Source organism: Arachis ipaensis, chromosome B2 (assembly GCF_059453495.1).
Source record: "Arachis ipaensis isolate K30076 ecotype BB chromosome B2, ASM5945349v1, whole genome shotgun sequence".
Lineage (NCBI taxonomy): Eukaryota > Viridiplantae > Streptophyta > Magnoliopsida > Fabales > Fabaceae > Arachis > Arachis ipaensis.
The window spans coordinates 85352193-85424281 of NC_142437.1; the positions used below are offsets into that span (position 1 = coordinate 85352193).

The 72089-nt window shown below is 38.5% G+C and overlaps 1 protein-coding gene and 1 non-coding gene across 2 annotated transcripts; both read left to right on the top strand.

The window, feature by feature from the left end:
* The first annotated feature begins 12753 nt into the window (after nt 1–12753).
* LOC107627326 (uncharacterized) lies at nt 12754–54838 on the top strand. The gene is made up of 2 exons (XM_016330171.1): nt 12754–12971; nt 54424–54838. Exons 1-2 carry the CDS (start codon nt 12754–12756, stop codon nt 54836–54838), a joined length of 633 nt encoding a protein of 210 aa, XP_016185657.1.
* LOC148574675 (small nucleolar RNA R71) lies at nt 46455–46558 on the top strand. The gene has a single exon (XR_015906877.1). It is a non-coding gene; the product is annotated as a small nucleolar RNA R71 (small nucleolar RNA).
* Nucleotides 54839–72089: the final 17251 nt, after the last annotated feature.

Consider the following 72089-nt stretch of genomic DNA (forward strand, 5'->3'; position numbering starts at 1 on the left):
GGACGTTAGCTTTCCAACGCAACTGGAACAGCGCCGTTTGGACCTCTGTAGCTAAAGTTATAGCTGTTTGAGTGCAGAGAGGTCAGGCTGGACAACTTAGCTATTTCTCCAACTTCTTGTATTCCTTCCACTTTTGCATGCTTCCTTTCCATCCTCTGAGCCATTCCTGCCCTGTAATCTCTGAAATCACTTAACACATATATCAAGGCATCTAATGGTAATAAGAGAGGATTAATAATAAGCAAATATAAGATCAAAGAAGCATGTTTTCAATCAAAGCACATAATTAGGAAGGCAAATGTAAAACCATGCAAATAATATGAATAAGTGGGTAAAGAGTTGATGAAATCCACTCAATTGAGCACAAGATAAACCATAAAATAGTGGTTTATCACTATGCTTGACCCATTTGTTCTTAATTGTAGCACACTACAAGCCTAAGCGAAAAAACAATAAATATCCCTTGATTTGGATCTTTGATTAGCCTAGGCTAGTGAGAGTGTTTATCATCTGATTCTGGGAAAGTTGGAAACATTGGGTAGAGATAAAAGTGTGTTTATGTTTCTTGTTGAAAAATATTGGGAATTGGGTACATATTCATGTATTAATCATGTGTAAACCATATGCATTGATGCTCTTGTATATAAAAAAATAATAAAAAATTAATAAATTTCTCATATATAAAAGAAAGAAAAAGAAAAGCAATAAAAAGGGGACAAAATGCCCCAAAGTTCGAAGTTCAATAAGAGTCAATGCATAGGTGTGGTGATCAAAAAGAGAGTACATGAGTGTGTGAGAAAAGTGAAGAATGGGTAGTTAGGTTTGTTTAGAATTGTATAGGCTGTCATAGGTTAGGTGGGAAGTTTAAGCTAATCAAAGATTCAAATCTCAAGCTCACTTGACCATATGCATCTTACCTTAACCCTAGCCCCATTACAACCTATGGGAAAGACCTCATGATATTTGTATGCATGCATAAAGTAATTGTTGATTGATAGATGAAAAACAAACCTTGGAGAGCATGATTAGGGGAGAATTGAGTGAATCAACCCCATACACTTGAGTGCTTAGAGCGGATACACATCCGGCGAGGGTTCAATCGCTCAATTACATGTTTCCACCCATGATCATCCTTTCTTGCAAGTTTGTGAACTCTTTCAATGATTCAATCCAATTGTGGTTTGCTTGATTGCTAATACCTTAGCCCTTGTGCTTATACGCGTATTCTTGGAGGTTGATTTATTTTGACTAAGCCATTGCATCATGTAGATAGATTGCATTTAGTAGTTGCATTGAATAAATGTTAATACCCTTTTGCTTCTTCTTGATTTTAGCATGAGGACATGATTAGTTTAACTGTGGGGAGATTTGATAAACCCCGATTTCGTGATTTATCTTGTGCTTATTTTGGGGGATTTTGTCACTTTTTCTCGCATTTATTCAATGAAATAGCATGGTTTTGTAATTTTCCCTTGAATTTTGCTTAAGTATAAAAACATGCTTTTTAGGCCCTAAATTAGTGATTTTAATTCACTTTAATTCCATTCGATGCCTTGATGTGTTTGATGAGTGATTTCAGGTCCGTAAGGCAAGTATTGGATGGAAGAAATGAGGAGAAAAGCATACAAAAAGGGAGAATGCACGGAGAAACAAAGATTGGGAATGCACCAAAGGACGCGCACGCGCACCAGGCGCGCACGCGCAAAAGTGATTTCGCCTATGGACGCGATCGCGTACATGCCGCGTCCGCTTGGGTTGAGAATTTGCCAGCGACGCACACGCGCACATGGCGCGCACGCGCCGATTCTCTCACGGGGCCTACTTGGAGGCAAAACGCTGGGGGCGATTTCTGAGCTGCCCAGGCCCAAATCCAACATGTTTGTGAGTGTATTCATGCAGAATTGAAGTCCAAGCAAAGGGGGAGCAATTAGTTTAGCCAACATGAGCCTTTAGTTAGTTTTCTAGAGAGAGAAGCTCCCTCTTCTCTCTAGAATTAGGTTAGGATTATGTTAGAATATTTTAATTTCATGTTTAATTACTTGATCTCATCTTGTTTCTTCCATAAATTCTCATTTCTACACCTTGATCCTCTTAGTTTTTATGCTAGTTTCTCAATTTGCTCTCGTTTGTGATGATGACTCATGTTGGATTTGTTTACATTTAATGCAATTTTGATGTTGATGTTTCTTTCATTGATGAATTGAGTTGTGACCTCACTTTTCTTGCAATTAATAGTGATAGATTTACTTTCCTTGCTATTTTACTATTTTTTTTATGCCTTCTAAGTGTTTGATAAAATACTTAGTTGGATTTTAGTGTAGATTTTGAGCATTCTTGGCTTGGAAAGAGTAATTAGGCAATCTTGAGTCATGAAAACCCAACTCATATTGGTGATCTAGAGTTGTTAGCTAATATTATTTCCATTGATGCTAATCTTTTGCTAATTTAATTAGTAAGTTGATTAGGACTTTTGGATTGAGATTAGCTAGTCTTATTAGACTTTCTCTCATGGAAGATAATATGATACCTTCTTCCAATGTTGGAGATGACGTAATAAGATAAATTCTTGTTTATATTTGTGACATGATTAATTAGTCTTGTTTGACTTTCTCCCTTTGTGTTGGAGTTGACTAAATGAGATGAATTGATCATTGTATGACTAGGATAGAAAGCCTATGATCTCAATTCTTGCCATGAATGTCCCTCTCTTTATTACTTGCTTTCTTTAGTTATTTGCTTGATTTACTTTCCTTGTCATTTAATTTCTTGCCCTCTTGTCAATGAAAAAAAAACCCCCTTACCCCTTCATAGCCAATAATCATTCACTTCATTGCAATTCCTCGTGAGATGACCCGGAGTCCAAAATACTCCGGTTATTTCTTATTTGGGGTTTGTTACTTGTGACAACTAAAATTTTTGTATGAAACGATTATTGATTGGTTTGGAAACTATACTTCACAACGAGAATTCATTCATTTAAGGAAATTCTAAACCGTCAAAAATCTCTTCATCAGCTGTCCTCCGGGGTGGATCGAGTAGCTTTGGCTTTGAGATCGGCTTCGAGTTTTAGAAGTTTATCTTCTAATTCTCGACGTCGCCTTACTTCTCTCTGTAGATCCTTCCCAACTTCCCGTTGATGATGGGTTTCTTTTTCAAGTTGCTTTAAACGATCCTGAAGTGCTTCTATCACTCTCGGATATGATGAATTTTTGTCCCCGTTGGATTTCAGAGTGTCTTTTAGCGTAGTGTCCATATTCTTGTGCGGCGTTCTATCTTCTAGATCTGAATCGTGGTCGTTGTCATGGTCATCCTCCATGATGGTGGGATGACTTCCAGGTTCCCCGGCAACGGCGCCAATGTTCCGAGGGTTACCTGAAACTGTAGGTCGATCTCGGACGAGATCTTCTGTACTAGTCAGAGATGACGTGTCCGGCTGGTGGGTGGCGGCTGGAGCTGTCATGTCCGACTTGTGGGACTGGCTACACTGTTGATCCTTTGTCACCGGAGGGTGAGGAGTACCTACAAGAGACTCCGATGCCTAAGTTAGCATGGGTATTAAACAGGTTTTTAGTAGAATCAGAGTATGAGTTATACCTGGGTGCTCCAGTGTATTTATAATGGTGTAGAGAGACCTTTTTAGATAAGATAAGTTAGTTATCTTATCTTATCTTATCTTTGAGTGAGGTCATCTTATCTTCAAGGGAACCGCCCTTATCTCTATAGGCTTGGACTGCCTTTGGATTTGGGTCGTGTTCCTCTAAATGGGCCCCTTACTGGGCTTTCCTGTCGGTTTGGCCAAGCTCTCTTTAAAAAGAGGTCAGATAGTCTGACCTAAGGAGGTCGGTCGCTTTGACGCCAATCATCCCGGGTCGGACAAATCGACCCAGGGTATGAACAGTAACATTGTTCTAACTCTTCTTTTTTGTACATATTTTAACTTATTTGCTTTTTGTTATGCTTTGTTAGCTTAGAATTAGTTTAATTTTGAGTTAGTTATATTAATTTTGATTTGGATCATGAATTTATGGGTTCTTGCATGTTTTGATGTTGAGTTTTGGTTTAACTAAGGTTTGGTGCCTCAAAATTTTGAAGAACAATTTTGGAAAAAACAGGGCATGTGCGTGCGCACACCCTTGTGCGCACGCACACAACAACAAAAATTCATCTTCTGTGCGGACGCACCCAGCTGTGTGTAAGCACACAACCCTTTATGCCCTCCGTCCGCAGTGCCAGCACACCTTGTGCGCGCGCATTCCCTAGTTCTCTGCGACCTGTGCGTGCGCACGTACCTATGCGTACGCATACATGCTCTTTTTCGCACTCTTTGTGCGGATGCACAGACGTGTGCGTCTGCACGCCAATTTGCTTCCCTTCTGTGGGAGCGTTGGCACAGCCTGTGCATAGGAACCCCTGCCCCCTTTAAGTTTCTGTGTGTGCGCACGGACCTGTGTGCGCACGCACAGATGATCCTTTCCTTAAAAAAAAAAAAAAACTACCTGTGCGTGCGCACATGCACGTGCGCATGCACGACCTGTGGAACCCCCTCTGCTCGCAGCACATGCACCTCTTGTGCATGGGAACACCCCCTCTTTTCCCCTTCTGTGCACCCGCACACACCTTTGTGCGCGCGCACAGGCCCTTATGTTCATTTTGTTCACAGCGCCCGCACCCTGATGTTCGCGCGCATAACCCCATTTTTATCCTTGTGTGTGTACGCACACTACCCTGTGCGTGCGCACACCCCTGTTTTCTCACTTTACTTCTTTTCTTCTCTTCTCTCAACTTCTCTTCTTTTCCTCATACACCCCTCTTTTCTCTTGCTTTTGCCCTCTCCTCTACTTATTCTACTTTGTTTTATTTGCATTTCATTTTTATTTTGGTAATTATATTAATTTCTTAGTTGTTTATTAATTAAATAAGTTGCAAGTGTTTGTTGATAATTGTTGGGTTGCTTTTTGCTTAAGTTTTGGTTTGATCGTTGATGAATATGTGCACTATGTATCAAGTCTCTGTTTGATTGCCTAACAATTAAATTGTGAGTTTGATTCATATGTTGTCATGACCATATGCGTTAGACTTTATCCTTGTGTGGCATTTTGAATTGTGCACTTTTACTTTGGTGAATTGAGTTTAACTACTTAGTCATCATGGTTCTTAAGTGAATATAATCACATAACAAAGTATTTGTTCCTTGTTAATGCCTTGCAATTTTTTGAGTTGACTTGACTTGATTCTTATCAAGACTTGTAACTTATTGTAACAAGCACCTTATACATGTGACTATTTCATTATTCCTAAGAATAAATACGTAGTCTCTTTTCATCATGAAATTGGTTATTGTTGATTGTGCCATTTTTTATTCACTTTGCGCTTTCACTTGCACAATCTCACTATCCAATATATTTTATACTCAATTCACTTTAGTTGTGGTTACCTAAGTTATTTGTGCCTTAAGTTTTGCTTATTTATTACTTACAACCTAGGACTACTTGATTGAGGAACATGCTATTTCTTTTGATTGTGTGGTTTCTGTTTTTAATTGACCAATGTGATGTGTTCTGAACTGTGCGCATTTATAATACACACATTGCCTTTCATCACACCACATACATCTTACCTTTCCTCAATTGTTGTTTATGTGTTTATATAGCAACCGGAACCCCCGGAGCCCACCAGCTGAAGGTGGAGCCTCAAAGCCCTTCACTCTCCGGATCATGTGCATGCACGGAGGACTGTGCATTATTTAAGTGTGGGGAAAGATCACCAACTTCAAGGGGGGTAAAAATTCTTTTCTTAGACACTTTGCAACATTCTTCTTTTTTGTCCCTTTTTCTTCAATTTTTCAATTTTTGTTCTTATTTGCACTTGGTTTGGTTTGTTTGTTATGTATATATCTCTTTAATGCTTATAGTATATGATAATAAATACTTGCCTGATTGCATGGTAGAGTAAATAAGTTTGGTAAAACAACAAAGAATTTTCAAGAAATCTCTTTTTGGGCATTCCATTGATTAGATTTGAAAACTTGTTTTTGAACTTGCTTGAAGTATTTTTCTTATGGAACATAGAAAAGAGCTTGAACAAAATACCTAGTGAGATTTGAGCTTTAATTGAGTTGTTTCACATTTTTCAACCACAAAATCTTGTTCTTGTGTGATAAGCTCCTCTTATGATTGTAATCTTAGATTTGCTTTAATCTTTATGTCCTATATTTGTTGTTTTGAATGCATTTAGTATGATTGAGGCCATTGTTGAAATTAAACTCACTTAGCCCATATGGCCAACCCTTACATCTACCGTTATAAACCACTTTTTGAGCCTTTTAATTCTCCTTTGTTCTTATTTTAAGCACATCATTTTTCCTAAGTGAAAAACCATTAATGTCCTTGAATTGTATCTTTGATTAGCTTGGGTTTGAGTGTGTGTTAATCAAGTATGGGGGAATTTGTGAGAAACATTGGTAGAAAGTTAGTTTCGGTATTCATTGAGAATATTTGGGAAAAAATGGGTAAACACTCATGCATCTATTAATTAAGACATATGTATCTCTTTTTGTTGATAAAAGGAACATTTTGGTGTACATACTTTATAAAAAAAAGAGAAAAAGAAAAGAAAAGAAACGACAATAAGGATGTAAATAAATGATGCATATGTGTGTGAATTAACAAGAAGATGCATGAGTGAAAGCGAAAAAAAGGGAAATAAATGGGAAGTTATGTTGTTCTCTTTAGTGTACATAGGTTGATATAGGATTAGCTGGGTTACTTGAGCTAATCAAAGATCCAATCTATTAGCCCACTTAACCATATTAATCCTACCCTTACCTAATCCCCATTACAACCCTCAAAAGTCGTCATGATATTTGCACTCATGCATCAAATATTAGTTGATTGTTAGGTGACTTGCAAATTTTTTAAAACATGATTAAAGGAGGATTGAGTGATTAAGCCCTACACACTGAGCGATTAGAGTGTAAACACATCCGGTGAGGGGTTCAATCGCTCAATTCTATGTTTCCATTGCTTATCTTGTGTCTTCTTGCAAGTTGTTGAACTTAATTTTTGAAAAATTTCAAATCAAATCTTTGGATATTGATCACATTCCATCATTTTCTTGCTTTGGCCCTAAGTCTTTGTTTTGGATTGATTGGAATTCTCTTGTTTGTTTTTGCCAAAATCAATAGGAACCATAGTATATATATATATAAATAGATAGCATTTAGTATAGTTGCATACATATAAGTAGTTGCATTTAATAAATTGCTTACCCTCCTTGTCCTTCTCCTTTGATTGTGATTAGCATGAGGACATGCTATTGTTTAAGTGTGGGGGAATTGATGAATCCATATTTGACGATATATTTTGGTTTGATTTGAATGGATTTCATCACATAAACTCACACTTATTCACTAAAATAGCATACTTTTGTGTTTTCTCTCTAGATTGTGCCTAAATGTGAAAACATGCTATTTTACGCCTATTTTAATCACTTTTATCCCACTTTTATGCCATTCAATGCCATGACATGTTTGATGAGTGATTTTAGGTCCTAAAGCCAAGTTTGGCAAGGCAAAAGTGGAAGGAAGCATGTACAAAGAGAGAAAATATGAAGAAAACAAAGGAGAAGCACATATTGGAGTGTGTGTGCGCTCAACCACCTGTGCGTACGCACAAAAGCCACAAAACCATGTGTGCGTGTGCACGACATCCTGTGCGTACGCACAAGAAGAAAATCAGCATGTGTGCCGATGCACACACCTGTGCGTCTGCACACGTTCCAGCGCGTGACTCATTTATTGCAAATCGCTGGGGGCGATTTCTGGGCCTCCAGGGCCCAATTTTGGGGCTTTCTGAAGCTGATTGAGTGCTATATGAAGGAAGGCCTTACTCCATGTGAAGAGGGGAGAAATTAGGGTTAGATTAGCATTATGTAGGTTTTTTTCTAGAGAGAGAAGCTCCTCCCTCTCTCTAGAATTAGGGTTAGTTAGTTTAATTTCTCGCAATTTTTATGTTCAATTCTTATTTTAAATCTAGTTTCTTCTACCCTTCTTTACTTTATTGTCTTAATCTCTTTATTTTATCATGTTAATTTCTCATTTTGTTGCTTTTTTATGCTTATGGACACTCTTGTCATTTTAATTTCAAATAATGCAAATTTATGTTTCCATGTCATTTATTACTTTCTTTAGTTGTTATTGCTATTTTCTTGCTTTGGAGTTTAAGAATTTATTTTAATGCATTTTAAAATTATTTTCTCATGCACACCAAGTGTTTGATAAAATGCTTGGCTTAGTTTTTACTTAGTTTTTCTTAACTCTTGGCTTAAAATTGTTGACTTTGGTGATCCTTGAGTCATTGATGTCCATTCTTGTTTGATATATTAGAGTAGTTAGTTGATTTGGTCTCCCTTGACTCTATATGACCCTTTAGTGTTGACATAGAACTTAGGGATTGAAATTAACTATGCCTATTTGACTTATCTTCGATGTAAGGTTGACTAAGTAGGATTAACTCTTCATAATCATCATATGTTTGTGGTCAATGGCTATGATAGGTAGCCTTGGTCCTCAATTACTTGCCAAGAGGTTTCTTGCTTTTGAAGTTTTATTCCTTTGACTTTTACTTGCTTTTATTTACTTTCTTGCCATTTATTTTCCTTATATTTAATTGCTTTAACTTTTATTGCTTTGATGTTTAATTTCTTGCATGTTTAGTTTTCACACTCTTGGTTGAGAAGCTGGGTGTTTGGGTGGAATTGAGTTGTGGATGTCCATTCCGCATTGTGTGAGAATAGTTAATTGGTTTGGTTTTCATTAACGCTAGTCTTTCACTAAGTAATTACTGAGTTGACTAGGACTTATGGATTGAGATCAATTACGTCTTTTGACTAATTCTCAAGGAGGATTGACTGATTTGGATTGCTTCCACACAATTGCCATATTTGTGGTCCATAACTAGGATAGGAAATCTAGATTACCCACTTCTTGCCAAGAGTCCTTTAATTGATTTCTTTTCAATTCCTTGCATGGTTGTTTCAATTCCTTGCTATTTACATTTCTTACTCTCTTGCTTTCATTCCCAATTCCCCATGCTCTCCTCTCTCATAGCCAATGACATGACACTTTATTTGCAACTCCTAGGGAGAACGACCCGAGGTTTAATTACTCTCGGTTATTTTGTGTTGGATTTAATATTTGATCTTGAGAATTCATTGTTGGTTTGGACTATGCTACCAACGAATTGATCCTAGTTTTGATGATTGATTCCAAACTATACAAGAATTCTCATCATCAGGCACTAACCCACGGAATCATGCGGCAACCAGAGGAAGGTGGTAGGGCACGCTCCCTCGGAATGTTTCCCTCTGAAAGGAGAAGGTGGTAGGGCACTCATCCCTCGGAATTATTCCTCCTTATGCGCAATAGAGAGACTAATCCGGGAGTTGTCGATCGGATTTTCTGTCGGGTTTAGCATTAAGCGACATGTGATATCACAGCCAATAGGGCAGACATTCATCATGTAAATCTTCTATATGCTTGCTTGTTTTGTTTACTTGAGTTTTCCTAATTGTATAACATGCCTACCTACTTCTTGATCTACTTGTTGTATATGAATATTATCTGTGTTTTACTTGTTTGCATTAATTGTGATTGTCTGGGGCTGACGAGGTTCGGAAGGCGGTGGCGATGGGATCACATGGAAGATAGGTTGGTGAAGGCTGTGGGATAGCAATGTTTAGTTAGAATAGAAACCCCTTAAGATAGATTACCCGGTTTAGTTATGTTAATATTTATATAATTATGCTTATTTCTTTTAGAATGCTTTAAGATTGAATTCTTGTGAGGGATATGGAGTCTAGGATTGCCTTTGGCATCCCTGGGTCTTATATCCTACATCACTGGGCACTGTTACCATACTGAGAACCTCCAGTTTTCATACCATATTTCTGTTGTTGTTTTCAGATGCAGGTCGCAACCCACCCCGGTAAGTTGCTTTGGATGGTGACAACAGCGGAGGATCCCGTTACCCTTGAGTTCTTTTGATTTATTTTGGTTTATATTTATCTCTCACATTTGTATTTTGTTTTGCCTAGAGGCATGTATTGAGAAAACAAAACTTGTATAAGCTATTTTTATTGTTTGGTATTTGTATATCTATATATGGCTAGCCAGCTTAAACTCCGTGAGCCGTGGCTAGATTCTTATGATATTATACTCTATTATTTTGTTATATCATATCTATATCTTGTGCCTTAAGTTAGTAGCTTCGCTAGTACGTTTTGCGCTTTTCGAATCCTGTTTTTGAGCTATATTCTTCATCGGGCTTCTAGAGTATATTATTTCCTTCTATATATAAATATACATAAGCCTTAGAACTATCGTAACCTTTGATTAATCTTTGTCTTACGGCTAGAGGTAAGGCTTAGGGTAATGAGGGTGTTACACCCACGGACACTTTTTGTGCCTACGCACAAGGGTCAAAATCAGCACATGTGCCCACGCACAACCCTGTGCGTACGCACAAGTGAAAAATAAGCAAGTGTGCGTATGCACACATCTGTGCGTACACATAAGTCCCTGCGTGTGACTTCATTAAAAAGTCACGTGGCTCGCGATTTTGAGGCTTTTCTGGCCCAATTTTAGAAGGCTGAAGGCTGGTTTGAGATGCTATATGAAGGGGATATCAATACATATGAAGGCATTAGTTAGGGGGAGGTTTTCATTAGTTTTAGAACATAATTTTAGGAGTAGGAGTAGTGTAGTTAGAATGCTCTCTTAGGGTTTTATTTCATCTTCCATTTCCATTGTAGCATTTTATAGTGTTAAGTTTTCATCTTGGTTTGATCAACTCTTTTGTAAGTACTCTTAATCTTCTCTTTAATTACATCACTTATGCTTTTATTTTCCTATGGTTCAAGTTACATTGTTTATATATGCAATTTTGGTATCTTGAAGTTTTGATTGATGAATTTCATGTTTTATGCTTTATATATGCTTGATTGCTTGTTTATAGTTTGTTTTATGAATATTTTGGTTATAGCTTTTATTTGTCTTTACAATTTTCCATGTTTTACTTTTATGCCCACAAGGTGTTTGTGAAAATGCCAATTATGATTTTTGAGTAGATTTTCACACCTTGGCTTGGGATTTGAGTTCCTAGGATACTAGAGTCATAATGTCCGACATTTAGTGGCAATTCTTGGGTAGTTAGTTGACTCTTGTTTCCATTGACGCTAGCTTTTTATCAACTAGTTTGATAAGTTAGCTAGGACTTATGGATTAAGATCAATTATGATTGCTTGACTTACTCCTCCATGTTAGGGGTTAACTAAGTGAGATTGACTCATCATAGTTACCATATTTGTGGTTATGACCATGATAGGATTCCTTGGATCATCATTCCCAAGTCAAGGCTTTTTATGCATTTATAGCATTTTCACTAGTTTTGATCTTGTTTCCTTGTTAATGTCATTGATTTCAATTTTTATCATTTGTTAGTTCCTTTATTTCTTAGTTCATTTAATCTTTAGTTCTTTGATTGCAAAACCCTTTGTCCCCACAACCGAAAGTGTGACATTTCAATTGCATTCCGAGGGAAGACGACTCGAGGTTTCATCACTCTCGATTTATATGTTTTGTATTGGAAAATATCTAAACTTTGATGTTGAGAGTTAGTTGTTGATTTGGCTATACTTGCAACAAAGAGATTCTTATTTTGAGAAATTTTGAATCAACACTAATTCTTCTCTATCACCCCACAATGTGTATGCACAAGATACTTTTGGAGGAAAATTACAAGCCTATGGTGCAACCCAAAGAGGGCTCAATCCTACCATGAAAGAAGTGGTTCAAAAGGAGGTCATGAAACTATGGGATGCAAGGATCATTTACCCCATCTCAGACAGCTCATAGATTAGTCCCGTTCAAGTGGTACCAAAGAAGGATGGCATCACAGTGATCTCCAATGACAAGGATGAACTCATCCCCACAAGGACAATAACTGGGTTGAGAATGTGTATAGACTATAGAAGATTGAACAATGCCACAAGGAAGGATCGTTTTCCTCTCCCCTTTATAGATCAAATGCTAGAGAGGCTAGCAGGGCACGTTTTGTATTACTTTCTTGATGGCTATTCAGGGTACAATCAAATAGTGATAGACCCCAAGAATCAAGAGAAGACATCCTTCACTTGCCCCTTTGGTGTCTTTGCATACCAAAGAATGCCATTTGGACTTTGCAATGCCCCAACCACCTTCCAAAGATGCATGATCTCAATCTTTTCAAACATGGTAGAAAAATTTATTGAAGTTTTTATGGATGATTTCTCTGTGTTTGGTGACTCATTTAACACTTGCTTGCACCACCTTGCCTTAGTTTTGAGATGATACCAAGAGACAAACCTAGTTCTAAATTGGAAAAAAATATTATTTCATGGTTACTGAGGGAATTGTCCTTGGCCACGAAGTTTCAAACAAGGGTATAGAGGTAGATAAGGCAAAAGTTGAGATTACTGAAAAACTTTGTTTGCCTATAAATCTAAAGGCTATAAGGAGCTTCTTAGGATATGCTGGATTCTATAGAAGATTCATCAAAGATTTTTCAAAAATTGCTAAGCCACTAAGCAATTTGTTAGTGGCTAAAACACCATTTGTCTTTGATGATAGTTGTAAGCATGCCTTTGAAGTTCTTAAAGCCAAGCTTACTACAACACCAATAATCATACCCCATTGATTGGGAGCTTCCTTTAGAAGTCATGTGTGATACAAGTGATTATGCAATTGGTGCTGCACTGGGACAAAGGAAAGAGAAGTTGCATGTTATCGACTATACAAGCAAGGTATTAAATGATGCTCAAAGAAACTACACTACAACTGAAAAAGAGTTGTTGACAGTGGTTTATGCTTTTGACAAATTCAGGTCATATTTGATTGGTTCCAAAATTGTTGTATACACTGATCATGCTGCTCTCAAGTATCTATTGTCAAAACAAAATGCAAAGCTGGTGCACGAAATTGTGATCATCAATGGCGCCAACATCATGGTACGCACAATTGTAATCTCAACTCTTTGTCACAACTTCGCACAACTAACCAGCAAGTGCACTGGGTCGTCCAAGTAATAAACCTTACATGAGTAAGAGTCGATCCCACGGAGATTGTCGGCTTGAAGCAAGCTATGGTCATCTTATAAATCTCAGTCAGGTGGATTCAAATGATTATGAAGAATTGATAATTAAAATATGAATAAAACATCAAACAAAGATAGAGATACTTATGCAATTCATTGGTAAGAATTTCAGATAAGCGTATGGAGATGCATTGTTCCTTCTGAACCTCTGCTTTCCTATTGCCTTCTTTCAATCATTCATACTCCTTTCCATGGAAAGCTTTATGTTGGGTTTCACCGTTGTCAATGGCTACCTCCCGTCCTCTCAGTGAAAATGTTCCAAATGCGCTGTCACCGCACGGCTAATCAGCTGTTGGTTCTCGATCATGTTGGAATAGGATCCATTGATCCTTTTGCGTCTGTCACTACGCCCAACACTCGTGAGTTTGAAGCTCGTCATAGTCATCCCTTCCCTGATCCTACTCGGAAGACCACAGACAAGGTTTAGACTTTCCGGATCTCAGCAATGGCCGTCAATTGATTCTAGCCTATACCATGAAGGTTCTAATCCTAGATTAGAAACCCAAGAGATACACATTCAAGCTTGTTTGCATGTAGAACGGAAGTGGTTGTCAGGCACGCGTTCATAGGTGAGAATGATGATGAGTGTCACAGATCATAACATTCATCATGTTGAAGAATGAATGGATATCTTAGAACAGAAATAGGCTTGAATTGAATAGAAAAACAATAGTACTTTGCATTAATTCATAAAGAACAGCAGAGCTCCACACCTTAATCTATGGTGTGTAGAAACTCCACCACTGAAAATACAAAAATGAGAATGGTGATCATTGGCTGATGCCAGGGCATTTTGGCCAGTTTTACTGACCTTTTCTTTACTATTTTTAGGGTAGTTTCATGCATTTCTTTAGGAAATAAGCTAGTTTTGGGTAGATATTCATTTACATCTTGATTCAAGCATACATTGTGCACTTTACATGATTTCATGTGGATTTTTCATGAATTTAAGGACAAATTGGATTTTGCATTTCCCATGACTTGGACTAGAACTTTGATGTACTTTATTGCTTGATTTCAGGACAAAGGAAGCAAAGAAGAACCACATTAGTGGCTACGTTAGTTACACTAACGTTAACACTAACGTGAAATGGGAGTAACTTGCAAAGTTAATGAGAAAAGTAATTGCCAATAACGCTCTCGAAGCCATCATTGCCCACGTTAAGAGTCACGTTAACTTAGTTAACGTGAACTCTAACGTGGAAGAAAGGAAATGGGCCAACGTTAGTGACACTTAACATTATCACTAACGTTGGATCAAGCTCATAAGTGGCCACGTTAGTTGCCACGTTAACTTAGTCAACGTGGCCTCTAACGTTAAGAAGAAAGGGGAAGCCAATGTTAGTGACATTCAACATTATCACTAACGTTGGCCAAGTCACATTAAGCCACGTTAACTCCCACGTTAACCTAGTTAACGTGGAAGCTAACGTGAGGAAACAAGGTGGTCGACAATGTTAGTGACACTAAACATTGTCACTAACGTTGGTAGCACATAAGCCCCAATAAGCCACGTTAACTCCCACGTTAACCTAGTTAACGTGGAAGCTAACGTGAAGAAGGAAGGTGATCGCCAACGTTAGTGACACCCAACATTGTCACTAACGTTGGAAGGAGCCCACACGTGCCACCATGAGCCACGTTAACTCTCACGTTAACTTAGTTAACGTGGAAGCTAACGTGGATAAGGGAATGATGAGCCAACGTTAGTGACACTCAACTTTGTCACTAACGTTGGAGATGGCTAGCATGGCCACGTTAGAAGCCACGTTAACCTAGTAAACATGGACTCTAACGTGAGAAATAGGGGCACATTGGAACGTTAGTGACAATGGTAAGTGTCACTAACGTTCTCGAAGGTTGGCAAGCCTACGTTAAAGGAGCCACATTAACTAAGTTAACGTGGACTCTAACGTAGGGAAGGGGGAGATTTCTCAATGTTATTGGGAAAGGTGAGTCCCAATAACGTGTGCGAAGGATAAAGGGGCAACGTTAGTGACAACGTTTGTGCCACTAACGTTGAAGTTAATGTGGTTCTTACTTGGGTGAGGAACGTTAGTGAAAAAGTTGAATGTCACTAACGTTCTCGAACCCATATTTTCACTGAACGTTAACACCACTAACGTCCTGAGCTAAAGTCTCTGCCCACTTCACACTTTCTCTCTGCAAGTAAAGCCAAGCCCAATAAAGAAGATAACTGCTTCAAACTCAAGATTCAAGGGCCCAGACCCAAGACTTGAAGAATCAACTAGAAGAACAGAAGAGTAGTATATATAGGAGTAGCTTTGAATTATTTAAGGAGTTGGGAAATTATAGGGAGCCTCTTGGCATAGAACTACTCTCTGTATTTTACTTTCTCTGCACTTCTAGTTTTCATTATGTATTCTCCATCTTTGTTTTCATTTTCCAGAGCTATGAACAACTAAACCCCTTTCATTGGGTTAGGGAGCTCTGTTGTAATTTGATGGATCAATACTAGTTTTCATTATTCTTCTTCTATCTTTTCTCTTGATTTTACTTGAAAGCTTTCGATCTTCATCCAATTGGATAGTTATCTTGGAAAAGAAGCTATTCATACCTGTATCTCTTCTGAACCTTGAAAGAGGAATGAAGAGATCATGCTAGAAATGCTTTCTCATGCTGGACCAAATTGGGTTTGGATGGATATGTGACTATAATCCTCTCAAAACTTGATTTGGGAAATGCCTGTGGTATAATCAGTGACCATACTTCATCTCTTCTCATGAACAATTGACCAAGGAATTGGCTATTGATAAAGATTTGAGAGATTGAATTACAAGAAATTGTAATTCAATCACTTAAGATTGCCAAGGAGATCAATGAGTACATTGATTGAGGAAAAGATGAAAATGAAATTGATCCGGAGAATGCAACATCTCCTAAGCCCAATGAACTCCCCATTTCTGATCTTACCCATTCTCTTTAATTTCTGTCATTTACTTTTATGAGCAATTACCCCATTCCCATTTAAGATTCTGCAAATTACCTTCCGTCATCTACATTCAGCTCTTTATTTTCAGCATTTACTTTTCTGTTATTTACTTTCCCGCCATTTAATTTTCTGCAATTCTCAACTCAAATTCTGGATTCGCTCAACTAGAACATTCCTCTAATTAAAGTTGCTTGATCAATCAATCCCTGTGGGATTCGACCTCACTCTATTGTGAGTTTTTACTTGACGACAAATTCGGTACACTTACCGAAGGAAATTTGTTATGAGACAAGTTTTCCGTGCATTAAGTTTATGGCGTCGTTGCCGGGGATTGATTGTGCATCAACAATGATTAAATTGGAGGGTAACTAGATGGAGCATTTTATTTTTGTTTGATTTGATTTTCTGTTTGAGTAATTTACTTTCAGTTTTAGTTAATTTCTTCCCTTCCCCTTACTTTTTCATTTTAGTTATTTACCATTCATTTCACTAACCCACTAACTGTTTGATATATTGCATCACTCACACTAACAGTCATTCTGACAGAAATACTTTCTGCATCTATTTTCCTTGCTTGTACTTGTGGGTTGTATGACAGGGAGAAGAAGCGGGGCTTCAACTTCCTTTGATTCTAAACCTGAGAGGACCCTCTTTAGATTAAGGAGGGAAGCAAGAGGAAAAAGAGTAGTGGTGCTGAGGAAGAGGAGGAAAAACTTGATGAGTATTTTGGAGGAAAAATAATTTTCTCCCAAAACACACAAATCTAACCGGCAAGTGCACCAGGTCGCATCAAGTAATAAAAACTCACGGGAGTGAGGTCGATCCCACAGGGATTGAAGGATTGAGCAATTTTAGTTTAGTGGTTGATTTAGTCAAGCGAATCAAGATTTGGTTGATGGTTTTGTGACTTGCAGAATTAAATTGCACTGAAGTAAAGAGAGCAAGAAATAAATTGCTGAAACGTAGAGAACAAGAAATTAAATGGCAGAAACTTAGAGTGCAAGAAATGTAAATTGCGGAATCTTAAAGTGCAAGGAATGTAAATTGCTTGAAATGTAAAGGGGATTGGGACGTGGATTTGCAGAAATTAAACAAGGAAAAGTTAAATTGCATCAAACAGAAGAGTAAAAGGGAATTGGGATTGGATCGGATCTTATAGCAGAAAAGTAAATGAACATGGAAAGCAAGAAACAGAATGTAAATTGGAGATTTGGATCTCAGGACCCAGAGACTAGAAAACTAAGTCTAGATCTCAATGCCTTCCTAGATCCAATAAGAACAATTGCAAGGGAATTGTAAATTGCAAAGAGAATAGATGAAGAGCAATTAACCGGAAATGAAATTCAATTATCAGTAAAGAAACAGAGAGATCCAAGATTGAGATTGAAACAGAATTTCTTCAATTCTCCAATCCAAGATTCAAAACAAGTGTAATTGAAATTGAAAGCAATAAAACTAAGAGGAAGAGAAGTGAATTCTCCTTCCCCAAGACAAAGAAATTAAAGTTCACTCAATAACAAAAGCTCTCCGAAAACTATTATGAAAATTCCAAAAGAAAGCTCTCCGAAGAACTTGCATTCTATCCTATTTATACACTTTCTTCCAATGATCTTCAAGCCTTGAGTTGGGCCTTTGCTCTTGGTGGAATTGGGTTGAAAGAGGCCTTGGTTGATTGCTCTTGAAGTTTGGAGAAGAACCAAAGTGAACCAATTGAGCCGGTTTTGAGGTTAGCAAAAGTTGGACCAAAAGTTTGAGCCAAAGTTAGGGGTCTAACTTTGGCTCCAACTTTTCATATCAGCTAGCACAATTTGCTGATATCAACGTTGGTGCCAACGTTAGGGGTCTAACTTTGACCCTAACGTTGGCCTTGCCTAATGTGCTTGTGGCGCCAACGTTAGCCACCAAGTTAGGGGGCTAACGTTGGCGCAAACTTTTGCTCCTCTCCCTTGAATTTTCATGTGCCAACGTTAGCCTCCAAGTTAGGGGTCTAACGTTGGCGCAAACTTTTGGTGCCCAGGGGAGAAATTCATGTGCCAACGTTAGCCTCAAAGTTAGGGGGCTAACGTTGGCGCAAACTTTTGAAGCCCAGGAGAGAATTTTCAAGTTCCAACGTTAGCCTCCAAGTTAGGGGGCTAACGTTGGGGCTAACTTTTCAACCAAAAGTTTGTGCAAAAGTTTGATGCCAACTTTAGGTCCAGCTTTTTGCTTCCTGGTTCAATTTCACTTATTCCATTGTCCTCTCTTCACTCCTAGCCATTCCTTCTTGCTTCAACCTTTCTCCAAGCTTTCTTCACCTATCATTAATCAACCACACACATCAAAGCTATGCTCAAAATCATGAGATATTCATTCTTTCATAATATGCAACAAATATAGCATAAAACCTCATGAAATGGCATGAATTCATATATGGTTGATTCAATCAAGGGAAACATGAAAATCTACTCAATTAGCTTGCTTGTGGCTCAAGAAAGTGCATAATTCTAATGAAAACAAAAGAAAAAGACTAGTTAAAATAGGCTAGGATGACTTGTCATCACAACACCAAACTTAAAGCTTGCTTGTCCCCAAGCAAGAAAAGATTTATTGAGAAGAAAGAATGAAATGGAAGAGGATGTTCATGCTAGCAGAGTATTATTGATAGTTCATGGGATTTTGTGTGGATATGCAAATACTCACTTCTTATTGACTCCTAGGCCTAGAAAGTCTCCTTCAAGCTTCAAGTGACATACTGCTATGACCTCTCATTATTCCTTTATCCTTGGCTATTACTTTGTTCATAAGCTTTATTTGAGTGTCATGTGTAGCAAGTTCATTTTCTTTTCTTTATACTTGACACATTATTCACCATAGACACTTGGCTCACATTCCTTCTTAAAACATTGATGCCCAGCACCTCTTTGGGTTACTAAATGCCTTGTAGTTAGGTTGCTCTTGATAGTGGACTTTCAGCTGATGATCCCGGATTAGTTAACCCAAGTCACCGAGTGTTGAGGCACTCCTAAGAGCTTACTAATCCAAGCAGATCCTAGTACAAAGACATCACAGGCATATATTTTAAAGTTCAAGCTATTGGTGTCCAGCTTTGTTTCTTTTTGTTTCCTTTTTTTCTGCCACTTTTTGGCTATCTTTTTTCTTTCCTTCTTTTTATTTTTCTTTCTAACCACAGAATTTAATTCAATTGAGATTCATAGACAGTAAGCCACTCTTTACTTAGAAGGAGATATCCTGGCTCTTTATTCACTAAAAGTGAGCTATTATACACTCACACACATACCACCACTTACTTTTATTCTACTTCTATTTAACAGAGACCATCTTACTTCATATTCAAGCATTTCTTTTATTGAATTGAAAGATGCAGGGGACAACACATGCTTCTTGTCAAGTGAAAGTAAACACACAAGCATACACATAGACTAGTTTACTTATTCTAAAAGAAACAAACATAATGCAAAGACTTTTAAAGGACTACTTAAAAATGCAAAGACAACTTAGAACAGATAGATTTTGTAGTGATGAATAAGGAGCAAGTCCACCTTTCATTTGTCATGCCTTTTCTTTCTCCTTTCATACACTTGGCTGCTAGTGTTCCCACCATCCTTGTTTGGTGCCTGTTGATCTTGCCAAAAGCCAGCCTTATTCATAGCCTCCTCCACTCTATCTTCAAGTCTCATAGCCCTGCTTACTTCTACCTCACTTCTCATTTTGAAGAATTCATCAAAAGTTGGGAACGCCGGATCCATGTTGTGCAAATGTTCTCCAATATAGTTCAATTTGATTTGGCTATTGACGTTGTAATCGGCTTGCACTTCATACCTTGCATCTTGGAGTGTTGTGAACTCTTTAAGAGCCTTCAAATTTTCAGCTTGCATTTGTTCCAACTTCCCAAAAGATTCATGAGATTGAAAGGCATGTTCTTCTTGCATCACAAGGAATCTTGACTCGAATTCATTTTGTTTGTTCATTATTCTTAGCTCCCTTTCTTCTTGTGCTTGTTGGTTTTTCATGTACAGAGAATGGTATTCCTCTTGCCTTTCTTGGATTCTCGTGTACTGTTGAGACAATCTCCCTATTGCTTCTTGCATTTGAGTCATATCCATATTGCCATGTGGGAAAAAGTGTGGCTGTTCCTCCTCCTCTTGTGGCTCTTCTTCTTCCATTGGTTCTTCTCTTTCCCTTCCTCCATGTGGTCTTCGGCCTTGATGTGCTTCAAGGGGCATCATCATTCGTTCAATGGTTATGGGCATGCCTTGGCTTATCCACATTGGATTCTCCTCTTCCATTGGAACCTTAGCCTTTGCACACAACCTCCAAATGGTGCTCGGATAGTACAACCAAGATCCGGCCGAATTCTTTTCAGCCAGCTTTTGAATGTCTTTTACAAGGATTTCATGAACTCTTATCTCTCCTCCCACAATGATGCAATGCAGCATCACGGCTCTCTCTCTGTTAACTTCTGAGGTGTTCACAGTGCCCAGAATTGATCTTTTCATCAACTCATACCATCCTTTTGCTTCCGGAGTGAGGTTACATCTCTTCAGGAACTTGTATCTGTTCTTGTTATCTCCTTCCCACTCTGAGTTCTCAAAACAAATGTCTCTTGCAATCTCCTCATAATCCTGATCCTCATTCAATCTTTGTTGGTATCCCGGTTCATCAAAGCGGACTGACTTTAGTTTCAAAACTTTCTTGATTGCATCTGGGCTAAAGTCTACTTCCACCCCCCGTACAAAGCTCTTGTATGTTGGGGGCTCACGCATGTCAAGCCTTGGGACATTTGCATAGAACTCTCTTATGATATTGGCATTGATTCGGGTGGCTGGTGATGCAAGTTCCTCCCACCTCCTCTTCCGGATTTTGTTCTTCATTTCTTGACATCCTTCATCCGGCAACAAGAATGGAATTTCAGGGTAGATTCTTTTCTCCTTCATCCATTGAATTTGCATCTGATGAAACCAAGACTTGAACCTCCGTTGGTCATATTCATGTGTGTCTTCCTCCACTATGGGATCTTTTCCTTTTCGTCGTTTGGTTCTTGAGGAGGAGGCCATGGTCACTTGGTTGGTTGAGAAAGAGTGTGAAGAATGTTGGAGAGTTTGATGTGTGTTTGGAGGAAGAAGAAATTAAGGCCGAACTTGCTATGACAAGAAATAATGAAGAGAAGTTTAAGTGGTTGGAGTTTAAAGTAAGAGAAATGTTGCACTAAGCTTGTTATGTTGAGGAGTGATGAAGGGAGTGAAGTTTCTAAGGTTGGAGTGATTCGGTCATGTGCATGGCTTGAAGGTGGTATGCTTTTAAATGAGCAATGAAGGGTTGGGATGCAATTAGACTTATGGAGATCAAAGGTATGCATGTAAGGATGAATGAAGACAAAGTTTGCTCCTTCCCTTGCCTTTGCCGTGATCATTCTCAAGAAGTGGCAGATTTCTTTCTTGAAGCATGTGATGGGATTTTGTCCTTATGCTATGCTTTCCTTTGTCTTGTCTTTTTCATTGAAGATTCTTTGACCTCCTAGTCATCACAACAAGACAACATACATTAGTCTTATCCAACCGTAGCAAGAGTGTTCTTTTTATTAAAACTATGTGAACCATCAATTCTTATCTCATTTGAACCGTGACACTCTCTTTGGAGGACACCAAACTTAATGTTTGGTAATGTATAAAGAAAATGAGTCTCTTCCTCCAATTAGTGAAGTTCAAATGTTACATGTTCATAAGAATTGTTTTCATTACACTTTCTTTTTCTCTCTCTTTTTTTTTTTTTCATGAAGGATCAATTGTATCCTTAAATCGGTGCATCAAAGTTTGATGAATACCAAACTTGTTTCTTATCAAAGGGTACATCACAATTAATGCCTTCATTACCGAATAAGAATTTTTCTATTTATAAGGTTTTGGGAAAATAACAAATGTATGATTATTGATGCATGAGTTTCAAATTTTCATGAAGCTATGTGGACACCAAACGTAGTGTTTGGCCATATGCTTTATCAAGATGTTTTAAGCATGTGAAACAAAATTCTTTGTAACATTGGTTTAGTGTGCTTGGAGGTACACCAAACTTAGTATATGTTTCATAACAGTGCATGCAGTCAATGGACATGTTCATGAAAAGAGAAAAGAATTCATGCTCAAATGATCATAACTTATTGAATTTAAAATGACATGAATCTTAAAGCATGGGTTGCCTCCCATGGAGCGCTCTTTTATTGTCACTAGCTTGACATTGAGGCTTTCTTTTATGGTGGTTGGTGCTTGTAGGGCCTCAATTTGTCTCCCCTGACCGTGATCCTCTTCTTTGTTCTCTGGTGTTCAATTTCAGCATGTTCTAATGATAGTATGTTGCTGACCGTGTAGTAATCCTCTGTTTGTTGATTTGCCCCCAGCTGTTGATATATCAGTTGCACTTTGTCACCTTTGGAAAGCCCCTCTATTGGAATCTTTCTGTTCTTCCAACCCCTTTTTGCTTTGTTTCTGCGCTTCATCTTTCCTTTTGTTGATCTTTCTTTTCTGGCTGTAGGCTTTCCTTGGGGACCTCTCTTCTCAGTGGCCAGTACTCTAATATCCTCTTGGGCTTCTTCATCAGTCTGCACAATCCTTAGTATTGGGAAGTTGTTGTGACCTTCCTGGTCATTTTTCATATAGTCTTTCTTCTCCTTGCTAACTTGTGCCTCTGGTAACACCTTCAGAGTGACACTCCGGTCATACATCCTGAGAGTTAATTCCCCTTCCTCTACGTCTATGATAGCTCTAGCAGTGGCTAAGAATGGCCTTCCCAGTATAACAGAGTCACCATCATCATCGTTTGATTCTAGAACCACAAAATCAGCAGGGTATATAAAACTGTCCACCTTGACCAAAAGATTTTCAATTACACCCCTGGGGTATACCATTGACTTGTCTACCAGCTCCAGAGACATTTGTACTGGTTTGACCTCCTCTATATGCAGCTTTTTCACCAAGGAGGATGATATTAAGTTAATACTTGCTCCGAGATCGCACATTGCTTTAGTGATTGTCAATTCCCCAATGGTGCAAGGCAACAGGAAGCTTCCTGGGTCCTCAAGTTTGGGAGGAAGCCCCTTTTGAATTAAGGCCCTGCATTCCTCAGTAATCATTATGGTTTCTTTCTCATCCCAGCTTCTTTTCTTGTTGATAAGATCCTTCAGAAATTTGGAATATAGAGGCATTTGCTCAAGTGCTTCAGCCAAGGGAATATTGATTTCCAGCTTCTTAAAAATCTCAAGGAATTTGTGAAAATGTTGGTCTTTAACCTCTTTGTTGAACCTCTGGGGATATGGCAGTGGAGGTGTGATGCTTTTTCCTATTCGTTGCTGTCCCTGAGCTACTTCCTTTGAGCTATGTGGCTGGTTGTTCTTCTCTTTAAGTTTCTCAGTGCTCTTGTTTGGCATCACAACTTGCTCCTTAGCCTCATCTGCCTTTGTTTGCTTCTCATCCTCCGTTGGTTCTTTGATGTTTTCTGCTTGCTTCCTTGTAGTGTCATTGTTGCTTATCAATGTTCTCCCACTCCTTAATTGTATTGCCTTGCATTCCTCCTTGGGATTTGGAATTGTGTCACTAGGCAGTGAGTTTGAAGGTCTCTCAACAGATACTTGCTTGGAGAGTTGCCCCATCTGTCTCTCTAGGCTCTTCAGGGAGGCTTCCTGATTCTTGGTTACCATTTCTTGGTGTTTCAACATTTTGTCTATCATGGCCTCCAAGTGAGTGATTCTTTGGGCTTCAGGTGATACTTGAGGTGGGTTATGAGATGTGGGTGGTGGATGGTAGGCATTTTGGTTGGTGGGTTGGTTATTAGATTGGTATTGGTTGAGGTTGGGGTAGTTGTTTTGAGGTTTTCTGTAGGGGTTTTGGTTAGTCTGCTGCTGGTTGTGATTTTGGTTGCTTCTTGGGTTGTGTTGGTTTGAATTCCTCTGCCATGGTTGTTGGTTTTGGGTATGGTTATCTCCCCATCTGAGGTTTGGGTGGTTCTTCCAGGATGGATTGTATGTATCACCATACACTTCATTTGGTCCTTGGTTATGCATATACTGTACTTGCTCTTGTTGTTGTTCTTCTTGAGTTTCTTCACTCTGTCCCCATGTGGTTGATGGTTGGCTGGTGTTAACTGCTGCAACTTGGAGGCTATCAATCCTCTTGGTCATTTGCTCAAATTGTTGTTGAATTTGCTGCTGCATTAATTTGTTTTGAGCCAGGATTGAATCCACTCCTTCTAGCTCCATTACTCCTCTCCTTTGTGATGGTTGGCGGCCTCTTTGATGAGCAAAGAAATATTGGTTGTTGGACACCATATCAATGAGTTCTTGAGCCTCTTCTACAGTTTTCATGAGTTGCAAGGAACCTCCAGCTGAATGATCCAAAGCTTCCTGGGATTTCAGTGTTAAGCCTTCATAGAAGTTTTGAAGCTTCTCCCACTCATTAAACATAGCAGGGGGACATTTCCTGATCAGAGCCTTGTACCTCTCCCATGCCTCATAGATGGGTTCGGCCTCCATTTGTGTAAATGTTTGTACCTCAGCTTTTAACCATATAATCCTCTGAGGTGGATAAAATTTGGCAAGAAACTTAGTTACCAAATCATCCCAGTTGTTAATGCTGTCCCTTGGAAACGATTCCAACCATTGAGTGGCCTTGTCCCTGAGAGAAAATGGGAATAGCATCAGTTTGTAACTGTCAGGGGGCACTCCATTAGTTTTGACAGTGTTGCATATCCTCAAGAAAGTGGACAAATGTTGGTGTGGGTCCTCAAGTGGTCCTCCACCAAAAGAGCAGTTGTTCTGAACCAAAGTGATGAGTTGTGGCTTGAGTTCAAAATTGTTAGCATTGACATTTGGAGCCAAGATGCTGCTCCCACAATGTCTAGGATTTGCAAAGGTATAGGAAGCCAAAACTCTCCTCTGGGGTGGGTTGCCATTGTTGTTGTCTTCTCCACCTGGTGGGTTGGTTAAATGTTCCTCTATCTCTTGGAATTCTTCGTCTGATTCCTCTTCTCCAACAATATTTTTCCCTCTTTCAGCTCTTCTTAACCTCCTGAGAGTTCTTTCGTCTTGTTCATGAAAATTGGGTATGGTTCTTCTTGTACCTGACATACAAGCAGAACATAAGAAACGCACAGAATCAGTGGCACTTCAATCTATTGCTAGAATGAAGTTCCAGTTAGCTTAAGCAAAAATTCAAACAGTTAGTGGGTTAGTCAAAATTAGAGAAAAATAAAGAAAAAGTGTTTGATCTAGATCACCACCTCACTTAATCATTGTCAATCTAATCAATCCCCGGCAACGGCGCCAAAAACTTGATGAGTATTTTGGAGGAAAAATAATTTTCTCCCAAAACACACAAATCTAACCGGCAAGTGCACCGGGTCGCATCAAGTAATAAAAACTCACGGGAGTGAGGTCGATCCCACAGGGATTGAAGGATTGAGCAATTTTAGTTTAGTGGTTGATTTAGTCAAGCGAATCATGATTTGGTTGATGGTTTTGTGACTTGCAGAATTAAATTGCACTGAAGTAAAGAGAGCAAGAAATAAATTGCTGAAACGTAGAGAACAAGAAATTAAATGGCAGAAACTTAGAGTGCAAGAAATGTAAATTGCGGAATCTTAAAGTGCAAGGAATGTAAATTGCTTGAAATGTAAAGGGGATTGGGACGTGGATTTGCAGAAATTAAACAAGGAAAAGTTAAATTGCATCAAACAGAAGAGTAAAAGGGAATTGGGATTGGATCGGATCTTATAGCAGAAAAGTAAATGAACATGGAAAGCAAGAAACAGAATGTAAATTGGAGATTTGGATCTCAGGACCCAGAGACTAGAAAACTAAGTCTAGGTCTCAATGCCTTCCTAGATCCAATAAGAACAATTGCAAGGGAATTGTAAATTGCAAAGAGAATAGATGAAGAGCAATTAACCAGAAATGAAATTCAATTATCAGTAAAGAAACAGAGAGATCCAAGATTGAGATTGAAACAGAATTTCTTCAATTCTCCAATCCAAGATTCAAAACAAGTGTAATTGAAATTGAAAGCAATAAAACTAAGAGGAAGAGAAGTGAATTCTCCTTCCCCAAGACAAAGAAATTAAAGTTCACTCAATAACAAAAGCTCTCCGAAAACTATTATGAAAATTCCAAAAGAAAGCTCTCCGAAGAACTTGAATTCTATCCTATTTATACACTTTCTTCCAATGATCTTCAAGCCTTGAGTTGGGACTTTGCTCTTGGTGGAATTGGGTTGAAAGAGGCCTTGGTTGATTGCTCTTGAAGTTTGGAGAAGAACCAAAGTGAACCAATTGAGCCGGTTTTGAGGTTAGCAAAAGTTGGACCAAAAGTTTGAGCCAAAGTTAGGGGTCTAACTTTGGCTCCAACTTTTCATATCAGCTAGCACAATTTGCTGATATCAACGTTGGTGCCAACGTTAGGGGTCTAACTTTGACCCTAACGTTGGCCTTGCCTAATGTGCTTGTGGCGCCAACGTTAGCCACCAAGTTAGGGGGCTAACGTTGGCGCAAACTTTTGCTCCTCTCCCTTGAATTTTCATGTGCCAACGTTAGCCTCCAAGTTAGGGGTCTAACGTTGGCGCAAACTTTTGGTGCCCAGGGGAGAAATTCATGTGCCAACGTTAGCCTCAAAGTTAGGGGGCTAACGTTGGCGCAAACTTTTGAAGCCCAAGGGAGAATTTTCAAGTTCCAACGTTAGCCTCCAAGTTAGGGGGCTAACGTTGGGGCTAACTTTTCAACCAAAAGTTTGTGCAAAAGTTTGATGCTAACTTTAGGTCCAGCTTTTTGCTTCCTGGTTCAATTTCACTTATTCCATTGTCCTCTCTTCACTCCTAGCCATTCCTTCTTGCTTCAACCTTTCTCCAAGCTTTCTTCACCTATCATTAATCAACCACACACATCAAAGCTATGCTCAAAATCATGAGATATTCATTCTTTCATAATATGCAACAAATATAGCATAAAACCTCATGAAATGGCATGAATTCATATATGGTTGATTCAATCAAGGGAAACATGAAAATCTACTCAATTAGCTTGCTTGTGGCTCAAGAAAGTGCATAATTCTAATGAAAACAAAAGAAAAAGACTAGTTAAAATAGGCTAGGATGACTTGTCATCAGTATCTCTCTGAGCAGATTCCCAAACCCACAGATGGATTCCCAAGTGACACAGAGAAGAATCCGAGAGGTGAAACAAAGAAAGTAAGATGGGAAGATTGCAAGATGGTCACTATAAGTGATAAGGAGACTGAGGATAAGCCAAACAAGTCAGCAGGACAACCTGGAGACACCTCAGCAGAGAAGGAGGAAAAAGATTACCAAGAACCAGAAATCTCAAAACAGGAGCTGCTGAGACTCTATGCACCTTTTCCCCAACTGCTTAATGGTGCTGTGGAGAAGAGAATATACTCAAGGTTTCTAGATTTGTTTACATCTCTGCATGTCAACATACCATTCATCAAGACTATTCAACAAATGCCTGCATACATCAAGTATATGAAGGAGCTGCTTCCCAGGAAAAGCTCACTCAAGGGAGGCTAAACTATAGTGATGAACAAGGAGTGTAATGCCCTCATTCAACCACAATTGCCTACAAAAAGAAAAGATCCAGGGAGTTTTCATGTCCCCTGTGCCATAGGGGAAACAATGTTTGATAAAGCACTCTGCGATTTGGGAGCAAGCATCAACTTAATGCCCTTATCCCTGGTGGAGAGGCTGAAGATCAATGAGATAATGCCCACAGATGTAGTCATCAGGCTGGCAGACAAAACTCAAAAACAAGCAATAGGAGTGGTGGAAAATGTGTTGGTAAAGGTTGGGAAATACTTTCTTCCCACAGACTTTGTCATCCTGGACATGGAAGAGAGTGACACTCACCCAATCATATTGGGAAGACCATTCTTAGCTACAGCCAGAGCACTCATAGATGTGGAGCGAGGGGAGCTAATATTGAGTATCCATGATGAACGACTCAGCTTTAATGTATTCAAATTCTCACAAGAAGCAGACCAAGAGAACAAAGAACCAAGAAAAGATCATAATGAGATGCTGACAGAGGAAGCAAGCACTGAAGCACAACCAACCCATCTGGAAAAGCCCTTGGTTGATGAACAAGGAAATAAGCAGTTGTCACAACTCAAGAAAAAACTGGGGGAACCTAAACCACCAGAGACATGTGAAGACAATAACAAAATTCTCTTAGAAAAAGAGGTCACAAAAAGTAAGGCAACATCAAAGGGAACAGAGAAGAAGGTACCAAGGAAGTGGAGGAACAAGAAGATCCCTACGGAAGACTTTTCTCCAGGGGATAAAGTGATCTCAGCCTACTTCCCAGATATCCCCCCTAATCTCCCCACTGTACCATCTCAGTTACCTAAGGTCTTCACTATCAACAGAGTTCTCTCCTTGGAACATGTAGAGATCATTGATACAACCAATGGATATAAGTCCACAGCAAGAGGGGAGGACTTTAAGCATTACCAACTACCCTGATGAGGGAGAAACGTCAAGCTAGTGACGCTAAAAAAGTGCTTTGTTGGGAGGCAACCCAACCTCAGGTAGTTTCCTTTTCATTTTTATTTCAATAAAGTTCACAAGTTGTTTCCCCTGTATTGCGAGAAGCTAAGTTTGGTGTTCCACACCAAAACAATCCAAGAGTGAAAGTGTAATTCTAAGTTTGGTGTTTCACCAAAGGAATTTAGTTAGAATCACACTCCACTCCCAAAGCACATTGCTAGCTCCAGTCAATCAATGGAAACCACTTAGATTTAGTTAGATTTTAGTTAATAATTGTTTTGTTAAACAACAAGATATGAGGTTCCATGCATAAATGCAAGGTTCTGTACTAGGCAACGAACTAAGTTTGGTGTTCACACACCAAATTAAGTTCATAAGTCACAAGCATACATGCAAGCTAACTGTTTCTCGAGTGCTTTGGGAACAAGCAACTTCCAATAACTTTGCAGGAATCTTATGAGAAAATGGTGCACCTTCACCCAAGGAAGTGAGGTAGCAAAGACCAGGATGATGACAAAAAGAGGGCAACTAGAAACCATCACTTGAAGGTTGTATTGTCACTTAATTCCAAGTACTTAGAATGTTGAAAATTGGAAGTCCGAATGCACTTTTGATTAATACTTACTCGTTAGTTGGAACCCTTTTAAATTCTGTCTTTTAAGCTTTTTGTTGAATAGGTCTATGCTTGCTGGTCTTTATGACACTGCATCCTTACTTTGCTTATTTGTATGCTTGCCCCCTTTGAATCAAATGAAAAGAGAATGAGTGTTTTTACAAAAGACCAGAGAGGAGTTCACACTATGGAGTAAGTTCATGAGTTTATGGTATAGTCATAAGATAGCTAAGTTGGTTCAACCACAAGGTGGGAAGACAACTATCTGTCATGAATACTATGCTTTGAACACACCCCATGAGACTAGCTAAATAACAAGATCCTAATAAGAAAAAGAGGAAAAGAAAAAATGAAAGTGGAAAAATAAAAGAAAAAGAGTAAGCAATAAGGCTAGGCACCAATGGTTTTTAATCTTGAGGCATGTGTCTGTGGTGCTTCTGTGTGAGGGATCTACTTGGATGAATAAGCTCTTAGGGGTGCCTTATCACTTGGTAACTTGGGTTAACTAACTCGGGATTATCAGCTGAAAGTCCACTATCAAGAGTAACCTTCAATACAGAGCATTTAGTAACCCAAAGAGGTGCTGGACACCAAGGTCTCAAGAAAAGAAAATAAATAAACTATGTGCCTGTGGTGTGTATGTATGGGGGAGAGACTTGAGCAAGTAAGTCCTTAGGGGTGCTTCAACACCTAGCACCTTGAACCAACTGGTTCGGGAGTGTTGGCTGAAAGCTTATTTTAAAGAGTTGCCCCCTTACAGAGCACTTAGCTTAAGAACAAAAATAAACCCTGAAATGACAATAAAAGGATCAATGAATAAAAGTCTCATGGGATGCAATCAAAGTGAGTGTTCTAGGACATGATAAAGGTCTGAAAGCCAGGAATGAACCTAAGTTGCTATGCATGAAACCACCATAAAACCAGGGACATGACTTCCACAAGAATGACTCATTCCTCTTGGCATTCTATTCATCATTCTCTTGTTCCAGTACTTGCTTAGGGACAAGCAAGCTTTAAGTTTAGTGTTGTGATGCCAGGGCATTTTGGCCAGTTTTACTGACCTTTTCTTTACTGTTTTTAGGGTAGTTTCATGCATTTCTTTAGGAAATAAGCTAGTTTTGGATAGATATTCATTTACATCTTGATTCAAGCATACATTGTGCACTTTACATGATTTCATGTGGATTTTGTATAAATTTAAGGACAAATTGGATTTTGCATTTACCATGACTTGGACTAGAACTTTGATGCACTTTATTGCTTGATTTCAGGACAAAGGAAGCAAAGAAGAACCACACTAGTGGCTACGTTAGTTACACTAACGTTAACACTAACGTGGAATGGGAGTAACTTGCAAAGTTAATGAGAAAAGTAATTGCCAATAACGCTCTCGAAGCCATCATTGCCCACGTTAAGAGTCACATTAACTTAGTTAACGTGAACTCTAACGTGGAAGAAAGGAAATGGGCCAACGTTAGTGACACTTAACATTATCACTAACGTTGGACCAAGCTCATAAGTGGCCACGTTAGTTGCCACGTTAACTTAGTTAACATGGCCTCTAACGTTAAGAAGAAAGGGGGGAAGCCAACGTTAGTGACATTCAACATTATCACTAACGTTGGCCAAGTCACATTAAGTCACGTTAACTCCCACGTTAACCTAGTTAACGTGGAAGCTAACGTGAGGAAACAAGGTGGTCGACAACGTTAGTGACACTAAACATTGTCACTAACGTTGGTAGCACACAAGCCCCAATAAGCCACGTTAACTCCCACGTTAACCTAGTTAACGTGGAAGCTAACGTGAAGAAGGAAGGTGATCGCCAACGTTAGTGACACCCAACATTGTCACTAACGTTGGAAGGAGCCCACACGTGCCACCATGAGCCACGTTAACTCCCACGTTAACTTAGTTAACGTTGAAGCTAACGTGGATAAGGGAATGATGAGCCAACGTTAGTGACACTCAACTTTGTCACTAACGTTGGAGATGGCTAGCATGGCCACGTTAGAAGCCACGTTAACCTAGTAAACGTGGACTCTAACGTGAGAAATAGGGCACATTGGAACGTTAGTGACAATGGTAAGTGTCACTAACGTTCTCGAAGGTTGGCAAGCCTACGTTAAAAGAGCCACGTTAACTAAGTTAACGTGGACTCTAACGTAGGGAAGGGGGAGATTTCTCAATGCTATTGGGAAAGGTGAGTCCCAATAACGCGTGCGAAGGATAAAGGGGCAAAGTTAGTGACAACGTTTGTGCCATTAACGTTGAAGTTAACGTGGTTCTTACTTGGGTGAGGAACGTTAGTGAAAAAGTTGAATGTCACTAACGTTCTCGAACCCATATTTTCACTGAACGTTAACACCACTAACGTCCTGAGCTAAAGTCTCTGCCCACTTCACACTTTCTCTCTGCAAGTAAAGCCAAGTCCAATGAAGAAGATAACTGCTTCAAACTCAAGATCCAAAAGCCCAGACCCAAGACTTGAAGAATCAACTAGAAGAACAGAAGAGTAGTATATATAAGAGTAGCTTTGAATTATTTAAGGAGTTGGGAAATTATAGGGAGCCTCTTGGCATAGAACTACTCTCTGTATTTTACTTTCTCTGCACTTCTAGTTTTTATTATGTATTCTCCATCTTTGTTTTCATTTTCCAGAGCTATGAACAACTAAACACCTTTCATTGGGTTAGGGAGCTCTGTTGTAATTTGATGGATCAATACTAGTTTTCATTATTCTTCTTCTATTTTTTCTCTTGATTTTACTTGAAAGCTTTCGATCTTCATCCAATTGGATAGTTATCTTGGAAAAGAAGCTATTTATACTTGGATCTCTTCTGAACCTTGAAAGAGGAATGAAGAGATCATGCTAGAAATGCTTTCTCATGCTGGACCAAATTGGGTTTGGATGGATATGTGACTATAATCCTCTCAAAACTTGATTTGGGAAATGCATGTGGTATAATCAGTGACCATACTTCATCTCTTCTCATGAGCAATTGACCAAGGAATTGGCTATTGATCAAGATTTGAGAGATTGAATTACAAGAAATTGTAATTCAATCACTTAAGATTGCCAAGGAGATCAATGAGTGCATTGATTGAGGAAGAGATGAAAATAAAATTTATCCGGAGAATGCAACATCTCCTAAGCCCAATGAACTCCCCATTTCTAATCTTACCCATTCTCTTTAATTTCTGTCATTTACTTTTATGAGCAATTACCCCATTCCCATTTAAGATTCTGTAATTTACCTTCCGTCATCTACATTCAGCTCTTTATTTTCAGCATTTACTTTTCTGTTATTTACTTTCCTGCCATTTAATTTTCTGTAATTCTCAACTCAAATTCTGGATTCGCTCAACTAGAACATTCCTCTAATTAAAGTTGCTTGATCAATCAATCCCTGTGGGATTCGACCTCACTCTATTGTGAGTTTTTACTTGACGACAAATTCGGTACACTTGCCAAAGGAAATTTGTTATGAGACAAGTTTTCCGTGCATCATTGGCTTCGGCCCCAGAGAGGGAACCAGAAGAACCAAGATCCAAGTATGATCAAGTGTGTAAAATACAATAGCAAAAGGTCCTATTGTAGAAAACTAGTAACCTAGGGTTTACAGAAATGAGTAAATGATGCAGAATCTACTTCAGGGCCCACTTGGTGTGTGCTTGGGCTGAGTGTTGAAGCTTTCACATGTAGAGGCTTTTCTTTGAGTTAAACGCCAGCTTTTCTACAAGTTTGGCCATTTAACTCCAGCTTTTATGCCAGTTCTGGCCTTTTGACTCCAGAATTTCTATGCTGACTTGGAACGCCGGTTGGGGCCATCAAATCTCGAGCAAAGTATGGACTATTATATAATGCTGGAAAGCCCAGGATGTCTACTTTCCAACGCAATTGAGAGCTCACCAATTGGGCTTCTGTAGCTCCAGAAAATTCACTTCGAGTGCAGGGAGGTCAGAATCCAACAGCATCTGCAGTCCTTTTTCAGCCTCTGAATCAGATTTTTGCTCAGGTCCCTCAATTTCAACCAGAAAATACTTGAAATCACAGAAAAATACACAAACTCATAGTAAAGTCTATAAATGTGATTTTTATTTAAAAACTAATAAAAACATAATAAAAACTAACTAAAATATACTAAAAACATACTAAAAACAATGCCAAAAAGCGTATAAATTATCCGCTCATCACAAGACCAAACTTAAATTGTTGCTTATCCCAAGCAACTGAAAATCAAATAGGATAAAAAGAAGAGAATATACAATGAATTCCAAAAACATCAATGAAGATCAGTCTTAATTAGATGAGCGGGGCTATTAGCTTTTTGCTTCTGAACAGTTTTGGCATCTCACTTTATCCCTTGAAGTTCAGAATGATTGGCATCTATAGGAACTCAGAATTTAGATAGTGTTATTGATTCTCCTAGTTCAGTATGTTGATTCTTGAACACAGTTACTTTAGGAGTCTTGGCCGTGACCCTAAGCATTTTGTTTTCCAGTATTACCACCGGATACATAAATGCCACAGACACATAACTGGGTGAACCTTTTCAGATTGTGAATCAGCTTTGCTAGAGTCCCCAATTAGAGGTGTCCAAAGCTCTTAAGCACACTCTTTTTGCTTTGGACCACGACTTTAACCGCTTAGTCTCAAGCTTTCACTTGATACCTTCACGCCACAAGCACATGGTTAGGGACAGCTTGGTTTAGCCGCTTAGGCCAGGATTTTATTCCTGTGGGCCTTCCTATCCACTGATGCTCAAAGCCTTGGATCCTTTTTATTTTACCCTTGCCTTTTGGTTTAAAGGGCTATTGGCTTTTTCTGCTTGCTTTTTCTTTTTCTTCTCTTTTTTTTTCACCCATTTTTTTTCTTTTTTTTTCGCATATATTTTTTCTGCAAGCTTTTCACTGCTTTTTTCTTGCTTCAAGAATCATTTTTATGATTTTTCAGATTATCAATAACATTTCTCCTTTTCTATTATTCTTTCAAGAGTCAACAATTTTAACATTCATGAACAACAAATTCAAAAATATGCACTGTTCAAGCATTCATTCAGAAAAACATAAAGTATTGCCACCACATCAAAATAATTAATCTGTTTTAAAATTCAAAATTCATATACTTCTTTTTCTTTTTGCAATTAAAACACTTTTTATTTAAGAAAGATGATGATTCATAGGACATTCATAGCTTTAAGGCATAGACACAAAGACACTAATGATCATGTAATAAAGACACAAACATAGATAAACATGAAGCATAAAAATTCGAAAAACAAAAAATAAAGAACATGGAAATTAAAGAATGGGTCCACCTTAGTGATGGCGGCTAGTTCTTCCTCTTGAAGATCTTATAGAGTGCTTGAGCTCCTCAATGTCTCTTCCTTGCCTTTGTTGCTCCTCTCTCATGATTCTTTGATCTTCTCTAATTTCATGAAGGAGGATAGAATGCTCTTGGTGTTCCACCCTTAGTTGTCCCATATTGGAACTTAATTCTCCTAGGGAGGTGTTAATTTGTTCCCAATAATTTTGTGGAGGAAAATGCATCCCTTGAGGCATCTCAGGGATTTCATGATGAGGAATTTCCTCATGCTCTTGTCCATGAGTGGGATCTCTTGTTTGCTCCATCCTTTTCTTAATGATGGGCTTGTCCTTATCAATGAGGATGTCTTCCTCTATGTCAATTCCAGCTGAATTGCAAAGGTGACAAATGAGATGAGGGAAGGCTAACCTTGACAAAGTAGAGGACTTGTCTGCCACCTTGTAGAGTTCTAGGGATATAACCTCATGAACTTCTACTTCCTCTCCAATCATGATGCTATGGATCATGATAGCCCGGTCTATAGTAACTTCAGACCGGTTGCTAGTGGGAATGATTGAGCGTTGGATGAACTCCAACCATCCCCTAGCCACGGGCTTGAGGCCATGCCTTCTTAGTTGAACTGGCTTCCCTCTTGAATCTTTCTTCCATTGAGCGCCCTCTTCACAAATGTCTTTGAGGACTTGGTCCAACCTTTGATCAAAGTTGATCCTTCTAGTGTAGAGGCGTGCATCTCCTTGCATCATGGGCAAGTTAAATGCCAACCTTACATTTTCTGCACTGAAATCTAAGTATTTCCCCCAAACTATTGTAAGCCAATTCTTTAGGTCTGGGTTCACACTTTGATCATGGTTCTTGGTGATCCATGCATTGGCATAGAACTCTTAAACCATTAAGATTCTGACTTGTTGAATGGGGTTGGTGAGAACTTCCTAACCTCTTTTTCGAATCTCATGTCGGATCTCTGGGTATTCACCCTTTTTGAGCTTGAAAGGGACCTCGAGGATTACCTTCTTCTTGGCCACAACTTCATAGAAGTGGTCTTGATGCACCCTTGAGATGAATCTCTCCATCTCGCATGACTTGGAGGTGGAAGCTTTTGCCTTCCCTTTCCTCTTTCTAGAGGTTTCTCCGGCCTTAGGTGCCATAAATGGTTATGGAAAAACAAAAAGCAACGCTTTTACCACACCAAACTTAGAAGGTTTTCTCGTCCTCGAGCAAAAAAAGAAGGAAGAGAGTAGAGGAAGAAGAAATAGAGGAGATGGAGGGGGGTTAGTGTTTCGGCCAAGGGGGAGAAGTAGTGTTTAAGATGTGTGAAAATGAAGGGGTGAAGATGGGTTTATATAGGAGTGGGGAGAGGGTAAGGTTCGGCCATGTATGGGTGGGTTTGGGAGGGAAAGTGGTTTGAATTTGAATGGTGAGGTAGGTGGGGTTTATGATGGATGGATGTGGATTGGGGAAGGGTTTATGGAGAAGAGGGTAGGATTTGATAGGTGAGGGGTTTTTGGGGAAGAGGTATTGAGGTGATTGGTGAAGGATACTTGGGGAAGAGTATTATGAAAAGGTGTGAAGAAGAGAGAGATTGAGTTGAGGTTGGTGGGGATCCTGTGGGGTCCACATATCCTGAGGTATCAAGGATTTCTCATCCCTGCACCAATTAGGCTTGCAAAATGCCCTTTGCTGCCAATCCTGGCGTTAAACGCCAGGTTGCTGCCCATTTCTGGTGTTTAACGCCAGCTTCTTGCCCTTTTCTGGCGTTAAACGCCAGTCTAGTGCCCATTTCTGGTGTTAAACGCCCAGAATGGTGCCAGACTGGGCGTTTAACGCCTATTCTGCTGCCTTTACTGGCGTTTAAATGCCATTAGGCTTCTCCTCCAGGGTGTGCTGTTTGTCATTCTGTTTTTCAATTTATTTTTGCTTTTTCAATTGTTTTTGTGACTTCACATGATCATCAACCTACAGAAAACATAAAATAACAATGGAAAATAGAAATTTAACATAGATAAGTAAAATTGGGTCGCCTCCCAACAAGTGCTTCTTTAATGTCAGTAACTTGACAGTGGGCTCTCATGGAGCCTCACAGATACTCAGAGCATGATGATGGCCTCTTAACACCAAACTTAGAGTTTGGTTGTGGCCTCCCAACACCAAACTTAGAGTTTGAATGTGGGGGTTTTATTTGACTCTGTATTGAGAGAAGCTTTTCATGCTTCTTCTCCATGGTTACAGAGGGAGATCCTTGAGCTTTAAACATAAGGGAGTCCTCATTCACTTGAAAGACCAATTCTCCTCTGTCAACATCAATCACAGCTTTTGCTGTGGCTCGAAAGGGTCTGCAAAGGATGATGGATTCATCCATACACTTCCCACTATCTAGGATTATGAAATCAGTAGGGATGTAGTGGTCTTCAACCTTTACCAAGACATCCTCTACAAGTCCATAAGCCTGTTTCCTTGAATTGTCTGTCATCTCTAGTGAGATTCTTGCAGCTTGTACCTCAAAGATCCCTAGCTTCTCCATTACAGAGAGAGGCATGAGGTTTATGCTTGACCCTAGGTCACACAGAGCCTTCTCAAAGGGCATGGTGCCTATGGTACAAGGTATTGAGAACTTTCCAGGATCTTGTCTCTTCAGAGGTAATTTCTGCCTAGTCAAGTCATCCAGTTCTTTGGTGAGCAAGGGGGTTCATCCTCCCAAGTCTCATTACCAAATAGCTTGGCATTTAGCTTCATGATTGCTCCAAAGTACTTAGCAACTTGTTCTTCAGTAACATCTTCATCCTCTTCAGAGGAAGAATACTCATCAGAGCTCATGAATGGCAAAAGTAAATTCAATGGAATCTCTATGGTCTCAGTGTGAGCTTCAGATTCCCATGGTTCCTCATTAGGGAACTCCTTGGAGGCCAGTGGATGTCCATTGAGGTCTTCCTCAGTGGAGATCACTGCCTCTTCCTCCTCTCCAGGTTCGGCCGTGTGGGTTATGTTGATGGCCTTGCACTCTCCTTTTGGATTCTCTTCTGTATTGCTTGGAAGAGTACTAGAAGGGAGTTCAATAACTTTCTTACTCAGCTGACCCACTTGTGCCTCCAAATTTCTAATGGAGGACCTTGTTTCAGTCATGAAACTTTGAGTGGTTTTAATTAAATCAGAGACTACAGTTGCTAATTCAGAGTGGTTCTGCTTGGAATTCTCTGTTTGTTGCTGAGAAGATGATGGAAAAGGTTTGCCATTGCTAAACCTATTTCTTCCACCATTATTGTTGTTGAAGCCTTGTTGAGGCCTCTGTTGATCCTTCCATGAGAGGTTTGGATGATTTCTCCATGAAGGATTATAGGTGTTTCCATAGGATTCTCCCATGTAATTCACATCTTCCATTGCTGGGTTCTCAGGATCATAAGCTTCTTCTTCAGATGAAGCTTCTTTGGTACTGACTATTGCTGCTTGCATTCCAGACAGACTCTGAGAAATTATATTAACTTGCTGAGTCAATATTTTGTTCTGAGCCAACATGGCATTCAGAGTATCAATCTCAAGAACTCCTTTCTTCTTACTTGTCCCATTATTCACAGGATTCCTTTCAGAGGTGTACATGAATTGGTTATTTGCAACCATTTCAATGAGTTCTTGAGCTTCTGCAGGCGTCTTCTTCAGATGAAGAGATCCTCCAGTATAGTTGTCCAATGACATCTTGGACAGTTCAGACAAACCATCATAGAAGATACCTATGATGCTCCATTCTGAAAGTATGTCAGAAGGACACCTTCTGATCAATTGCTTGTATCTTTCCCAAAATTCATAGAGGGATTCACCTTCCTTCTGTCTGAAGGTTTGGACTTCCACTCTAAGCTTGCTCAATTTTTGAGGTAGAAAGAACTTTGCCAAGAAGGCATTGACTAGCTTTTCCCAAGAGTTCAGGCTTTCTTTAGGTTGTGAATCCAACCATGTTCTAGCTCTGTCTCTTACAGCAAAGGAAAAGAGCATGATGCACGGAAAACTTGTCTCTCAACAAATCTCCCTTCGGCAAGTGTACCGAAGTTGTCATTAAGTAAAAACTCACAATAGAGTGAGGTCGAATCCCACAGGGATTGATTGATCAAGCAACTTTAATTAGAAGAACGTTCTAGTTGAGCAAATCCAGAATTTGGGTTGAGAGTTGCAGAAAATAAAATGGCGGGAATGTAAATAACAGAAAAGTAAATGCTAGAATTAAAGGACTGGAAGTAAATGACTGAAAATAAATTGCAGAATTGTAAATGGGAATGGGGGATTTGCTCATAAAAGTAAATGGCAGAAATTAAAGAGAATGGGTAAGATTAGAGATGGGGAGTTCATTGGGCTTAGGAGATGTTGCAATTCTCCGGATCAAGTTCATTTTCATCTCTTCCTCAATCAATGCACTCATTGATCTCCTTGGCAATCTTAAGTGATTGAATTGCAATTTATTGCAATTCAATCTCTCAAATCTTGATCAATAGCCAATTCCTTGGTCAATTTCTCATGAGAAGAGATGACGTATGGTCACTGATTATACCACATGCATTTTCCAAACCAAGTATTGAGAGGGTTACAGTCACATACCCATCCAAACCCAATTTGGTCCAGCATGAGAAAGTATTTCTAGCTTGATCTCTTCATTCCTCTTCCAAGGTTCAAAAGAGATCCAAGTTTGAATAGCTTCTCTTCCAAGATAGCTACTCAATTGGATGAAGACAGAAAGCTTTCAAGTAAAATCAAGAGGAAATATAGAAGAAGAACAATGAAAATTAGTATTGATCCATCAAATTACAACAGAGCTCCCTAACCCAATGAAAGGGGTTTAGTTGTTCATAGCTCTTGAAGATGAAAACAAAGATGGAGAATACATCATAAAACTAGAAATTGCAAAGAAAGTAAAATACAGAGAGTGGTTCTTCAGCCTCCAGAACTCCTTTACAATTCAAAGCTACTCCTATATATGCTACTCTTCTCAGCTTCTAGTTCACTCTTCAAGTCTTGGGCCTTTGGATCTTGAGTTTGAAGCAGTTCCTTTCTTTATTTGGGCTTGGCTATACTTGCAGAGAGAAAGTGCGGAGTGGGCAGAGACTTAAGCTCAGGGCGTAAGGAGTGTTAATCATTTAGTGAAAGTCCAAGTTCGGGAACGTTAGTGACACTTAACATTGTCACTAACGTTCCAATGCACCCCTTTTGCCTCACGTTAAAACCCACGTTAACTAGGTTAACGTGGCTTTTAACGTTGCCTTGTCAACCTTCGAGAACGTTAGTGACACTCAACATTGTCACTAACATTCCAGTGTGCCCCTTCTTGCTTCACGTTAAAGCTCACGTTAACTAGGTTAACGTGGCTTCTAACGTGGCCTTTGCCATCCTTCGAGAATGTTAGTGACATTCAACATTGTCACTAACGTTCCAATGTGACCCTAGGTCTCACGTTAAAGTCCACGTTAACTAGGTTAACGTGGCTTCTAACGTGGCCATCTTTTAGCCATCCCAACGTTAAGTGTCACTAACGTTGGCTCATCCTTCATTTCTCATCGTTAGCTTCCAAGTTAACGTGGAAGATAACGTCACTCTTGGGGGTTGTGTGGTTGCTTCAACGTTAGTGACAATGTTGAGTGTCACTAACGTTGTCGACAACTCTTCATCTTCTACTTAGTTCCCACGTTAACCAAGTTAACGTGGGAGTTAACGTGGTACTTAGCACCATAGGCCAACGTTAGTGACAATGTTGAGTGTCACTAACGTTGGCTTCTCTCCCTCCCCCTTAACGTTAGAGGTCACGTTAACTAGGTTAACGTGGCTTCTAACGTGGCCACTTATGAGTAATTGCCAACGTTAGTGACAATGTTGAGTGTCACTAACGTTGGCTCAACTTCTTTTCTCCACGTTAGAGTTCACGTTAACTTGGTTTAACGTGATTCTCTAACGTGGGCATTGATGGCTTTTTGAGAGTGTTATTGGCAATCACTTTTCTCATTAATCTTTGCAAGTTACCTCCCCTTTTCTTGCTTCTTTTTGGTCCTGAAATCAAGCAACAAAGTGCATCAAAGCTCTAGTCCAAGTCATGAGTAATGCAACATAATATTTGTCACTAAACTTATGCAAAATCCTCATGAAATCATGTAAAATGCACAATGTATGCTTGAGTCAAGGCATAAGTGAATATTTACCCAAAACTAGCTTATTTCCTAAAGAAATGCATGAAACTAACCTAAAAACAGTAAAGAAAAGGTCTGTGAAACTGGCCAAGATGCCCTGGCATCACAACACCAAACTTAAAGCTTGCTTGTCCCTAAGAAAGTACTGGAACAAGAGAATAATGAATGGAATATCCAGAGGAATGAGTCATTCTTGTGGAAGTCATATTACTGATTTTATGGTGGTTTCATGCATAGCAACTTATGTTCATTTCATTACTGGCTTTCAGACCTTTATTATGTCCCTAAACACTTACTTTGTTTATATCTCATGAGACTTTTATTCATTGATCCTTTTATTGTTATTACAAGGGTTGTTTGTGTTATTTAGGCTAAGTGCTCTGTAAGGGGGCAACTCTTTAAGATAAGCTTTCAGCCAACACTCCTGAACCAGTTGGTTCAAGGTACTAGGTGTTGAAGCACCCCTAAGGACTTACTCCCTCAAGTCTCTCCCCCATACATACACACCACAGGCATATAGTTTATTTATTTTCTTTTCTTGAGACCTTGGTGTCCAGCACCTCTTTGGGTTACTAAATGCTCTGTAGTGAGGGTTACTCTTGATAGTGGATTTTCAGCTGATAATCCCGGGTTAGTTAACCCAAGTTATCAAGTGATAAAGCACCCCTAAGAGCTTATTCATCCAAGTAGATCCCTCACACAGGAGCACCACAGACACTTGCCTCAAGATTAAAACCATTGATGCCTAGCCTTATTGCTTACTCTTTTTCTTTTGTTTTTCACTTCCTTTGTTTTTTCCTTTTCTCTTATTAGGATCTTGTCATATGCTCAGTCTCATGGGTATATCCAAAGTCAAGTATTCAGGATAGATAGTTGTCCTCCTAGCCTTGTGGTTGAACCAACTTAGCTAACTTATGACTACCTCAAAGATTCATGAATGCACTTCAACAATATGAACTCTACCCTGGTCTTTTAAAAACAATCATTCTCTTCTTCATTTGATTTAAAATGGACAAGCTTACAAGTAAATAAGGGAATGATGCAGTGACATTTAAACCAGAAATCATGGACCTATTCAGAAAGAAAACTTAAAAGACAGAAAAAATTTTTTTTAACATGACATGGAAGCAGGTTCTATTTCATACAAGATCTTCCTTATTTAAAGCATAGAAAACGATGGACTAAAAGGAACTCCACCACCTTTCATTCATGTGGATGCCCGTGCTCCCCTCCTTGCTTGTCCTCATTGTGTCTCTCTTGAGTGCTTGTGCTCCCACTTCCTTTGCCTTTTCCAAGCAGCTTCTTCCAGAAACCACTATCTTCCATCTTCTTCTTGAGTGTCTCCTTTTGCTGTTTCACTTTCCTCTCTTCTTGTTCTACAAATTCTTTTTGGACTTCATCATATGTGGGGATGGCATAGTGTAGATGATGCATATTACTGGTCATGTAGTTCAACTCGGCTTGAGTGTTTACATAGAACTCCTCCCTATGTAGTTGCCTTCCTTCATTGAGTACACTGAACTCATTGAAAGTTTTTATTTGGGCTATCTGTCGCTGGTTGAGCTCTTGCAAGTGCTTCTCTTGAAGCTCTTGCCTCTCATTCACTTGGTTGATGGCTTGAGTGAGCTGGGAGTAGCGTTCCTGCTGCTGCTCCATTTGTTGTTTTTGCCATGCTTCCTGTTGACTCAGCCGGTTCAGTATTTGCTCTTGTCCTTCCATATGTCTCTGTCCTAAATCTTCAATGGCTCTTAGAAGGTGAGTCATATTCAAGTTGGCTGGGTCATGATGCTCTTCTTGTTGATATTCTTCCTGATGGTATTCTTCTTGGTTTCCTGGGCCCTTTGCCTTCCTATATGTGGCCTTCTTAGTTGCTGAGCCGGTGTGGTATAGACCATTCGCTCGAGTGTGACTGGCCTCCCTGGGTTCACCCAGTCTGGGCTGCTGTCCTCAAATATTACCTTGGCCTTGTTGCACAAGTGGAGAATGGTGCTGGCGTACCAAAGTCTGGCACCTGAGTCAGCTTTCTCAACTGACTCTTGAATCCCTTTGGCAATGAGCTCATGCACTTTGATTTCCCCACCTTGTACTAAGCATTGTACCATAGTGGCTCGATTGATATTGACCTCTGAATTATTAGCAGCTGGTAGGATGGACCTCCTTACATGCTCAAACCACCCTTTGGCTTCAGGGTGAAGGTCTCCCCTTTTTATGAATTTTGGTCTCCCATCTGAGTACCTCTCCCAGTCAGCGGCTATGACACAGATATCTGATGCTATCTCTGAGAGCTCATCCTTATCGGGGCTTCTACTTATCCTTGCCTGATAACTCTCCTCATCAAAATGAGGTGATTTCAAATGAAGAGCTCTTGTTATGGCACTTGGGCTGAAATCCACCTCCTTTCCTCTCACATAGCTTTTGAAGGTTGGGGCTTTGGTCTTATCCTCTCTAACTGCATTTGCATAGAATTCTTTGATGAGGTTACCATTGATCTTCCCCTCTGGACTGGTGAGCAATTGCCACCCCCTCTGTTCGATTTTTCTCCAAATCTGTGGTGATTCATTGGCATTGATTTGGAAGATTAACTCTGTCAATATCTTTCTGGCACTTATCCGCTCAAATTCATGCTCATGAAAGGCAGTCTTGAATCTCTTGTCATCAAAGGGAGCACTCACCATAGGTTCCTTCCTCTTTTGCCTCTTTGAGCTTGATGATGCCATGACTTGAGTTGTTGTTTGAGGAGATTTGAGGTTTCGGATAGATGAAGAGTGGGTTGGTTAAAGCAATTTGTGATGAAGGGTTTAGTGTGTCAATAGAAGTGTGGAGAGTGGGAGTTTGAATGTGAGGAGTGAGCATGCACTCAGGTTCACTTATATAAGAAAATCATGAGTGGATGAAGGGTGTGGATTGCATGAATGTTTACTAGATGAACGGATGGGGTTGTGTATGAAGGAAAGACAAAGATCATCACTTTAATGAGAGTGATTGGTTCGTTCTTCAAGGGTCTTCTTTTTCCAATGTTGCATGGCAACGTTTCCCCATGCGTTCCCTCTTGAGACATGTGTGTAGTGCTCTTCATTAAGTGGCAAAATCTCCCCCATTTAATTGTCCAATCGATCCCTTTTTATGCTTCTTTTCCTTTCCTATAAAGATTTGAAATAAGGGAATTAATATATAAGAAAATTAAAACTCTACGGCTAGAATAAATTGAAAGAAAGGATTTGATTGTTTGTTTATGAATTTCAACTAACTAACTAACTATTGGTGGTTCCTTATATGCATTTTGGTGGCACCATGGGGTGACACCAAACTTAGTTTGAAGCACTGTGATGAAAGTTTTGTGTTCAAAGCTCCCAAGACTAGCATGCAACTTGGTTTGCTTTGAACACCAAACTTGTTCCTCACTATATTCTGCATAAGAAGATTTTCACCAATTGTTTGTTAAGTTTGGATTGAAGCTCATAAAGATTGACTTATTCATTATCATCTGAAGGTATATAAAACATGGGTTGCCTCCCATGAAGGGCTTCTTTATCGTCACTAGCTTGACGTTTTTCTTTCATCATGGTGGTTGGTAGTGCTTAAAGTCCTCCCCTCTTGCTGTGGATTTGTATCCATTGGTTGGATCAATGATCTCTATATGTTCCAAGGAAAGAACTCTGTTGATAGTGAAGACCTTAGGTAACTGAGATGGTACAGTAGGGAGATTAGGAGGAATATCTGGGAAGTGAGATGAGACAACTCTATCCCCTAGAGAGAAATCTTCCGTAGGGATCTTCTTGTTCCTCCATTTCCTTGGTACCTTCTTCTTTGTTTCTTTTGAGGTTGCCTTCCCCTTGGTGACCTCTTTTCTCCAAGGAGTTGTGATGCTGTCTTTACCTGCCTCTAGAGGTTTGGGTTCCTCCAATTTTTCTTTGAGCTGTGGCAGTTGCTGTTTTCCTTGTTTATCAGTTGAGGGAGTTTCAGAATGAACTAGCTGTGCTTCAGTGCTTATCTCCTCCTTCAGTGTCTCCTTATCTTTTGTGCTTAGTTCCTTGTCCTCTTGATCTGTTTCTTATGAGAAGTTGAAGACATTGAAGCTGAGTCGTTCATCATGAATTCTCAATATTAGCTCCCCTTTCTCTACATCGATAAGTGCTCTGGCCGTAGCTAGGAATGGTCTTCCCAATATGATTGGGTGAGTATGACTCTCTTCCATGTCTAGAATGACAAAGTCTGTTGGGAGAAAGTACTTCCCAACCTTTAGCAGCACATTTTCCACCACTCCTATTGCTTGCTTTTGAGTTTTGTCAGCCAGTCTGATAATGACATCTGTGGGCATTATCTCATTAATCTGCAGCCTCTTCGCTAGGGATAAAGGTAGTAAGTTGATGCTGGCCCCCAAATCACATAGTGCTCCTTCGAACATAGTCTCGCCTATGGCACAAGGGATATGAAATCTTCCTGGGTCTCTTCTTTTTGTAGGCAGCTCAGGCTGAATAAGTGCACTACATTCCTTGTTCATCACTATAGTCTACCCTCCCTTGAGTGAGCTTTTCCTCGGAAGAAGTTCCTTCATATACTTGATGAATGCAGGCATTTGTTGAATTGCCTTGATGAATGGTATGTTCACATGCAGATATGCAAACAAGTCTAGGAACCTTGAGTATATTCTTTTTCCCACAGCACCATTGAGCAATTGAGGGAATGGTGCATAGAGCTTCAGCAGCTCTTGTTGTGAGATTTCTGGTTCTTTGTGATCTCTATCCTCCTCCTTTGTTGAGTTGTCTTCAGGTTGTTTGCACATTTTTCCTTGCTTGTCTTCAATCTCTTAATCACTTGTAGTAACCATTTTGCAATCTTCCCATCTTACTTTCTTTGCTTCTCCCTTGGGATTTTTCCCAGTGTCACTTGGGAAGCTATCAGTAGGTTTAGGAATCTTCTCAGCTAAATATCCCACCTGGAATTCCATCTTCCTAATGGTTTCTCCCTGGTTCTTAATATTGGCTCGCACCTCCTCTTTGAACACCTTATTTTCTTGAATCTCTTGGCATATTCCTTCAAGTAAGGCTTCAATCTTAGAGAGCCTGTCATCAATTGATGAGTGGTTTGGAGCAGATGTGCTATTTTGGTTTTGATAAGTATGTGGAGAAGTGTTGTTGTGGGGGTGTTGAGATGTCCTCTGGGAGAATTGTTGGTGAGCTGCATTGTTGTTGGAGTTGTAACGTCTCTAGTCTTGGTTTTGATCTTGCTCACTTCCCCACCCAAAGTTCGGGTGATTTCTCCATCCAGGGTTGTAGGTCTTGGAGTATGGATCATAGTTTTTCCTTGGTGAATTCCCAATGTAGTTGGCTTGCTCCTGACTCCCTTCTGCTTCTTGGTTTACTCCTTCTTGTGTTGTTGATGAAGTGGAGATTGCTGCTACTTGGTTCATCTCCATCTTCTTGGTGAGGTCAGCCAGCTGCTGGGTAATGAGCTTGTTTTGGGCCAACAGAGCATCCACATTGTTTAGCTCCATCACTCCTCTTGTGTTCCCTCTTTCGGAAGCATAGAAGTAGTCCTTTTCTGATACTGTTTCAATAACATCTATGGCTTCCTCAATGGTCTTCTTCTTGTTCAAGGACCCTCCATATGAATGGTCTACTGCTTTCTTTGACTCATAAGAGAGCCCTTCATAGAAAATGTGCAGCTGGACCCATTCGTTGAACATGTCAGGTGGACACCTCCTTGTTAAGTCTTTGAACCTCTTCCATGCTTCATACAGAGTCTCACCATCCTGTTGCCTGAAGGTTTGAACCTCAGCTCTCAGCCTATTGATTCATTGAGGAGGGTAGAATCTTGCTAAGAATTTGTTCACCACATCCTCCTAAGTTGTCAAGCTCTCCCTTAGGAAGGATTCCAGCCACTTGGCTGCCTGTCTCTGAGTGAGAAGGGAAATAAGAGCAATCTATAGGCGTCAGAATGAACACCATTAGATTTCACTATGTCACATATTCTCAGGAAGGTGGTCAAATGTTGGTTGGGATCTTTTTGAACACCTCCTCCAAACGAACAGTTGTTCTGAACAAGGGTGATGAGCTGTGGTTTAAGTTCAAAGTTGTTGGCATGGATTGTTGGCTTTTGGATGCTACTTCCACAATTGCCTGGGTTTGGATTAATGTAAGAGCCCAAAACTCTTCTATCCTCCCCAGCATGATTTGCTCCACCTCCTCTGCCATGGTTGTGAATCTCTTCTTCATGATGATTTTCCATGTTTTCTTCCATGTTTGGTTCAAAGTATTCCTCAAATTGTTCCTCCTCTTCTTCAGCACCAACTACTCGTTTTTCTTTTGCCTCCCTCCTTAGTCTAAGGAAGGTTCTCTCTGGTTCAGAATCAAAGGAAGTTGAAGCCCCGCTTCTTCTCCCTGTCATACAACCAACAAGTACAAGCAGAGAAAATAGGTGCAGATAGTATTTATGTCAGAATTGATGTTAGTTGTGGGTGATGTAATATATCAAACAGTTAGTGGGTTAGCAAACAGAATTGAAAATAACAAAGAAAAACAAAAGAGTAGATGGAGAAGGGAAGAAGTTTAACTAAAACAAAAAGTAAATCACTCAAACAAAAAAATGAAATTCACAAAATAAAATGCTCAATCTAGTGATCTTCAAATCTAATCATTGTTGATGCACAATCAATCCCCGGCAACGGCGCCATAAACTTGATGCACGGAAAACTTGTCTCTCAACAAATCTCCCTTCGGCAAGTGTACCGAAGTTGTCGTCAAGTAAAAACTCACAATAGAGTGAGGTCGAATCCCACAGGGATTGATTGATCAAGCAACTTTAATTAGAAGAACGTTCTAGTTGAGCGAATCCAGAATTTGGGTTGAGAGTTGCAGAAAATAAAATGGCGGGAATGTAAATAACAGAAAAGTAAATGCTAGAATTAAAGGACTGGAAGTAAATGACTGAAAATAAATTGCAGAATTGTAAATGGGAATGGGGGATTTGCTCATAAAAGTAAATGGCAGAAATTAAAAAGAATGGGTAAGATTAGAGATGGGGAGTTCATTGGGCTTAGGAGATGTTGCAATTCTCCGGATCAAGTTCATTTTCATCTCTTCCTCAATCAATGCACTCATTGATCTCCTTGGCAATCTTAAGTGATTGAATTACAATTTCTTGTAATTCAATCTCTCAAATCTTGATCAATAGCCAATTCCTTGGTCAATTGCTCATGAGAAGAGATGAAGTATGGTCACTGATTATACCACATGCATTTCCCAAACCAAGTATTGAGAGGGTTACAGTCACATACCCATCCAAACCCAATTTGGTCCAGCATGAGAAAGCATTTCTAGCTTGATCTCTTCATTCCTCTTCCAAGGTTCAAAAGAGATCCAAGTTTGAATAGCTTCTCTTCCAAGATAACTACTCAATTGGATGAAGACCGAAAGCTATCAAGTAAAATCAAGAGGAAAGATAGAAGAAGAACAATGAAAATTAGTATTGATCCATCAAATTACAACAGAGCTCCCTAACCCAATGAAAGGGGTTTAGTTGTTCATTGCTCTTGAAGATGAAAACAAAGATGGAGAATACATCATAAAACTAGAAATTGCAAAGAAAGTAAAATACAGAGAGTGGTTCTTCAGCCTCCAGAACTCCTTTACAATTCAAAGCTACTCCTATATATACTACTCTTCTCAGCTTCTAGTTCACTCTTCAAGTCTTGGGCCTTTGGATCTTGAGTTTGAAGCAGTTCCTTTTTTTATTTGGGCTTGGCTATACTTGCAGAGAGAAAGTGCGGAGTGGGCAGAGACTTAAGCTCAGGGCGTAAGGAGTGTTAATCATTTAGTGAAAGTCCAAGTTCGGGAACGTTAGTGACACTTAACATTGTCACTAACGTTCCAATGCACCCCTTTTGCCTCACGTTAAAACCCACGTTAACTAGGTTAACGTGGCTTTTAACGTTGCCTTGTCAACCTTCGAGAACGTTAGTGACACTCAACATTGTCACTAACGTTCCAGTGTGCCCCTTCTTGCTTCACGTTAAAGCTCACGTTAACTAGGTTAACGTGGCTTCTAACGTGGCCTTTGCCATCCTTCGAGAACGTTAGTGACATTCAACATTGTCACTAATGTTCTAATGTGTCCCTAGGTCTCACTTTAGAGTCCACGTTAACTAGGTTAATGTGGCTTCTAACGTGGCCATCTTTTAGCCATCCCAACGTTAGTGACAATGTTGAGTGTCACTAACGTTGGCTCATCCTTCATTTCTCATCGTTAGCTTCCACGTTAACCAAGTTAACGTGGAAGTTAAGGTGACTCTTGGGGGTTGTGTGGTTGCTTCAACGTTAGTGACAATGTTGTGTGTCACTAACGTTGTCGACAACTCTTCATCTTCTACGTTAGTTCCCACGTTAACCAAGTTAACGTGGGAGTTAACGTGGTACTTAGCACCATAGGCCAACGTTAGTGACAATGTTGAGTGTCACTAACGTTGGCTTCTCTCCCTCCCCCTTAATGTTAGAGGTCACGTTAACTAGGTTAACGTGGCTTCTAACGTGGCCACTTATGAGTAATTGCCAACGTTAGTGACAATGTTGAGTGTCACTAACGTTGGCTCAACTTCTTTTCTCCACGTTAGAGTTCACATTAACTTGGTTAACGTGACTCTCTAACGTGGGCATTGATGGCTTTTTGAGAGTGTTATTGGCAATCACTTTTCTCATTAATCTTTGCAAGTTACCTCCCCTTTTCTTGCTTCTTTTTGGTCCTGAAATCAAGCAACAAAGTGCATCAAAGCTCTAGTCCAAGTCATGAGTAATGCAACATAATATTTGTCACTAAACTTATGCAAAATCCTCATGAAATCATGTAAAATTCAAAATGTATGCTTGAGTCAAGGCATAAGTGAATATTTACCCAAAACTAGCTTATTTCCTAAAGAAATGCATGAAACTAACCTAAAAACAGTAAAGAAAAGGTCTGTGAAACTGGCCAAGATGCCCTGGCATCAGAGCATAAGCTTGTAGACCTCGGGATCAACCCCATTGGTCTTGACAGTGTCACAGATTTGCAAGAATTCAGCTAAGAATTGATGAGGATCTTCCAATGGAAGTCCATGAAACTTATAATTCTGTTGCATCAGAGAAACTAATTGAGGCTTAAGCTCAAAGTTGTTTGCTCCAATGGTAGGGATTAAGATGCTTCTCCTATAGAAGTCGGGAGTAGGTACAGTAAAGTCACCAAGCACCTTCCTTGCATTGTTGGCATTGTTGTTGTTTTCGGCTGCCATGGCTTCTTCTTGTTTGAAAGTTTTTGTTAGGTCCTCTATAGAGAGTTATACTTTAGCTTCTTTTAGCTTTCTCTTCAAGGTCCTTTAAGGTTCAGGATCAGCTTCAACAAGAATGCCCTTGTCCTTACTCCTGCTCATATGAAAAGAGAGGAGAAGAAAACATGGAATCCTCTATGTCACAGTATAGAGATTTCTTGAGGTGTCAGAGGAAAATAAAATAGAAGGATGAGGTAGAGAAGAGAGAATTCGAACTTATCAAGAGGGACAGAGTTCGAATTGCTGATAGTGGAGAAGTGTTTGTCCTTTAAATAGAAGGATTTGAGAATAGGGGAAGAATTTTCGAAATTAAAGTAAAAGGATTTTGAAATAATTAAAAGAAATTTTGAAAATTTGGTAAATAATTTTCGAAAACTAAGATTGGGAAAGAAATTAAGTGATTTTTGGAAAAGATTTTGAAATTAGAAATCAAAAAGATATGATTGAAAATTAATTTTGAAAAAGATGTGATTGAAAAGATATGATTGAGAAGATATGATTGAGAATCAAATTAAAAGGAGAAATTTTTAAAATTAAAGTTGATTACTTGACTAACAGGAAATTAAAAGATATGATTCTAGAATTAAAATTTGATCCTTTCTTAATAGGCAAGTAACAACTTGAAAATTTTGAAATAAATCATTATTTGTAGCAAGGATTTTCGAAAATAATAATAATTTAAAAAATGGAAAGAAATTGATTTTGAAAAGATATGATTGAAGAGATATGATTTGAAAAAGTTTGATTTTGAAAAATTATGAATATTTGAAAAAAGGTTTGAATTAAAAACAAAATCTTACCTCTTGTTCCATCCTGGCGTTAAACGCCCAGAATGGTATCCATTATGGCATTTAACGCCCAAAATACTACCTTTTTGGGAGTTTAACGCCCAGCCAGGGCGTTTAAACGCCAGTTTTCCTTCTTCACTGGGCGTTTTGAACGCCCAGCTTTTTCTGTGTAATTCCTCTGCTGCATGTTCTTAATCTTCAATTCTCTGTATTATTGACTTGAAAAGACATAATTTTGAAAATTTTTTTTGAATTTTTAATGATGAGAAATAATCAAAATGCAACTAATCATGGAAAACTAAGATTAAATCAAAAATGCATGCAAGACACCAAACTTAGAATTTTGTATACTAATGACTATAACAATTTGAAAATGCATATGAGAAACAACAAAAGACACAAAGCAAGAGAATTTAAAGATCAGAGCAAGAAAATCATCAAGAATAACTTGATGATCAATGAAGAACATAATGCATGTAATTTTCTAAAATTAGAAGAATAAAGACATGCAATTTACACCAAACTTAAAATTAGACACTAGACTTCAAACAAGAAACATAAAATATTTTTTATTTTAAGATTTTAAAAATTTTTTGTAATTTTTTTTCGAAAATTAAGTGGAAAAAAAAGAAAAAAAAAGGACTTCAAAAATCTTAATGAGAATTCCAAGAATCATGCAATGTTAGTCTAAAACTCCGGTCCAGGAATTAGACATGGCTTACTAGCCAGCCAAGCTTTCAGTGAAAGCTTCGGTCCAAAACACTAGACATGGCCAATGGCCAGCCAAGCTTTAGCAAATTATTACGTTCAACAGCAAGATTGATAGAAATCAATAAGCCCTTGTGATGATAAGTTGAAACCTCGGTCCAAAAGATTAGACATGGCTTCTCAGCCAGCCAGACTTCAACAAATCATCATGAAACTCTAGAATTCATTCTTAAAAGGTCTGAAGAACAAAATAGAAATACAAATTTTTTTTTGAAATTTTTCGAAAATTAAAAGGTAAAAAGCTTAAACATAAAATAAAATTACCTAATCTGAGCAACAAGATGAACCGTCAGTTGTCCAAACTCGAACAATCCCCGGCAATGGCGCCAAAAACTTGGTGCACGAAATTGGGATCATCAATGACGCCAACATCATGGTACGCACAATTGTAATCTCAACTCTTTGTCACAACTCCGCACAACTAACCAGCAAGTGCACTAGGTTGTCCAAGTAATAAATCTTACGTGAGTAAGGGTCGATCCCACAGAGATTGTCGGCTTGAAGCAAGCTATGGTCATCATGTAAATCTCAGTTAGGCAGATTCAAATGGTTATGGAGAATTGATAATTAAAATATGAATAAAACATAAAATAAAGATAGAGATACTTATGCAATTCATTGGTAAGAATTTCAGATAAGAGTATGGAGATGCATTGTTCCTTCTGAACCTCTGCTTTACTATTGCCTTCTTCCAATCATTCATACTCCTTTCCATGGCAAGCTTTATGTTGGGTTTCACCGTTGTCAATGGCTACCTCCCGTCCTCTTAGTGAAAAGGTTCCAAATGCGCTGTCACCGCATGGCTAATCAGCTGTTGGTTCTCGATCATGTTGGAATAGGATCCATTGATCCTTTTGCGTCTGTCACTACACTCAACACTAGCGAGTTTGAAGCTCGTCACAGTCATCCCTTCTCTGATCCTACTCGGAATACCACAGACAAGGTTTAGACTTTCCGGATCTCAGCAATGGCCCCTAATTGATTCTAGCCTATACCATGAAGGTTCTAATCTTAGATTAGAAACCCAAGAGATGCACACTCAAGCTTGTTTGCATGTAGAACGGAAGTGGTTGTCTGGCACGCGTTCATAGGTGAGAATGGTGATGAATGTCACGGATTATCACATTCATCATGTTGAAGAACGAATGGATATCTTAGAACAGAAATAGGCTTGAATTGAATAGAAAAACAATAGTACTTTGCATTAATTCATGAGGAACAGCAGAGCTCCACACCTTAATCTATGGTGTGTAGAAACTCCACCGTTAAAAATACAAAAGTGATCATGGTGATCATTGGCTTCAGCCCCAGAGAGGGAACCAGAAGAACCAAGATCCAAGTATGATCAAGTGTGTAAAATACAACAGCAAAAGGTCCTATTTGTAGAAAACTAGTAACCTAGGGTTTACAGAAATGAGTAAATGATGCAGAATCCACTTCAGGGTCCACTTGGTGTGTGCTTGGGCTGAGTGTTGAAGCTTTCATGTGTAGAGGCTTTTCTTGGAGTTAAACGCCAGTTTTTGTGCCAGTTTGGGCGTTTAACTCCAGCTTTTATGCCAGTTCTGGCGTTTTGACGCCCGAATTTCTATGCTAACTTGAAATGCTGGTTTGGGCCATCAAATCTCGGGCAAAGTATGGACTATTATATATTTCTGGAAAGACCAGGATGTCCACTTTCCAACGCAATTGAGAGCGTGCCAATTGGGCTTCTCTAGCTCCAGAAAATCCACTTCGAGTGCAGGGAGGTCAGAATCCAACAACATCTGCAGTCCTTTTTCAGCCTCTGAATCAGATTTTTGCTCAGGTCCCTCAATTTCAGCCAGAAAATACCTGAAATCACAGAAAAACACACAAACTCATAGTAAAGTCTATAAATGTGATTTTTATTTAAAAACTAATAAAAACATAATAAAAACTAACTAAAATATACTAAAAACATACTAAAAACAATGCCAAAAAGCGTATAAATTATCTGCTCATCAAAAGCCTAGGCTCATTAAATGGGTCCTTCTTCCACAAGAATTTGACATAGAAATTAGAGATAAAAATGGAACTGAAAATCAAGTGGTAGATCATTTGTCAAGGCTCCGATAAGAAAGCAACCAAGACCTTTCACCTCCTATGAATGAGAAGTTTCCTGATGAACACCTCTTGATGATCCATCAAGCACCTTGGTTTACAGACATTGCAAACTACAAGGTAGGAAGGAAAATCCCACCAGAATATACAAAGCAACAAGTCAAAATGTTTTTAAATGATGCTAAACAATTCTTGTGGGATGAACCTTTTTTATTCAAAAGGTGTTAAGATAGAATAATTAGAAGGTGTGTGGCTGAGGAGGAAATCAAGGATATCCTATGACAGTGTCATATCAAGCTATGGGCGATGCTTTGGAGGAGAAAGGACCGCTACAAAAGTACTTCAAAGTGGATTCTATTGGCCATCAATCTTTAAAGATGCACGGGAGTTTGTGAAGTATTGCAATGCATGTCAAAGAGTGGGAAATTTGTCAAGAAAGAACGAGATGCCTCAAAAGTATATTCTGGAAGTAGAATTGTTTGATGTGCGGGGAATAGACTTCATGGGTCCATTTCCTCCATCATATTCAAACAAATACATACTTGTGGTAGTGGACTATATTTTAAAATGAGTGGAAGCTATTGCCACCACCACCAATGATGCTAATGTAGTTCTCCAATTCCTCAGAAGAAATATTTTCACTAGGTTTGGTGTGCCAAGAAGCTTGATAAGTGATGAGGGTAGTCATTTCTGCAACAAATACTTGAATACCCTCCTCCAAAGGTATAGAGTGACTCACAAAATTGCAATACCATACCACCCACAAACTAGTGGTCAGGCTAAAATATCAAACAGAGAGCTTAAGAGGATATTGGAGAAGACAGTTGGAGCTACTAGGAAGGACTGGGTAAGAAAGCTGGATAATGCACTATGGGCTTATAGAACAGCATTCAAGACACCCATTGGAAGGTCTCCATATCAGCTTGCGTATGGCAAGACGTGCCATCTTCCTACAGAGCTAAAGCACAAAGCCTTTTGGGCTACCAAGTTTCTTAATCTTGAAGCTCAAATAGCAGGGGAGAAAAGGCTATTACAACTCAATGAAATGGAAGAATTCAGATTAGAAGCCTATGAGAATGCTAGAATATATAAAGAGAGGACTAAGAGGTGGCATGACAAAAGGATTGCAAATCTTTGAACTAGGGCAGAAGGTCCTTTTGTTTAATTCAAGGCTAAGGATCTTCCCTATGAAGTTGAGATCAAGGCTAAGGATCTTCCCTATGAAGTTGAGATCAAAATAGACTGGTCCTTACTTGGTGACAAAAGTTTCTCCACATGGGTATGTTGAGCTCTTAGATGAAGCTTCTAAGCAAACCTTCAAAGTAAATGGTCATAGAGTGAAGCACTACTTGGGAGGAGATTGGGGCAAGCAGAAGAGTATCCATGAGCTAACTTAAGCACAGTGGTAACGTCAAGCTAGTGATGATAAAAGAGCGCTTGTTGGGAGGCAACCCAACCAGAGGTAACCTTTCTCCAATCTTCTTTCAATAAGTGGTAATTAAACTTCTAAATATTGCAAGGAAATAAGTTTTGTGTTTCACACCATGGTGCTTATCAGAGTGAACAAATCAAAGGGTGAATTTGTATATTAGTTTGGTGTACCACCATGAATCTTAACACATTACACCCCTTAAAACATTTCATGATTCCAAGCAATAGCAGAAGCTAATTACCCCTACAATCTCAAGTTATTACTCTTCATCTTTATAGTTTTATATAATCATAAGAATTGTTGCATCCATTGTTCATGAATGCATGCAAAACTTCAATATGCATAAAGTGTGGTTAAAGAGAAGCATGAAGTAAGAACCTAAGTTTGGCGTCACACACCAACTTAATGACACTTCTCCAAAACCATATATGCATGATTTAATTCAAAAAAAAACTTTCAAATTCGAGAATCAATAAAGAGAATGATGGAGTCTTTTCTTGTCTTTTCTCTTCTTTAGTACTTACATTAGGTTACTTTTATTGTACACAATTTTGTTTGCTTGCAATTCACATGGGAATAGTAGTTTATGACATTTGAATAGTATTGTACTTTTACACTTTTAGCTTTTTGTCGTACACTTTGTCATGCATTAATAGCTATAGGTTGCATCAATAACTCCCATGCATCATAAGTGATTGACTAGTCTTTGGTCTCATTACATTTATAACTCTTTTAAAATTTAACTTCATGCTTCAAGGACTATGAATGCACGTCCTTCATGTCTAGGTCTAGTCACTCAAGATTCATTTTTTCTTCTTTTGTCATTTACTTCAGTTGCATGAGCACCATTGATTTAATTTTCATACATCTCATCCATCCATTCCCCAACATTCGGCTATCCCATTGTTTGAATATATACATGCATGCTATCCCACTTCACTTCACCACACTTTCATAAATATTTTTGTGCACACCTTCCTTGCATGCATTCTTGCTAGCCTTTCATATCTGTGCCTTTCCCCTCCCCTTTTTATATCCTTCTAATAGCTTGGGAATAAGCTTTTCTTCAAGTTTGGTGTAGGAGTTTCTTTCACTCCCTTGATCAATAAAATGACATCAAGAGATCAAGCATCATCCTTTAGAAAGAAGAGAAAGAGCAAAAGACATGAAGAAGAGGAGGAGAGACCTCAATTTGATGACATAAAGTTTAGGTCTCTCTTCCATGAGAGGCAATTTCATGAATGGATGGAAAATAAGAGGGCACTTCAAGAGGCAAGATTCGAGCTAAAAAAAAAAGGAGAGTTCCCTAGAATCCAATAAGAAATCAAGAGAAGAGGTTGGAAGAGGTTCTATAATCCACCACCTAAGGTGAGACTCTTGTTGGTTCAAGAGATTTATTCCAACATCCCTAGAGAGAACCAATAAGAGGAGAACACTTTTTTGAATTATGTAAAAGGAACAGTGGTGGACTTTGGACCGGATGCTATTCGGAGAGCTCTGAGGCTAAAGAAGCATACCCTATCCTCGGATGAGCTAACCTTTGAAACAAGGTTGACAAGTGACCCAAGGCTTAATGAGATATGTGCATTAGGAACTGAATAGATTCCAGATAGCTCTGGAAATCCAAATCAACTAAGAAGAAGTGATCTCACCCCATGGCCAAGGGTTGGTATGAATTTGTGAAAAGGTCAATTTGGCCCACCTCAAATATCACTGAGATAACAATAGACATAGCTATCTTGGTGCATTCCATCAAATATGGAGAAGCTATGGAAGTGGAGGAGATCATACCTCCAAACATAGTAAGAATAGCTGAGAGTGTTCCAGAAGACACAATGCTAGCCTACCCAAGACTTATCCAAAGGTTATGCCAACAAGCTGGGGTGGTGTTTGAGGATGAAAATGAGGCCATGGTGTAAACCGCAAGGCCAATCACCCTAGAAAAGATGGAAAAGGTGATGCTGCAAAGAGGACAAAGGCTACTACCAAGAAGAGTCATCACACAAGGGCCACCTCAAGAGGGAGCAAGCGCAAACCCAGAAGCATCAAATATGAATCAATATGGATGGGAACAAATACAACAAGCTCGCAGAGAATCAAGAGCATCAAACCCAACAAGACAAAATTTTCAAGGAAATCCAATAGTACCAAGCAATACAACCCAGAAATTTCTTAGAGCACAAAATATTCCTGGAAGCTAGGCACCAAGATAGGATGGAATATGATATCAGCAACCAAGCCAAGCTTGACAAATGAATATATAGAGATCTCCAATTGGATTCTTGAGAAACACTTAAAATATATGTTAAATTTACCCTAGGTTCTGTTAAAGTAGATTGCAATAAAGTGGGAGTATGGTTCGGGGGCCATGAAAGAGCCAATTTAGATAAAATATCAGCTCTGTTGTTTTGATCTCTTAGAATATGTTTAATTTCAAATGTTGAGAAATATGTAATCAAGTTTTGAACAGCAGCTAAATATTTTACTAACAATTGGTCTTTGACTTGAAAATAGTTTTCACATGTTGTATTACTAACACGAAATCATAGTTGACAGTAATATATTGAATAGATAAATCCTTTGCTACCCTTAGTCCAGCCAACAGAGATTCATACTCTGTCTGGTTATTACTTACCTTAAAGGAAAATTGCATGGACTGTTCTAGGATGATGCCTTCCCCATCTTCTAACAGAATGCCAACCACATATTCTTGAGGGTTTGAAGCTCCATCAATATGAAGTATCCATACTAGATATAGTTTGACTTCATCTGGAATGGTGAACCCGGCAACAAAATCAGCTAAGTATTGTGATTTGATCGGTCCCCGAGGTTGATATTGAATTTCGAATTTAGATAATTCAATGGACCACTTTATAAGTCGCTCTGCCAATTTAGGTTTCATAAGGACTTGTTGCAAAGGATGTTATGTGCTTACAATGATAGGATCGCTCTGAAAGTACGGCCGAAGTACTGCTTGTTGTAAAGCTTTGCTAACAAAATAAATAGGATGTTGAATCTTTTCCTTTTCGGTGACAAGGACAAAACTCATAGTCCAATCAGATATAGATAAATATAAGACAGTGTAGTTCTTAAATTAGGCTTTTGTAAAATAAGAGGAGAGGAAAGAATCTGTTTAATTTGTTGAAAATTATTTAGACAATTTGTATTATATTCAAAATTTTTCCTTTGTTTTAAAGTTTGAAAAAGTGAAACAATTTATCAGCTAAACAAGGTAAAAATCTAGACAAGGCAACAAGCCTCCCTACTAACCGTTGTACTTCTTTTACGGTTTTTGGGCTCTACATATCAAGTATAGCTTAGCACTTTTCAGGGATAGCTTCAATGCCTTGGTGAGTTAATAAAAACCTTAAAAATTTACCTCCTTGTACAGCGAATGCACATTTTTCGAGGTTTAATCTCATGTTGTACTTTCTTAATTGCTGAAATATCCCCAGTAGATCATCTATATAGGAGTATCCTAGCTTTGTCTTTGCGACCAAATTGTCGACATATACCTTAATATTATGACCAATTTGCTGGGAAAAAACCTTGTCTATCAGTCATTGATAGGTTGCTCCTGCATTCTTATGACCAAAATTTATTACCTTATAATAAAAATTATCATGTTTAGTAATAAAAGCAGTTTCATCTTAATCAGAAGGATGCATAAGAATTTGATTATAACTAGAATAATCATCCATAAAACTCAAAGTACCAAAACCAAAAGCATTATCAACTAAAGCATCAATAGAGGGTAAAGGGTATGTATAACAACCCAACTCCTGGTATGTCATGATCATACTAGAAGCTAAGCGCTACTAACTTGCTTTCCTAACTTGTAACTATTATGTATTGTATGAGCCTATTAATTACCTTGTTAAAACGTTGTCATTTTTTTAAGGGTAATTTTTTTTTAAGAAACGTTTAGCGATTTATTAGCACAAGCATACAGGAATAGTCCACATCATAAGCATAAATATTAACAAGATATTCACATATCATTATACATTAGTACAACGTTCACAGACCCTGTCAGTATACATCCTATAAGATAAATATATACATATATAAACATATGACATTCCCAAGCCCAGGCCCATACAGAAAGCTACTAAACTAGTTTCCAGGCTAGCCTAGCACTTCTAGACTCTCTTATTCTCTCTGTACACTAACAAAAGAGAGAGAGACTAAACTAAAAGGTACTAAACTAAGATGTCGCCCATAAAGTACCAACTGACGTCCCCCCAAACTAAACTCAGATATTGACATTTGGCAGATCTCCGTGTGACCCTGATGAATTACTCCCGGAAGATGGTAACTCCTCATCCTCTGGATACTCCTCTTCTGGGGATGATGTATGTCTGGAATGTAAATCAATCTACGAGCATCCCCGTCTCTCTTATCCGACCCAAAGACCCAAATCAACAATCATGATCTAACCCAAAGGCCCAATCAACAATCTTTATTCGGTTCAAAGACCTAATCAACAATCATTATCCGACCCAAAGGCCCAATCAAAAATCATTAAAGCCTCTGAAAATAACTTTTTAGCTTGTAGATTCCACTTTTCTTAATCTTTTAGGGTCATGCCCACTTTTGTTAAACTCATATTGCTTCTCTTTCTTATTAATATTTTTCTCAATGTTGTTGGTCCCCTCTTAGTGCCATAATTAATTAATCTCCTCTTCTCGTACTTGTCCCAAAGTTTTTTTATGAAGGAATTCTTAGATTCTAAACTTTTGAATTATCTTTCTACGTCTTTTACTATTATAACCATCGTATTCCTTAAACTTTTACGTTGCTTGCCTTTATGTCCTTATCTTTTGCTTTAATTGTTTTATTATGCTTTAGCTTTTGAATATTATAATTTAACCCCAAGAATTTTGCTATTTATAATTTAACCCTTAAGCTTCAGTTAATTATATTTTAATCTTTAAATTTCTACCAAATTAAATTTTTCTTTAGTTTTTCACGAAACACGGTTAAATTGTGCCCTGGTGCCTAGTGCCAGTGGTGGGCACTCTACGCCTCAAATCATAATTCATGGTGCTTAGCACCCTTAGCCAACGCTTAGCGTCTTCGAAGCATAAGTTTCGTGGCAAGACGTAGGCAACCAGTGTCCAACACTTGGCGCCCAGCACCCAAGACGCTTAAATTGTGGGGCACCCAGCGCTGAAGATATTTTGAGAGGAGGGTGTCCAGTGCTCAACATTCCACCATCAGATATAGGTCAAAATTCACGTAAACACTTAGTTTCAAGCATCAGACAATCAACTGTCAACCAGGCATCAAAATACAATCAACTCATAATTAATTTACCGAACCTTACCTTTTTATTTTAGCTTATAAAATCCAGTTTCCTCTCGGTGATTTCTTGCTTGCTTCCTTCCTAGTTTTAAATCAAAACAACATTCAAACTAAGATATACGTGGTATCTGAGTCTTCAACACAAGTTCGGGAAGGAATTCCTCACCTTTCTCAAGCAGGAATTCCTAAACAACAACATCAAAAATATCACCCTTTCACGGTTTTAGCATGGCCGAACCATCAAGAGGATATTACAATGAAAATATCTCAACTCACCTTAACGAATCTGATATGGGTGAAGGAAAAACAAGAGACAAACACTTTAATCGGTTTAAAATTTTTGTGAGATTTTTAAAACCAAAAGACCGAACCTTAGAAACTTGTCGACTATGGTGTTTTCAACTTTTCTCTCTTGTTCTCCTCTCTCAAAGTTGCGTATGAAAAAGAAAAGAAGTAGGAGGTGGCTCTCGAAGTCATGTACGAAGAAAAGAAAGCAAGCAGGAGGTGGCTGAAATCAAGGCTAGCCAAATCCCAATGGTGGATAGTCACTCGAATTAATTAATAAAATATTATTAAGAAGATAATTACTACAGTTAGATGTATTAGATTACTAGTAATTATACTTCTAAAATAAATATATAAGCTACAAGTATAAATGATACTAGTAATAAGATTATTTTAGAACCAACCGATTTATAATGGTATATTAGCATAGCTAAGTTCATCGAAGAGTGCTGGCAATTAACTGTGCCGGTAGATTTTGGGCTAGGTTATAATATTATTAAACTTATCTCCGGTTTAACTAAAGTGAGTAAAATAATAATATAATAATAATATTATATTATTATTTTTGTTCTCTCGACAGAAATCAAAGTTTTAAAATTCCTAGCCAAAGTGAGTTGGAAACAAAATCTTTGCTAGTTTAGGAAATGATGACATGGCGAGTTGCTTGCTTTACTGGACTTTCGAAAAAATTTCCCTTTTTTTTCAGGAAAAGTTTTATTTTGCCGAAACCTAGGCTGTTACAGTATGCATTCTTAGGACAAGCTTTAATTTAAATCAGTGAAATCTAAACACATACACCATTTACCATTGTGTTTTTTTACCATTACTATGTTAACCAACCAAGTGGTAAACCTGATTTCACGTTTGAAGTTAGCATTAATGAGTTTCTTGGTTCTTTCTAAAGAAGCTCGCCATTTATCAGCACTAAGGTTATGCTTTTTTTGAGCTACACTTTTTACTGTAGGATTCAAAGCCAACTTATGACAAATAATAGCTAGATCTAAGCCAGACATATCTGCGGGAGTCCAAGCAAATAAATTGGCATTTTGTCAAAGAATCTATTCGAGCTTTCTTTATCATATCCTTATAAAGCTGGCATTGTAAAATACCGAGCTTCACGATGATCGCTATGAATAGTAGCAATAAGATCGTCCTACACATGAAACTTAACACATAGATGAATTGTAAAAGTCCTAGCACCAAAATGATTTAGAAAAGGACGACCAAGTATAAAATTATAAGGACTATAACAGTCTACAACAAGATATTGAATATCCAAAGTTTTAGCTAAAAGATGCTCACCTAGTGTGGTTTGTAACTACATAAAACCCAAAACAGGAACTCGCTCACCCAAGAAGCCCACTAGGTCAACAGAAGAAAGTTGTAAGATATGATCACTTAATTTCATCTTCTGAAATATAGAATAAAAAATAACATCTGCACTACTTCTCGGGTCTAAAAGGACTTTACGAACAACCGAATCTCCCAATTGTATGAGTATGACTACTGGATCATCTAAATTAGTTGTCGCTATTTGGAAATCAGATGACTTGAACACCATTTCTGGAATAGTAGGGGGAGGTTGAGTAGAGCTATTAATTCCCTCTACCAAGAGCATAGCTCGGTATGTTTGTTTACAAGCAGAGTTAGTAATGCCTCCACTAGCAAACTCGCCAAATATACAATTGATTATTCCTCGCAGTTAAGTAGGTTGAGTGATGACACTTTTATCTTTACCTTGAGAAACGTGCCCTGCTGATGTACTTATCTATATGACCTTGCCGAGCTAGTCGTTATAGTAGATCCTTGGCTACGACACATTCATTAGTAGTGTGACCATGCTTATGATGAAAAGTATCTGCCTTCCTTGAAAGTTTGATGAGCTTGGCATATAGAATTTCTTTAATGATTTATTCCCTTTTTGTATTGAACTGTGTATAGGAATCATATTGAGGTGTGAGACGAAAAGATTTTTTGTTATCCTGACCTTTGTCATCATCTCTGTTAGTATTGGTCTTTTCTAACTGCCGAGCTTATCAGAGTTCCTCAATCTCCATGTCCCTTAGCCTTTTCCCAGAATTCGACTAGGGTTTTTGGTTTAGCAACAAAAATGGTCTCCTGAAACTTTCCTGGACGAAGTCCACTTTTAATGGCAAGAAGATGTACCTCAGGTGAAGATCAGGGATGTTCATCACTATTTTTATGAATTGAGTAATGTAATCATGAAGACTCTCATGTTTCCCCTGCTTAATGCTACTCAAATAATCCCTATCATGAAAATAAATGGAGGATGCAGCAAATTGATCCTCAAAGAGCTTAGCAAAGTCCTGAAAACAAAAAATAGATTCTGGAGATAAAGAAAAAAACTAATCAAGTGGAGGACCATCTAAAAATGTAGGAAAACATCGACATAAAATAGGATCAGAAGCACTGTTTACTAGCATCATAGAACGAAATTTCTTGACATGCTTCTTTGGATCGCCCAAACCATCATAAGGAGTCAACATCATTAGTAAAGCAAAATTCCTAGGAAATTGAAAATTTATGACATTTGTAGTAATGGACTAGCTATGTTTTCTGCTTCATTCGCTGGTTGATCTCGTCCCTTTTCCCGAGTTTCAAAAACATGGGAAGGTTCAGTTTCTTCCTCTTCATCTAGTTGTTCCTCATTATCTTCATTATCATTGTTGTTGGCTACCTAATTTATCATTCTTTGATTTTTGCTGCCATGTGCTAATCAGCCTGTTGTAACTCCGTTACCATCCTAAGAAGCTCAGATGGTATTGGAGGAGGTTGATCAACCATGATTACACAATAAAATTTTGGAGTTTAAAGGAAATTTAAATCCTTGGCCCCATATGAGCGCCAATTGTTCTTGGGCGAATGGTCTCCTAACTTGATATAGCTCATCCACACAATAATCCTTCTTCAACAATTCTTATAGGATGAGTTATACCTCGGTCACCCTGAAACAAAGAGGGCAGTTACCTACACAAGGCACTCCGACGCTCAAATCAATATGTGAACCATATAATGTTTAAAGTAAAGTGAAGAATGAATAGTTTTTTCATACCTTTTCTCTTTACTCCTTTGTCATTTATAAGTGAGATGCATGTCTTTACCATTTGTCGGTTATGTTTTTGAAGAATAAATATATATTATTTTTTTTAATAACATAACAACTACATTAGATAAGTTATAGCGTGTGTTTAACCAAATTATAGCTCGGTTATAACGGACATATCAACAACCTTGAAGGTAAGGTTGCCTTAAAGAGGAATTTAGTGTAATAAGCATCATTGGACTTGGCCCAATTAATAGAAATAGGATTTGAATATTAGAAATTATTATCAATAATATAAATAGGAGTATTAAAAATCGTAATAGGTGAGAATATGTAAATTGTAAAATGTCTTATGACATTTCTTTTTCTCTCTAAATTTTTCTTCTTCTACCTGATGAATTATTTTCTTTCTATTACTAATTTTCTAATTCTAGTCGTCTGTTTTTCCATACCATTACAGACAACCGTTTAGATAGAGTACATGAGCAATAGATTAGTTTGAATTGAGAACTTGACGAGAAGCTCTATGATCAGTGTGACTAATCTATTAACCTGAGGATCAATGAGAGGTGGGATATCTGGAAGGGACTCTGACGCTCAAGTCAGGTGAGTCTTTGAGGTATGGTATTAGCAAAGTTATGAGATTGTGAATTGTACCTACTCGAAATGTTGTTAGTTTACTTATCATTACAACAAACTCAAGTTGAGGTAACCCTTAAAATCATTGCCTAGTCATATGAAAAGTAACACATTTGATCTCAGGTAACCAAAATTATCCTAACACAACTCTTTTGGGGGTTGTTTATATAGTTGTTACCTTTAGTATAGCACAATGCTTTTTTATCATCAAAGGAAACACTTAACTTTGCTTCCTTAAAAAGAGTTGTATTTTTTTCATGACAGGCAATGCTTGTTTATGTAATACGTAATATGGACAACTTACCGAAATGTTGCCTATATTTAATTAAGGTAACACTGCTAGAAAGTTACCTTTTCAATATAAGAAACACATAATAAGCGTTGGCTTTTCTCTTGTTACAATAAAAAAATTTCAAAAGAAATAAAATAGGCTCTTCCGAACTTCGTCATCCATAGCCTGGAAAGAAAAGAGCTGTAAGGGAGTGAGAACATCGTCCTCACTGATTCTCACAATGGGGTTAGAGAATTACTATAATAGGATACGTGAAATAAAATTGTTTTTAAAATACAGTGATTAATAACAGCCTTATGCATCTTTTCAAAACCAAATATTTAATATTCAAAATCCAAAATCCTTTCTAAAAGAGAAAGATGTTAGTTTCTCAGAAATCCAAAAGCCTTTTTAAAAGTTTTTTCTAGACAGCATGAATGACAAAGTTGTTTCAAGCATAGGTTCATTAAGTGTATGCTGAACCAGTTTAGTTTTTGATACTTTTCTAAACCAAAAACTCAAACCAAACACGTCATTCGACGCATCTCATAATCAACCACGGCCCTAGGCCCAAACAAATCAATCCACAGCCAATTCACCACAATTTCAACCAATTTCAGTCACAAACACAAGTAGAAGGTTCAAGCACAATTAAGCAGTTACATCAAGTTGAGCAATTAACAACTAAACATAATTATTCACATTGGCAAACCAATTATAATATACATACCCAAACAATGTCACATAGATACATATGATGAATGCCTGCCCTATGGATGATGAGTCTCATCTATCGGTTATCAAGCCAACCCGACAAGTCCGGCTGCTAAACCCTGGACTGTCCCCCGTCGGGCATCCCCATGAGTCTATACATATCTTTTTCTCTTTTGTTCATAATTCATACATATATAAAACTTTACTCAACGGGGGTCAACCTTCCCGGGAATTTATAAGTGTCCGGTCACATCTTACGATGTAGGATCAACAGAGTATCGAGTCTCAACTTGGAACCTATAGTGGCTAGCCACGGTACTTTACCTAGGGAAACTCGAATCTCAGATAAAAGAAGTGCAAAGCCACTTATTCATTCATAATAATTCATTCATCATCACTTCTACACTTCATTAACAAGTCATACCAAGTCAAATCATCATTCCTACCATGTATCACTTTTTTCTCAAACCACTCTACTTTAAAATCAAAATCAAACTCATCTTTGTCTTAAAATTCAAAATTTCCATATCTCAAATCATTTCAACCTCATAATCCAATTTTTTTACTCAAAATCAATTGTCTTTGAAAAGACTCAAATCATTCACTTTTAAATCATCTTTTCAACTATTTCAAATCAGAATTATCAATCAACAACCTTGACAGAGACCCAAGACTCTAGGGAAGAATAACCTACCCCATTTCTTAAATATTTTTAGAAATACTCAAAAACATAGTTACTTGAATTGAAATCGATCAAAATAAATATTTAAAACTAAAACCAAGGCATGTAAGCTAAAATTTCCGAACCACTTTCAAAACCAAAATTATTTAAGCCCAAAAGCCAATTCCATTTCATTCTTAAATTGGAAACCTTTCCAAGGCTCGGAAGTGTTTAGTCTTGCTAAGTTAAAATTTAAAGAATACTTCAAAAACAAAACGAATTTAATTAATCAAAGTTCATTTTCTTTTAAAATCCACCAAAACTTCTCCAAAGGTACTTCTTTAATCAAACTTCAAAACATAGGTTCTTTCATATTTAAATCAATCTTAAACATAAACTTTGTTTAAACAAATTAAACTCAAAACACCTATTTCTTAATAATCAAGAACCAAATAATAGAACTTCTAAAATTCATTCCTTTTCTAAATCACATTTTAAAACTGAATATTAAATCTCATAAAAATTGGGCAGTATCCTCCCTAAAACTTAGACTTTGCCACCCTTTTCGGGTCCTAACCAAACCAATCCACAACCCCTTCCACGGGTACAAAATCAAATCAGTTTAAAATCAGACTAATCCTTCTCATATTTCAAGAAACAATTTCATTTTCAATAGATTAAACTCAATTTCAAAACTTTAAGAAAACAACTTCAAGAACCGTCTATTTAACAAAACCAAACAATAATCCAGTCAAACAAACATTCATATCCAACTAAGACAACCAAACAATACATAAGACTTATGCAATCACTAAAGATATATTTCGCACATCAGTATCCATATATAACACTTCCATATTATAAAGTATAATTTTCTAAAAAAATCCCCTACCTCTAAGTGAAACCATAACCCAACGCATCAAAGAAAAGTCCTTTCTCTCGGCCCGCGGTCAGCGAAAGCCGCAATCTCAGCTCAAACCATTCTTGCAGCAACCACAGCAACATTTATGCAACATGCAATATTCAAAACTCGAACCTACATTACCAAACCTCAGAGTTTATAACTAAACATAACAGAAAACTAACGCGAGGGTTTTCGAAACATAATTACTTACTGAAATAGAAAAACGAAGCAGCCAAAAACTCTGAGCACGACATGCAAGCACCAATACTCAACCCTATGACAGACAATGACGCAACACCTCAGCATAAGATAACAGAACAGTGATGCACCGCTATTTGGTGGTGCATCCTATGTTGATTTTAGGAAATTTTATGACCTTTTACCCATATTTATTCAATGAAATAGCATGGTTTCATGATTGTCTCCTAATTTGTGCTTAAGTGTGAAAACATGCTTTTTAAGCCCTTAATTGTTAATTTTGATTCACCTTTGATTCCACAAGATGCCTTGATATATTTGTTAGTAAATTTAGGATGGAAAGGCTAGGAATGGATCAAAGGAATGAAGAGAAAAGCATGCAAAATGGAAAAATTATGGAAAAACAAGGATTGGGAGAAATTCACTCCACGCGCATGCGCAACAGACGTGCACACGTGAAACAATGAGGTCGCATGGCGACGCGTACGTGCACATGACGCGCACGCATGGATAGTAATTTGTCAAGCGACACGTACGCATGCTGTACACGTACACGTCGGTGTTCGCACGTGACCCACTTAAAGTGAATCCGCTAGGGGCGATTTCTGGACTTCCCAGGCCCAAATCCAACTCATCTCTGATGCTATTTAACCCAAGGACTGAAGGGAAATCACAACTTTGGAACACATTAGATTAGTTTAGTTTACTTTTGGAGGGAAAGTTAGTTTCTAGAGAGAGAAGCTCTCTCTTCTCTCTAGAATTAGGATTAGGTTAGGTGCATTTTCAACCATCCACGCGCACGTGTCACCCACGCGTACGCGTGGTTGCAAAAATTTCACCTCCAAGCCATCTTCCCGAGAGTTGTGCCCACACTGTGCGAACATTGTGCCTGAGGCACAAAATCACCCACGCGTACGCACGCCTTACGCGTATGCGTCGTCTCTCTGGTTTGCGATGCACGTGTACGTGTGACCCACGCGTACGCGTCGCGTCCATTTCACCTCAATCCACGCGTATGCGTGGGAGACGCGTACGCGCGGATGCCCTTCCTTCACTACACTTATTTTCTTCTCCTCTTTCCATTTTTTTCCTTCTCCTTTCTTCTTCCATTCTCCTACCCCTCATCCCTTTTTACCAAACACCATCCATAACCATTTCTTTTAGTTAGATAATTAGTTAGTTGCTAGTTAGTTTATTTTTCACTTTAATTTTTGTTTTTCCTTATAAGTGTTGGATTATTCATCTTGTTTACTATGTATTGCTGCTGAGTATTAAATGGGATGTTATCTTGACATCATTATGTTTATACTCATTGTTGGATTCTTTGATTGAGGTTATAAATTGCTACTTGGTTTTGGATTTTTCATGCTTGACCTTTCTGAGTACCAAGTGAATGAGAATTACCTTCAAGTTTGTAAATCTTTTTGAATTGCATGATTTGGCCACCATGTGATTTGAATTCTTTTCTTCGATTAGGCAATTTCTTGATGGATATTGTGCATTTATCTTAATGCATTGTGTTTCATGATCATATGCATCCATATGTTTTTGCCTTGAATGTTTTCATGCTTCTTTATCACTTGTTTGGTTGACTTAACCCACAAGTTTAAAGTATCTCAAGCACATTAGGATGAGTGAAGTGCATGCTTCTTTTGTGACATCGCTTTTTATGCTAGTGTGTGTTCTAAACTGTGCGCAATTTAGAATTCACACACCTATTTGTCATTAATGTCACACTAATTCACTCACTCAATTCTAGTGATTTACTTCATACCAACAATGTCTGCTTCCTTGCTTTTGTATTTTCTCATCTTACGGTGTTACTTTCTATTTTTCATGAACGATGCACCACAAGCAACCATGGAAGTGGAAAAAGAACACGCATCACCGGTTGACCTACCAGTTGAAGGTAGCAACTCGGAAAGTCATCGTACCCCCTTGCTCATCTTTGAATGCACTGAGGACGGTGCAAACTTTTAAGTGTGGGGAGGTCGTCCGACCATTCGGCGCTTTTGGGTGACAAATTTCTAATCCCAACACCTTTTGCATTTCATTTCATTTCTTAGGTCTTTTTAGGAATTTTTTACTGCATTTTCTTATTTTTGCATAAGTATACATAATAAGCTTAGTCAAAATAATGAAATTTTTCGAGGAAATTATCTATAGGGCATTGACATTCCAATTGATTTGAGTAAAAATTTTCATCGAACTTGCTTGAATTTTATATATATATATATATATATATATATTATGGAACATGTTTTGAGCTAAGAACACACAAGCTTGTGGGTTTTGAGCCTAATTGCGTGGTTACATCATATAACCACTTATTTCCATTCTTGTGTGCATTGTTCTCTTTCTATGATTGTAATCTTTGATTTGTTTGATTCTTTATGTCCATTATTTTGTGTATTCATAAATTTATATGATTGAGGCCATCATTTCATTTAGCTCACTTACCCAAATAGCCTTATCTTTTATCTTCCATTGTTAGTCAATTTGAGCTTACGATTAACCCATTTTGTTCTTAAATTTAGTACATTACAAGCCGTAAAGTGAAAAATAATAAATGTCCTTATTTGGATCTTTGATTAGCTTAGGCTAGTGTGTGTGTGTGTCATTCAAGTGCGGGGGAACTTGGGACATTGGTTGGGAAAAGGGTAGTTTGTGTTTCTATTGTAAACATTAGAAATTGGGTACATGCTCATGTGTTAATTAAATGCAAAACCGTATGCATCGATGCTTTTTCACATACTTTATTACAAAAGAAAAAGAAAACAAAAAGAAAAAAATGAGAAAATAAAAAGAAAAAAATATATATGAAAAAAATAGAGAGAGAAAGAAAAAGAAAAAGAAAGAAATAAAAGGGGGACAAAATGCCCCAAAGTGAAGCAATAACAATCAATACATATGAGTTGTGAAATAAAAAGGAAATGCATACTGAAAAAAGTGAGGAATGGGTAGTTAGGTTAGCTTTGAAATTGTATAGGATATCATAGGTTAGCTGGGAAGTCTAAGCTTATCAAGGATTCAAATTTCAAGTCCACTTGACCAAATATGCATCCTACCTTGACCCTAGCCCCATTACAACCTATGAAAAGATCTCATGATAATTGTATGCATGCACGAAATAAATGTTGATTGTTAGATGAAAAACAAATCTTGAAAAGCATGATTAGGAGAGAATTGAGTGGATCGACCCTAAACGCTTGAGTGACTAGAGTACAAACACTTCCGGTGAGGGTTCGATTGCTCAATTACATGCCTCCACCTATGATAATCTCTTCTTGCAAGTTTATAAAAATATTTAATAACTCGATTCAATTGTGGATTTGATTTGATTGCTACGCCTTAGCCCTTGTGCATATATATGTTCTCTTGGGAAATGATTTATTTTGACCAAGCAATTGCATTCATTTAGGTAGGTTGCATTTAGTTAATTTACAATGAATAAATGTTGATACCTTTTGTTTCCTTCCTGGTTTAAGCATGAGGACATGTTTGGTTTAAGTGTGGGGAGATTTGATGCACCGCTATTTGGTAGTGCATCCTATGTTGATTTTAGGGGATTTAATAACTATTTACCCACATTTATTCAATGAAATAGCATGGTTTCATGACTGTCTCCTAATTTGTGCTTAAGTGTGAAAACATGCTTTTTAGGCCCTTAATTGTTAATTTTGATTCACCTTTGATTCCACAAGATGCCTTGATATGTTTGTTAGTAAATTCAGGATGGAAAGGCTAGGAATGGATCAAAGGAATGAAGAGAAAAGCATGTAAAATAGAGAAATCATGGAAAAACAAGGATTGGGAGAAATTCACTCCACGTACACACGCAACAGACGCGCACGCGTGAAACGATGGGTCGCATGGCAACGCGTACACGCACATGACACGCACGCGTGGATAGAAATTTGTCAAGCGACGCGTACGCGTACGCTTCGGTGTTCGCACGTGACCCACTAAAAGTGAATCCACTGGCGGCGATTTCAGGGCTTCCCAGGTGGTGCACGAATTGTAAATCACACTTTTCACAACTCTTACCTCTAACCAGCAAGTGCACTGGGTCGTCCAAGTAATACCTTACGTGAGTAAGGGTCGATCCCACGGAGATTGTCGGCTTGAAGCAAGCTATGGTTATTTTGTAATTCTTAGTCAGGAGATCAATGATAAGGGTGATTATATTTATGAAGAGTAAAAAGCATAAATTAAATAGTACTTATTATGCAGTAATGGAGAATATGTTGGAGTTTTGGAGATGCTTTATCTTCTGAATCTCTGCTTTCCCCCTGTCTTCTTCTTCACGCACGCAAGGTTCCTCCTATGGCAAGCTGTGTGTTGGTGGATCACCGTTGTCAATGGCTACCATCCGTCCTCTCAGTGAAAATGGTCCAGGTGCGCTGTCACCACACGGCTAATCATCTGTCGGTTCTCGATCATGTCAGAATAGGATCTATTGATCCTTTTGCGTCTGTCACTATGCCCAACACTCGCGAGTTTGAAGCTCGTCACAGTCATTCAATCCTTGAATCCTACTCAGAATACCATAGACAAGATTTAGACTTTCCAGATTCTCAAGAATGCTGCCAATGGATTATAGCTTATTCCACGAAGATTCTGATTAAGGAATCCAAGAGATACTCATTCAATCGTAGGTAGAACGGAGGTGGTTGTCAGGCACGCGTTCATAGGTTGAGAATGGTGATGAGTGTCACGGATCATTATGTTCTTTATATTGAAGTGCGAATAAATATCTTAGACAGAAACAAGCGTGTTTGAATAGAAAACAGAAATAATTGCATTAATCCATCGAGACACAGCAGAGCTCCTCACCCCCAACAATGGCGTTTAGAGACTCATGCCGTCAAAGAGTACAAAGTTCAGATCTAAAAATGTCATGAGGTACAGAAT

Bases quoted from the DNA above. Each gene is read 5' to 3' on its own strand.
- LOC107627326 (XM_016330171.1), top strand. From the start codon at position 12,754: ATGTGTGATACAAGTGATTATGCAATTGGTGCTGCACTGGGACAAAGG. The intron at 12,972-54,423 runs GTATCTATTGTC...CCTCCTCCAAAG, and splicing joins ACTGATCATGCTGCTCTCAA to GTATAGAGTGACTCACAAAA.